This window comes from Rhinoderma darwinii, chromosome 3 (assembly GCF_050947455.1).
Source record: "Rhinoderma darwinii isolate aRhiDar2 chromosome 3, aRhiDar2.hap1, whole genome shotgun sequence".
NCBI classification, from domain to species: Eukaryota; Metazoa; Chordata; class Amphibia; order Anura; family Rhinodermatidae; genus Rhinoderma; species Rhinoderma darwinii.
Genome location: NC_134689.1, coordinates 161370226 through 161442314, shown reverse-complemented (window position 1 = coordinate 161442314; position 72089 = coordinate 161370226).

Sequence of the window (72089 nt, the reverse complement as noted above, 5' to 3'; positions counted from 1 at the left end):
GATGATTGCTCCAACTATAAAAAAAATGTTCCTCCGATAAGTATTTTTTTTATGGCTCAAAAGCATTTGCTATTAGATGGATGGGGGACAGACCCGCATTGTTCTCCTTTTGGAAAACTCTGGTTAATGAAAGTATAGTGTATAGGGTTGAGCGAAGTCCTCAAAATTGTTTTCAGTGCCGATTCTATCTAATCAGATGATTTGGATAAATCCGCCGCAAATCTTAATTGCCCCGATTGCCCTGTCTGACTCTCTGATGTCTTCTAGGACTTTATCTAAGGTGGATACAGTCCTAGAAGACATCAGAAAGTCAAACAGGGCAATCAGGGCACTTGCGATCTACCCCTAAAATAGGAAAAATACCATACTCACATCCCTTTTGATTGGTTGCAGCGGGGACATGGGACAAAATAATGTCATCTCAGGAGGATGGCTACGGGAGGCTATGGAAGACCAGGTGAGTATAGTATTTTTCCACTTCTCCCATTTTCCTTTTTCTAATCTGTAAAATGGCAGCTCGCTGCCAGCCTTTTTCAGAATTGTACGCCACAAACTCCAAAAGATTTGGATTTCGCCAAATCAGAAACCTTTGGGAAATTGGGACCAAATTCGTTTTAATCAGAATCGATACGCTAAAACAGCCCCTGAATTTCAGACGTTTTTGCAAGTACCCGCATTTTTCGCGGCGTCCATTACGGACGTAATTGGAGCTGTTTCTCAAAGGAGTCAATGAAAAACGGCTCCAAAAATGTCCCAAGAAGTGTCTTGCACTTCTTTGACGCAGACGTATTTTTACGCGTAGTCTTTTGACAGCGATGCGTAAAATTACACCTCGTCTGAATGGAACATCATTAAACCCATTGCAAGCAATGGGCAGATGGGCAATGGGCAGATGTTTGCAGACGTAATGGAGCCGTCTTTTCAGGATTAATTCGAGGCATAAAACGCCTAAATTAAGTCTGAAAATAGGTAGTTTGCACATACACTAATTGTGTATAAAAACCAATGCTGCCCTGCTAAATTTCAACAGGTGTGGGGATTATGGGGCTCATCACTTTAATATACGTGGATTTTACAATACAAATGTCACTGCAGTTAATGTGCAAAATGATATGTTTCCTGATTTGTCATAGCACACATATGTGATGTTATTCCATGCACAGTAAAAAGAGGTGTACTGTCCTCGGCTCCATCTGTGCAAGGACAATTATCCCCTATCCACAGCATAGGTAATAATTGTCTGATTGTTGAGGGGCCCACCGTTCTGCACCCCCGTTCCCCCTCACTGCTCAAATGCGTGAGGAGGACATTGAATGGAGCAGCGGCCGAGCACTCACCTGCTGCTCCATTCAAAGTCTATGGAAATGACAGTAACAGCTGAATACAGCGCATGGCTATTTCTGTCATTTACATAGACATTAAATGGAGTGGTGGTTGAATGTTCAACCGCCACTTAATTCACGCTCCTCCTCCTCACTGCTGGGGGTGCCGTTAGGAGGACCCCCATTATCGTGATCAATTGGGCTATAGGGTCCACGGCGATCAGAACATTCTCCTTTTTCCTGTGCGTAGGGGATAATTGTTGATTCTGGGACAACTGCTTTAATTAACTATTGCCGAAACGTCTGGGTTTGAAGTGGGCATGTTTGGAACACTAAAACCCAGCTGCATAACGACAGGCTGGTGGTTTAGTGGCTCCAAACCTATCGACAGGTTCCCTTTAAGAAGATGTTGGTCAGATGTAATTAGCTATCTGCAAAATGTTTTGTAAGTAAAATTTCAAATATGATCCAGTGATTTGTATTCTTGGGTATGGCTTAAATGTGCAGGGAGAAAAAATATATCATACAGCTATCCTGAGAGCGTTATATGCAGCAAGAAGAATAGTTCTGGTAAAGTGGATAAAAGAAAAAATACCTTCATTAATGAAATGGAAGAGAATGATGAATTTTAGCATAATATGCAGTATAAATATTACTATCTGCACTAAAAATTCTCTCAAACAATTATATGCTATTTGGAATCTCTGGCTGGAGGCACTTTCGGAAAAACTTTTGTATAATAAGAGAAATATTTAGAGGTAAGAATTTTTATAAATCCTTATTTTTTTCAGCCCAGAGCAAATGTAGAGAGGTCGGTGTCAGTGGCGTAACTACCACTATAGCAGCCGTAGCGGCTGCTACGGGGCCCGTGGCATGAGGTCCCCACCATGGCCGGAGGCTCCGCTAGCAGCCGCTATGGCTGCTACAGCTCGACGCCTCTTATCACTACGGCAGAGCAGGGAGGTATCTCCCCGCTCTGCCATTAAAAAAAAGACATGTATCCCCTATCCACAGGATATCCACAGGACAGGGGATACATGTGTGATCGTTGGCAGTGATAGGGAGAACGGGTGACTGAAAGTCCCCTGAAGTTCTCCATCACAAACCTTGGACTTCCGGGGTCTGTGTTGGCAGCTCCGTAGAAATGAATGGAGGGCCGGTCGCGCTTGTGCGCATGCGTGACCAGCGCACCTTTCATTTCTATTGAGCTGCCGACACAGACGCCGGAAGTCAGAGGTTAGTCATGGAGAAATTCTCCCTATTGCTGCCAGCGATCACACATGTATCTCCTATCCTGTGGATAGGGGTATACATGTCTTTTGTAGGACACGCAGTAGGTCGAATTTTTTTGGGAGGGGGGATGCTGTATGGCGTTCCCTGCAGGGGGGGGGCTGTATGGCGTTCTCTACAGGGGGGCTGTATGGCGTTCTCTACAGGGGGGGCTGTAGCGCCATACAGCCCCCCCTGTAGGGAACGCCATACAGCCCCCCCTGTAGGGAACGCCATACAGCCCCCCCTGTAGGGAACGCCATACAGCCCCCCTGTAGATAATGCCATACAGCACCCTGCAGATAACGCCATACAGTCCCCTGTAGATAACGCCATACAGCCCCCCTGTAGATAACGCCATACAGCCACCCTGTAGATAACGCCATACAGCCCCCCTGTAGATAGCGCCATACATCCTCCTGTAGATAACGCCATACAGCCCCCTTTGTAGATAACGCCATACAGACCCCTCTGTAGATATCTACAAAGGTGGCTGTATGGCGTTATCTACAGGGGGGGGCTGTATGGCGTTATCTACAGGGGGGGCTGTATGGCGCTATCTACAGAGGGGGCTGTATGGCGTTATATACAGGGGGGGCTGTAAAAAAGGCACTATCTACAAGGGAGGGTTGTGTGACACCCAGGGGAGGGGGGGCCCCAGTCAAAAGTTTGCTATGGGGCCCAGTCTTTCCTAGTTTAGCCCCTGGTCGGTGTGTTATATATATATTTTGTACTGCATGGAAACTAATAGTAAATATTAAATGAGGGGAAAAAAATATTTTTTGTATGTTTTTTTAATTATTAACAGCAATTTATAAACATTAAAATGTTCACATATTAAAAGAACTACTTTAATTGTTATGTGTTTCATTTTAAGAGGATTGACTCGCATAATCACAACTATTAAAAAGCATTGTAATTAGAGTTTCTAGTGAAAACTCAGACTCATTTCCTGTTTCAATCTTTTTGAATCAGAAATAAAATAAATGTATGTATAAAAGAAAAAACTAAGTTAAAAATATCATATCAAAATTGTAATGATTGACAAGAACCATTCCTGACATGACATGTCAGCAAATAGATAATTATTTAAATAGAAGTATCTCGTTACTAAGGATTTATATGACTGGAGCTGAATGTAACTATTGACATACAGTTTTCAATATGAATGTATTGTTGAATACACAGAATAAGCTAATATGTCATAAAAACAATGAGGACACTTTATTTTAAGGGTCTAATAAAGGCAACCCCTTATCATTTGGATGTCATAGAGGTGGCTTCCCAGCTCAGAATCCCCCTTTATGAGTGGAGATCCATTAAAGTGTACCTAACTTTTTAGGTGACTTTTCAGAATAAGCTGTCATATGTGTGTACATGAGGAACAACACAATTTTTGGCCATTATATGACTCGTATTCTGAATTTTTGTTTAGTAGTATTCCCCTCTGCAGTTTCCCCTCTTTCCCCTCTCTCTATTTCTCAGTTGTCTCTGAGATAGTGGATGGAGCCTAAAGGCTATCAAATGAAGTGTCATAAATCTTACCTGCAGCCTGTGTGTCTCTCTGCTCCTGCTTCTTCCTCCTTGTCACGGGCACAGGGTATGTGGACCCACTAGGCCGCTCCGCCGTAGCGGGGAGGCAGCTGACCAGGTCACAGTCTAAGCAGAAGTAAATGGTAGACAGTATGCTTGGGTACCTGAAATACTCCGGGCTGTGGCTGTGGCTTCAGCACAGATGGAGGCAGGTGCGGCCCGCGGCCATGGGCGCTACACTCCTGCTCTGCCATCCCCTCTCCAAAGACTTGTAGGCAGTGTGTCTGTGTCTCTTTCTCTCTCTGCTCTCTCCTCCTGCTCTCCACTCCTCTCTCCATAGACTTGTATAGGCAGGCAGTGAAGAGACACACCCCCACTTTCTGCAGCTGGTCAATTCTGCTCTGTAACCAGGGACAGACTTTGCTTGACAACAGGGGTAGGGCAGCAGATTACAGGAAGGGAGACACCTAGTGGCAATAATTTCAACTGTATTTTCATGGATAAAACAACTACATTTTAACAGTAAGTTCATCTATATCCTGTATACAATTAGATCAGCATAAGTTGTTTGAAAAGTTAGTATCCATAAAAGTAAAAGCAAATTCTGTTTTGGTGGACACAGTCTTGCATCATCGATCATTCATTTGAATAACGAGCATCTAAAATCAGTAAAAACAGCCGATTGCCAGGCCGGCTATATTAAAGAAGAGTGTCTTCATGAGACGACCCCTTTAAAGGGAATGTGTTTTTTTCAGTTAAATAATTAGTATTTGAGTGATTACACATTGTTTTAATTTTTTTACAAGTCAGGAAATATTATAAATTAGATTCTAATTTATAACATTTCCATGTGCTGGTCACTAGAGCGAGCAGTTCCCACAATTGCACCATGGTCACTGTGGTAAAGTAACCTCATTGATTTATGCTGCAAATTTGGGGTGGACACACTCTCCACTAGTGTCCTCGCACAATCCCCCCTCCCTTCTTCTGGCTAGTGCCAGGAGAAGGAAGGGTTTGAATCTTCAAACCTACTATACTATGTGCCGCCATTTTCCGAGCGACTGCACAGTGTAGGAGGATTAGATACAGGGCTCAGCAGACAGTATCACACGACCATACACGAACATAATACACACATCACATACGCGAACATAAATTACCTGCTCCTGCTGCCGCCGCCTCCGCTGGTCTACGCTCCTTGCACCTTCGCTTCATTGAACATATGGCCGAAACCCGAGGCCGGAAGTCGTCATCTTACTGTCCGGCAGCGGCTTCCGGTCCACATGAAAATGGCACCAGATTTCGCTCTACAAATTAGCTTAGTTTTGGTCTGTGTGGGAGAGGCGCATGCACCGTTCCCATACAGACGGCATACGCTTCTGCGAATGGAACAGCTCCCGTTCGCATTCTCTATGGGGTTGTATGTGCCGTATTCCATCTCTGTATGTGTCGTTAATCGACACATACAGAGATGAAAAAAAAATGGCAGCCCCCATAGAGAAGTAAAAGTAAGAACACAGTAAAAAGTTTAAAGTCAAAACACTAATAAATAAAAAATTTTTTTACATTTTATTAAAAGCAATATAATAATAATAATAATAATAATAATAATAATAATAATAATAATAAAACTCATTACACCTTCCCTTTAATGCTTTCCCTGCCAATGACATATCTTTTATGCACAGGGAAGTAATTCCGCAGCCAAGGGCATATGTCCATGCTACTAAAGGCTCTAACTTAGGCTATAACATGGCTAGATCCAAGAATCTTGGATTCAAAACAAGACCCGGATTGTGGTTCTAACTGCAATCTAGCCTGAGTTAGAGCAGGTTGAAGTGGGATCTGCATATACTTGCAGCTCTCACTTCAGCCCGTTTGTAGAACAGAGGGATGTCAGTGGAGGATGTGCTGGCAGCATGCAGGGAGAAGAAGCGGATCTGTGATCCTGCTTCTTTCCCTCTATGGGTTTAGATGACTTCAGGGGGAGCGATAACATCAACTTTTGTTCATGTTATCACCACCCTTATTAACCAGAAAACAAACTTGCTCTCTTATTGTCATATGCTAAGATGAGCATTAGCTGATCTAATAAACCCTTTGCACCCCATTGCGCCTAATTAGGCAGTTTATTGACTCCACCACTCAGATGCTTTCCAGCATCCGTATTACAGTGTCAAATAAGTAGCAATAAACACTTGGACTACACTCTAAAACATCAGTAAAGTTTCTACATTTTACACTGTCCCTATACTGTCCGTACCAGATCTTTCAATTAAAATCTGCTGACCACTTCTCTAGCAATACCTGCTACACACTACATTTATGGCGATACTCATTATCATTAGAACAAAATGACTAATATATTTTTGACAGATGGAACACATTTCTGTCAGTCAGAAATGAAATTTTCACTCATTAATGATTGTTTTCAACTAGTTCCGAAAAAAAAATCGGTATAATTTAACGCATTCGATTATATATAATCTCCAATTTAATTTGCATGAAAAAAGTGGTTGCCACTCTCCTGTGGTTTTGCCACTTCTTTAACACATACAAAACTGAATGTAGACACGTGTAGTATATATAAACTCCTCACGTCTAAGAGGTTATTTGCATAGTAAATTTTTTGCATAAGTGGTTTTCTTGAATATGCATTTTAGTCATAAATTACAATTTGTGTGCAATCTTTGCTTATAATTACTGTTTGATGCAAAATTACATGAAGGTGTTTGTGTGTATACATTATTAAGTTGTAGTTTTATACAAGGTATGCTGTGTGTCACATACCTAAAGTAGCCGATGTGGACTCACCAAGTTACCACGGATTTAACTTGGGCTATATCCGGGAGTCTTAAATGGAAGACAGGCAGAGGTCAGGGCAGGCAGCATACAGAAGATTTACAGAAGTCAGGGCAGGCAGCATACAGGATATGTGGTCAGGAACTAGCCAGGTCCGTTATAGTATAACTGGATAGAAATACACTATAGGGCAATTTGACACTAAGAAACCTATTTTCTCAGGCACAGAGCAATGGGAAAGGAATCCTTAAATAGCCTGGGAGAAGATGGCATTTGTGCAGGAGCAAACTTTTGGCACACTGTCCCTTTAAGAAACCACAGGACAGTTTGCCCATTTGTAGCAAGCAGCAGACCCTTGCAGCAGGATAGAAGCATCGGCAAGATGTCTAGCACTGGAGATAAAAGCAAAGGAGTGGCGATCACCGTACCACCCAGCATGGGAGGAGCTTCAAGGAGAAGTTACAGCCTAAGACCAGTGGGACCAAGCGGGAGACTGAGCAGAGGTATGGGAGGGTCAGCTGGCACAGCGGCTGACCTTGACACTGTGCGCTTTTAAAAAATGTTGATTTTAATAGCCGTGCGCAGTTTATATTTTAAGCACACATGTAGATGACGGCCAAATATTGCTTGACCTCTATTTTAACATTTTTGAGAGCATAAGCTCTTGTTGATGGAGATGCTTGTGGTATATAATGAAAGGTCAGTTTTAGGTGCAAATGTATGATTTAATGCATTTTATTTTTAATAATTCCTGTTTGTCACAAAGTTATGTGAAGGTGGACATGGCTGTTTACAGAACGCCAAGACAAATGCAATCATAAAGTTTGCTTTCAGGAAATATAGAGGGTGTGGAGGTACACTTACTTTTCGAGGTGTGTTATCACTGATTTTATAACGTGCTACTTTTAAAATTTCTAACTTAACGCCTTAACGACTGCCGTACACTGTTTTTACGGCGAATGTTCAGGGTAGTCCTTCTGAAGGTTTTCTTCAAGAGGTTTATCATATTTTTAGAAAGTCCAGTTTTCTTCTGAAAGTTTCTTGAATAAGATGGAACAAAATAAAATTAGCAATTTTTTAGCAAATGCGTCAGTTTATGCTAGCATTTTTCACACACGGTATAGACCACGGAAAAAATTCATCTCCTTTCACATTCTGCCACTTCTCCTGTGTATGGGGATAACAAATATGTGTGAACTTTAGAAAATATGCAAACATGACATCCACCCCCCACCCATTCCCTCCCTCAGCCTTGGAGTAAAATCCGGGGGAAAAATAAAAATGTAATGTAGGGCAAATATATTTTCAACTAATTAACTAAAATCTAATAATTCAGAACAGTGTGGTATTTTTTTAAAACATGGGTGAATGCACAGGCCTGGTTGTGAGGGACATGAGGGACAGAATATCGGGAATCTTTGCGGCGCTTTTCTGGGGGTTGCTTCTAGTTGGTGTTGGGGGAATGCGAGTGATGAAATGTCTTTAAGTCAGTCGCTTGACATCCTCAGACTGGGGGCATTCTCGGGTGTCCTGAACCTCAAAAATGAGGCCTTCAATAATTTCCTCCTGGAAATCCAGGTATGTGTCTCTGCCTCTGTTTTTTCTTTATAGAGCACAAATGAATTGTGGATGGCCACCTGTAAAATATAAATGGCCACTTTTTTGTACCAGGTTTTTGTTTTGCGTTTTACTAAATAGGGCTGTAAAACCTAGTCGTTTAAATCTACCCCCCCATGTACTTGTCTGATGTTGCCCGTCTTTCCCTCACTGCCACTGTTACTGCGGTATGTATTGTGCTTAGTACATACACATCTTTGCAATCCCTGTACTTGACCGCCAGCAATTCCTCAGATGCATAAGCACATGAGTCCCCCTTCCCCACTAATTGCTGCGGAAAACCAATTCGGGTTTTGCGCATGGTACCACATGCCCCAGTCCTTGCAGCATGCAAATGCCTAAACAGGGGCACACTGGAATAAAAATTATCGCAGTACAGGTGGTACCCCTTGTGAAGCAGAGTCTGCATTATCTCCCACACGATCTTACTGCTAGTGGAAAGATCAGGGGGGCATCCAGGCACATTTATTGAGCAGTCCCGCCCTTCATAAATTATGAAGGCAGCGGTATATCCTGACCCGCTTTCACACAATTTATGAAGCTTAACGCCATATCTTGCCAGTTTGGAAGGTAGATATTGCCGAAAGCTAAGTCTTCAATGGAAGTTGAGGAGGGATTCATCCACACTTACATTCTGCTCAGGGGTGTAAAGTTGCAGAAATAAATTATTGAGGGAATTTATCAGTGGTCTTATTTTGAACAACCGATCACGGTTTGCATCGGTACATGGGGGGGGGCCTGTGCGTTGTCATTGAAGTGGAGGAACCTCATTATTGTCTCATAACGAGACCTGGGCATTACTGCAGAATACACTGGGGGGACTTGGGCGGGTCTTGGTGACCAGTAAGACCTAATGGAGGGCTTTTTAACAATACCCATATTTAGGGTGAGCCCGAATTTTTTTTTAATTCCTGCAAATTGGTGGGCGTCCAATCTCTGGCATGGGTGGATGAAGGTTTCTGCCTTATATACTGAGCGGCATATAAATTAGTTACGTGGACAATGATATTTAGGAGGTCGTCAGTAATAAATAATTGGAAGTAATCCATTTGGATACAATTTGTATTGTCCACAGTTATGCCAGGAGTGGCAGTAAATCCGTGCATTCTGGGCCCAAAGGATGGAGCAGGTGCCCATACAAGAGCCTGAACTGGAGGAACCAGGCTGTCCCATGCTACAGCGCTACTAGGACCTTCGCTTCCATGTTCTGCAGTTTCTACTGCATCAGGGATAACGTCCCCTGAAGATGAACCTGAAGTGACGCTATCATCGTCACTGCCTACAACAGGTTCTATCTCTGATGCCATCTCTGATGCGATCTCAGACTCTGACCACAGCATGGCGTATGCCTCCTCAGCACTAAAAAACTTCCTCGCCATAATGTCACTAACACTAACTAAACAAACATTTTTTAATTTTTTTATTTTACAGAATATTTTACAGTGTAACACTTTTTTTTCACAGTATTCTTCTGGCAGCAATTCTCTCGAGTCTATTCTTCTCCTCACACTGAAACAATGTGTGAGGAGAAGAAAAGAGGCAGGAGATTTGCTGCCAGAAATGTCAAAATAAAACAAATGTGATCGCTGTGGTTTTCACAGCGATCACATGTTCAGATTGGTCCCTGATACTCTGCCCAGTGTCCAGAGCTGTTAGTAACAGTGCGGGCACAGGGCTGTGTGCACGCGATTGCGTGCACACTATGTTTTGCATTGACATGTATGTGATTGCTGTGATTGGTTGTCTCGGCGATCACATGTTCAGGGACCAAAAGATTGGCCCCTGACACTCTGCCCAGTGCCCAGGGCTTTTATCAACAGCCAGGGCACAGGGCTGTGTGCACGCGATCGCGCGTGCACATTCTCTGAAGTGCCGCCGTAATTAGTTTATACGGCGAACTTCAGAGACAGTGACCACTGGCCGTAAAAAAACAGCCAGCGGTCGGGAACCTGTTAAGAAAGGTGTGATCTAATCACACAAGGCTCCCAGTCTGAGGTAGACAGGCATTGCTAGCCTGTGGGAGTCAGAAGCTCTGGTAAGCACATGTGTGTTGTGAGCGGCTGGGTAGAAGACCTTTCACCCTGATAGCTAGGGAACCTGTATGTTTAGTTAGAGGCAGGACGTCCTAGGGTTTATTTTGAACTGTTTTGTAAAACTGCTTGATGTATTGAAGACAATACACACACACACACACACACACACACACACACACACACACACACACACACACACACACACATAAATAACATAGATACATATATAAAAAAAATTACAAAAGTGTTTTTTTTCACATTTTTAGTGATTTGTCTGCTCATAATAAAAATTTCAAACATGAAATTAATTCAACTAATCAAGAAAATTAAAGCCTCATAAGTCTTGTAAAAAAACGAAGTAAAAATAGTTAGGATATTCAAAGCGGTTGCAAAGATATTATCGTTTGAATAAGTGCACATCAGAAATGGGAAATTTGACCTGGACACAGGGGCATCAATGACCCTTGGTCATGAAAGGGTAAATCTTGTCACACCCGTAATAACTGATGTTTCTGTATTTAAAAAAGGCACATTCACCTAACATGACCAAAAAATATGTAAAACGTACCCGCTCTTCCTCTTCACACCTCGAACCACTATTTGAGATTATTGGGTTTATCCTATGTAGTTTTTAGGGAGTCCTGTACTAACGCTTACATAGTTTGTAGCTTGCTTCTTAAAAATGAGAAATTACAGCGGAGTTGTGTACCATTCTGTAAATGTACCCATTCCTGTTTCATGCAGAGATTTTTTGAAATGTAGACAGTTTCCTGTCAAAATTACTTCTTTCAGGCAATGTTTTTAGAAAATGTCCAAGTTGCATCACATGCCATTGTCCCTGAAGGACATGGATCTTCAATCTCTTACCCCTACTTCCAAGATCCTGCAAAAGCCCATTCATAAGCCACAGGAAAACATCTTCCATACATGAGCTAAAATCAGGGTTACACAGTATTGGGAACAATAGAGAGGGGGTCATAATGTAAAAACTGATATACTGAAGGGCAATTTGAAAATATATGGGTATAGATGTTTTGTATGATTTTAATTTTTTTTTTACAATTTAGGTTTTATTTGTAAAAAGTATGAAAATTGTCCTGGCTACCAGAGGTGCAAATTATCCAAAAACCCCTAGCAGCAAAGGGGCTAAAAAATAGAGAAGTGAAGAATTTGTATTTTTATTACGGAATATATAGTATAAATAGGAAGAAAAAAAAAGGAAGCTCTTTTGAAAAAAACAAAGGCAACTTTTTTTTCAGTCTCTTCTGTTTTTCAGAGTATTTATACTTTCTGATTAACGATGATGTATTGAATAAATACGTAAATGTATTATTTATCAAAAGATCAGAATTTTTTTCAGTCCTAGAGGAAAGTATAAGATGCCCTACTCAACAAGAACATTCAGACATCAATTACTTGGATACAACTGAATTTATTTCCTGTATTTCACTTTGAAGAAAGAAACTTGGAATGTGGGTCAAGGATTTTCCATATATTTGTGGAAAGTTCACAAGCAAATCTGATTAAATGTTTAATTTTTAGTTTAAAAAGCAATATATTTATTGATAATATAGAAAGATAATAATATGTGCCAAGTCTTTTATTATTAATTAAATAAAATATCTTAGACATGAAACACCTGGGACAGATTCTAAACTCAACATATTACAAACTGTTGAAAGATACATCATTTAAAATATTGCTGAACATGAAAGAATTCCATTTGTATTTTCCTGCCTGGAGGTGTTTAAGACATGACAAATGGAAAATTTCTCTCACTAACAATAGTACTTAGAAATGGAACATTAAAAATCATGAAATTGCCATAGTAAGGTGACAAGTTAAACAATAAGGGTAAGGCCACACGGAGCGGCCCTGACACGGTCGCAACACGGCCAACAACCGCGCTGGCACTATGTAGGCGTGGCTGTCAAATACCTTGTTGAGGGGTATTCTGGTTACACGCTCATGTGCACTGCCGCTCCATTCATTATCTATGAAAGTGCCGGAGATACCCGAGTGCAGTGTTTGGCTTTTTCCGGCGCTGCCATAGAGAATGAAAGGGGTAACTTGTAACCTGCAAAATCGTGCGACCGTAAAGTGTGTATTAATTCACGGACGCACGATTTTGCACATAAAGGTATGGTTTACCCGCATTAATGTGCGGTCACTAACAGACTGTTTGACAGCCGCACTGAACATGGTGCAGTTGTTAGCCGTGTTGCGACCATGTCAGGGCCGCTCCGTGTGGCCTTACCTTAATACTCTTCATAAAAAAGTAGATAGAAACCCTTTAACCCAATGCCGCCACAGCTATTTTGCATTTATCATTTGCATTTTTTTCTTCCCCACCTTCCATAAGCCATAACTTTTAAAAACATTTGTTTTGACATAGTCAAATGAGGGCTTGATTTTTCGGGACAAGTTGCATTTTTTTTAAAGCACCATTTATTGTATCAATCAATGTACTGGGAAACTGGAAAAACATTATTTGTGGGGAGAGATGGGAAAAAACCATTGATTCCGCCATTGTTTTTTGAGTTTATTTTTTACTGCATTTTTGCGGTAAAAACATGTGAACAATGTTTTTCAGATTAATACGATTATGGCAATACTATATACTATATGTGGCATTATTTAGCCGTTTTCCCCTTTGCAGACTGTCACAACCACAGGGAATGTGGACCCAATTTGCCACTCCGCTGTAACGGAGTAGCAGTTAACCAAACAAATAAATATAAGAGTCACTTGGTTGAGGGTATCTGGATGGCAGGCTGGTGCCGGATAGCTAGAAGCTGACTTGTGCCGGAATATCAGAAGCTGGCTTGTGCTGGATTATCAGACACTTGACTTGACACGGACACCGGACATGGATACTGAAGTCGTCATGAACACTGGACATGCCTCGGACACCAGACAACGATACTGAAGTCGTCACAGACACTGGACTTGACACAGACACCGGACACAGATACTAAAGTCATCACGGACACTGGAATTGACACGGACACCGGACACTGAAGTCGTCACGAACACTGGATATAGGAACAGGCTATGGAACCTTTGCAGAGTAACACAAGGTTAGCAACAACATTGCTCAGGCACTGGGCTAATGGGCAGGGTTCCTTAAATAGTCCAGGGTGTCCGGGGATAGGCTGGAGACACTTTTACTAGTGTGTGTGCTGGCCCTTTAAGAACATGCACACTAGCGTGTGCACCCAAACAGATACAGTCCAGGGGAGGAGGAGGCATAGAGCAAAGACGCCAGCAGAGATTCACAATCCTACGGTCACGGCTGCCATTAAGAGGGGAATGACGGTGGTCAGTGACTACGGGCATTACACAGGCTCTATTTCTATTTCTCAGTTGTGTCTGAGCTAGTGGGTGAAGCCTAACGACTATCATGTCTTTTATACATTGCACACATAGATGAGTAGAATCCTGCTCTCTTATCTCTATCTATCACATATATAGAAGCTGTATCAGCATGGAGGAGATTATACAGCAGTACAGACCAGTGTAGCTGAAAATCCAGCACTGGGGTGACAGAAATCCTACTGACAGCTGCAGCACATGTCTGTGTTTCTCAATGTACTCCTGTTTCCACCCTCTGCCCACCCCTCCTCCATCCATAGATTTACATGCAGCATCTGTCTTGCTGAGTCTCCCTCTATCTCTCTCTCTCTCTCTGCTCCCTCCTCCTGCTCCCCCACCCGTCTCCATAGAAAGTTATAACCAGGCAGTGAAGTGACACCCCCCGCCAATAAATTCTGCTCTTTAACCAGGGTCAGCCAATGCTTGACAGTAGCATGTGGACAGCAGATTACAGGAAGGGAGACACCTAGTGGCAGTAACTTCACACAGAATTTTAACAGTAAGTAAATTACAAAGTTGTTTTATAGCAGGTATACTAGTAGATCAGCATAAGTTGTTTGAAAAGTTAGTGACCATTTAAATAATGTTATATTGTTATAGTTTGGACTTTCAAGATGTGATAATACCAATTATATATATATATAAAACTATATATAAATTACTTTTGGGGAAAAATGGGAAAAGTTTTTTTTGTACTTTTTTGCACATAAATAAAAATCTTTAACTGTTTATTTTATTTGTCCCCCTAGGGGACTTGAACTAGTAATAATTATTTCTGTTGTATAATAAATTGCGATACTTATGTATACAAATGTAGACAAGAGGTTAAAGATAGCGTAAACAATGAATCCCACATTGCTACATTTAGATTTTGAAGGTTTACTTTGTTAACCGCTGCCCGCCGCAGCCATTTTCGGATTTTTATTTTCGTTTTTTCCTCCCCACCTTCCAAATGCCATAACTTTTTATTTTTCCATTGATAGAAACCGCATGAGGAGTTGTAGTTTTCCATGGCACTATATATTGTATGATATAAAGTACTAGAAAACAGGAATTTATATTTTTATGGGTTGGAATGGGAAAAAAAACAGCAAATCCTCCATTATTTTTTGGGCTTAATTTTTACGACATTCACCGTGAAATTAAAACAACATATTAACTTTATTCTGCGAGTCAACAGAATAACGGCGATACTAAATTTTAATAATTATTTTTATATTTTACTACTTTTACAAGGAAAAAACTAATTGTTAAAAATAAAATTTATTTTGTGTCGCCACATTCTGAGAGCCATAACGTTTTTATTATTTGTTGATTGAGCGGTATTTTTTGTGGGACAAGCTGTAGTTTTTAATGGGCTACATGCAAGCTTTTGATCACTTTTAACTCTATTTTTTTGGGGTAGATGAGGTTTTTTATGGCGTTGACCATGCTTGTTAAATAATGTAATATTGTGATAGTTCATACTTTTATGGACGTGGTGATACCAACTACGTATGTTTATTTTTTAATTTTTTTCGAATGCTTTAGGGGGAAAAAAAATTTGGGAACTTTTTTTTTTTACATAAAAAACTATTTATTTTACTCTTTTCATTAGTCCACCTAGAGGACTTGAACCAGAGTTGGATCGCTTGAACTATATACTGCACTACTAATGTAGTGCAGTATATTGGGACTCTATATCGGGATTTTTACAGGCACCTATTAAGACCTTCCAAAGGCAGAGCTTAATAGGAGTACAAAGATGGCAGATCTGAATGCCTTTATATGGCCCCCAGGTTGCCATAACAACCATCAGGGCCCCGCAATCACATCGCAGGGGACTGATGGTCTGTCAGAAAGGAACAACCCGTATTTTTAACGTCTTAGATGCCACGGCTGCTATTGACCGCTGCATCTAAGGGGTTAAAAGTGTGGGATCGCGCTAGAGCGGGATCCCGCTCATTACTGTGAAGTGTCGGCTATAACATACAGCCGGCACCTGCGTTGTATGGAGCGGGCTCAGCCCGTGAGCCCGCTCCATAGATGTGATTCACGGTTATGACATAAGCCACTTACACCGCTGGTTTAGTATTGTGAAAAGCATTGCCCACATACCTTTATTACATGTCTTGGTTCTTGAAAAATGGCAAAAATCAACTTTAATGCTTCACCCAAGGTGAAAGACTGGTGACAGACTCCTTTTAAAAATAATGAATATACTGAACACATTTTACAAAAAAAGAAAACCAACAAAAGACAAAGCTTTTGTATTCATTGTGTAACAAGTCATAAGATATAATTTGGTTCCAGAATGAGCAAAGATTTTTTCAAGCACAGACACTGATTAATTTATTTAAATGTATGTTTCACTAGGCACTTTGAGAGTCTAAGTAATTAATGGGTCCACAAATTACAATGTAGAGAAACTAATTTTTATTGTTCTAGAGGAGACTGTATTATTTCAAGAGGTTAAATTTAGAATAATGTAACTTTTGCACGCTGTTAAACATTATTTTTTCTGTTTAAGTGCTCTTTTCCCTATTCTTCGTAATTCTACTGGAATAAAAAAAAAGAAGAAAGAAAAGTATAAAAGAAAAGAGAATTCAAAGAAATAGTTTGAATAAAGATCAAATATATATATATATATATATATATATATAGCAGATATAAAAAAATGGCGACAGCACCCTGCAACACTAATGCCACCTAAACCACTAAATATAAATAGATATGCACTAAAGCTAAATCTACCTACAAATAGGGAGGTTCTTAGTGCACATTTTGATCAAAAAGTGTTAGCCCACCTGCCACGACAAGGCGACCTCTGTAAGGTGGGAACCTACGCTGTACATACACCCAGAACTGGGACTAAGCCTACATATATACCTGGGGATGGTAGGATCCAGCATTGAACTGATTAAAATCACCTAATTAATATATTTATATATAGTTATAAAATAGAAGAAAAGATCACAGCACTCAGGGATTTGAATATATGTGATTAGAGATGAGCGAACCGGGACATCCGAACCCGGTTTCGGTCCGAACATCGCGAAAAGTTCGGTTCGCAGCGAATCCGAACTTCACCGGGTTCGGCCGAACACGTTTTGACCGAACCCGGGCGGGCAGAAAAAACATTACAAAAATATTATACTAATCGGCAGCCACTTGTCTCTATCAATCACTGATAGAGAAAAGAGGCTGCTGATTAAAAATAAAATAAAAAGCATTTCATACGTACCCGGTCGTTGTCTTGGTGACGAGTCCCTCTTCTTCCTCCAGTCCGACCTTCTTTCGTGACGCGGCAGCCTGTGATTGGCTGCAGAGGCCGCGGCAGCCTGTGATTGGCTGCAGCGGCCGCGGCAGCATGTGATTGGTTGCAGAGGCTGTCACGTGACGTGCGTGACCGCCACTACAGCCTGTGATTGGCTGCAGCGGCGACATGGATGAAACGTCATCGCTGGAGGCCGGACAGGAGGAATGTAAGTATGAACGTATTTATTATTTTTTTTTTATTACATTAAAATTGTATTTTCCACGCGCCGAGCATGGTACTGTCAAGGTTGCTGAAAGAGTTAGTGCAGCCCATTAACTCTTTCAGCACCCTGGACAGTACCATGCTCGGCGCACGGAAATTACAGGTTCGGTCAGAACTAGTTCGGTCCGAATCAAACTTTTTCGTGAAATTCGGCGAACCAGCCGAACCGAACTTTTCATAAGTTCGCTCATCTCTATATGTGATGATGTGATGTATTCACCCATGTAGATAAATACAATGTTTCATCCCTCTCACAGGTACTCCCTCAAGTGGTGTGATGCAGCTCATAGCAGGCAGATATATATATGTGTTACAATTATATGTGAAATAGCAATAATGCTCTATATCAAAATACAAACATATAGAATATACACATATATCAAAAACGTGTCATTAAACAGTGCACTATTGTAACGTCTGTTCCTTATTGTCTATGGCCAGCACCCACAAATTCTTCTCCCGGTCCCTGTTACGTCCGAGGTGCCAGCTGCTGACACGGCCTTTGGGGACTTTCTGCAGATCTGGCAACAGACTCGATCCTCCATCCTGCTGGCGGTCGACCGCATGAAGCGGAAGGCAGACACAAGGAGAAGAGAACCCCCTCAGTTTCTGCCTGGCACGAAGAACTGGCTGTCCTCCAGGAATATTCGACTGAGGGTGCCGTCGTATAAATTTGCTCCCAGGTTCCTCGGTCCCTTTGAGATCCTGCAGCAGATCAACCCTGTCGCCTACAAGCTTCGGCTGCCTCCTACCCTCAAGATCCCCAACTCCTTCCATGTTTCTCTCCTGAAGCCAGTGGTTCTGAACCGCTTTACCAAGACTCCAAGCCCTGCGGTTGCCTCCAGCGGCCCTTCAGACACCTTCGAGGTTAAGGAGATCTTGGACATTAAAAAAGTAAGAGGAAGAACATTTTATTTAGTAGATTGGAAAGGGTTTGGTCCAGAAGAGAGGTCCTAGGCGCTCCTACCCTCATTAAGAGGTTTCTCTCTCGTTCTGGTCCCAAGAGAAAGGGGCGTAAGAGGGGGGATACTGTAACGTCTGTGGTCGCTGACCACAAACTCCTTCCATCCAGTCGACGCCCTTCTCTCAAGAGATGTTTGCACATACGGCCATCCTGCTCCACAGTGACCACCAGGGTGCGGTAACGAGCTCAGTCCAGACTTAAGAAGCTAGTGCGCAAGCATGTTTGTGATTGAGCTAATTGGTCCAGAGTACCCTGGGCTATAAGAAGGTTCCAGCCCATCCTCCCACGCCTGAGCTTTGTTGTGTATTCTTGGTCTGTCTTGCATATGGCCCCCTAGTGTTTCCTGTTCCCAGTGTTCCTGTTCCTGTATCCTATACTTGTATCCTGATCTAGTGCCGTGCTGAGCTGTAGTCGTGCTGTGCTGTATACCACGCCTGTCCTGCATCTCCACGCCTGACGTCCACTTGCTGCCAAGTTCCTGCCAAGCCTGCCTTGCTACTGTCTGAGCTGCCAAAGGTACCCTATACGAACTATAGACTTTTACTTGCATCCTGTTGGACAGCTGCCTTGCCGCCAAGATGGTATGGAATAGTGGGTACATGAACCCTACGTGATAACTATAATGCTGTGTAATATATACAAATCTCCATTTATATTGCGTTAAAATTGTACATTTTATAAAAAGAAACATAATTACTTAGATATATAGTAAGGAATTAACCCTTTCATGCCTACAATCTGTAGAGTCACGTCCACACATACCCCGCGCTGCCAGGGCGTGAATATACAGATCTCTGTTCCAGCCGGCATAGCACTGTGAAAAGCGCTCGGACGCCGGCTGTGTCAGCAACCTGTTCTCTCAAAGCCGAACCGATTGGTTCGGCTACAGAGAATATGATCACCATTATTAACTGTTTCCTGACCGCCCACAGTAAATTCCTGTCGGCGCTTGCTGGGCTCTGTGCAGCGCCGACGTGAATTCACAGTGGGTGTTAAAAGCGCGATCCGGGTGTCTCAAAGTAGTGCTGACACCTGGATCGCTCTGTAAGCCACTGCCTCTGGTCCCGGAGACATTACCGGGACCTGATTGGTTCATACAACGTCCTCCGTTCTGCCATTCACGGAAGCCTATGAGGACCAGCTGGTCCTCATAGGCTTCCTGTCAGTGTGACTGTCAACGTCACACAGACAGTTTATAACAAGTTACACTACCTAGGTAATGTAATGTGTTATAGCAGCTATGAGTGCTGCAGGTCTTCAAGTAAAACAAGTAAAAAAAACAAGTAATAAAAATGTTTTATACAAGTGTAAAAACAAGTTATAAGTTACTAAAACAAAAATAGCTTTTTTTCCTATAATAAGTCTTTTATTATAGGAAAAAAATAAAACGTTAAAAAAGTACACATATTTGGTATCAACGCGTTCGTAACGACCCCAACTATAAAACTATAATATTATTTTTCATGCACAGTGAACACTGCAAAAAATCATTAAAAAACAATACCAGCATCACTTTTTTTTGGTCATCACCCCTCCCAAAATATAGAATAAAAAGTGATCAAAACTTTGCATGTACCCCAAAATAATACCAATAAAAACTACAACCCGTCTCGCAAAAAACAAGCACTTACACAGCTTTTTTGACTGAAAAATAAATAATTATGGCTCTCAGAATATGGTGGCACAAAAAATAAATAATTTTATAGAAAAGTGATTTTATTGCGCAAACTCCACAAAACATAAAAAAAACGATATACATATGGTAGCGCTGTCATCGTACCGACCTGCAGAATAAAGTAAAATGTAATTTATAGCGCACAGTGATTACTGTAAAAAAAAGGACAAAAAACATTGTCAAAATGTATGTTTTTTTTGTCACTTTGCTTGCCAAAAAAATCTAATAAAAAGTGATCAAGAAATCACATGTACCCTAAAGTGGTACCAATGAAAACGACAGATTGTAACGTAACAAATAAGTCCTCGCACGGCTCCGGTGGAGAAAAAAGAAAAAAAGTTCTGGCGCTCAGAATATAGCGACAGAAATTTTGCAGAGTTTCCAAAAGCGGATAAGATTGGGCACCATTTATCAGTGCGACACCGGCCACACATCTATGAATAATTTATTTACCCCCATTATTATACCCTCTTATTATGCCCTGATGTACTCTGCCCAGCTTACATATGCCACCCCATCATAAACTGAAATACCAGCAAAACCCCAAACAGAACTATTACCAAGCAAAATCTGCGCTCCAAAAGCCAAATGGTGCTCCTTCCCTTCTGAGCTCTGCCGTGGATCCAAACAGCAGTTTATTACCACATATGGGGTATTGCCGTAATCAAGAGAAATAGCTTTACTAGTTTTGCGGTGATTTTAATTTTCACAGGCATATTCCAATAAATATAGCAAAAGACCTGTCGGGTCAAGATACTAACTATACCCCTAGATAAATTCCTTGAGGTGCATAGTTTCCAAAATACTTTTGGGGAGATTCCACTGTTTTGGCACCACAAGACCTCTTCAAACCTGACATGGTGCCTAAAATAAATTCTAAAAAAAAGGAGACCCCAAAATCCTCTAGGTGATCTTTTGCTTCTGAGGCCGGTGCTTCAGTCTATTATCAAACTAGAGCCACATGTGAGATATTTCTAAAAACTGCAGAATATGGGCAATAAATATTGAGTTGCATTTCTCCGTTAAAGCCTTCTGTGTTACAGAAAAAAATGTATTACAAATGAATTTTGGAAAAAAAAAGAAATTTGTAAATTTCACCTCTACTTTGCTTTAATTCCTGTGAAACGCCTAAAGGGTTTATAAACTTTCTGAATGCTGTTTTGAATACTTTGAGGGGTGCCGTTTTTAAAATGGGGTGATTTATGGGGTCTATCAAGTACATAAGGCCCTCAAAGCCAATTCAGAACTGAGCTGGTCCTTGTCAAAATAGCCTTTTGAAATTTTCTTGAAAATGTGAGAAATTGCTGCTAAAGTTCTAATAAGCCTTGTAACGTCCTAGAAAAATAAAATAATGTTAAAAAAACAATGCAAATATAAAGTAGACATATGGGGGATGTTAATTAGCAACAATTTTGTGTGGTATTACTATCTGTTTTACAAGTAGATTACATTTAAAATTAGAAAAATTCTAATTTTTGCAAATTTTCTTTACATTTTGGTGTTTTTCACAAATAAGCTATGAATTTATTGACCATTTTTTCCACTAACATAAAGTACAATATGTCACGAGAAAACAATCTCTGAATCGCTTGGATAGGCAAAAGCATTCCAGAGTTATTACCACATAAAATGACACATGTCAGATTTGAAAAATGGGGCTGGTCATTGAGGCATCGATGACCCTTGGTCCTGAAAGGGTTAATCCTGTGAGAAATAGAGGTACATATACAGCCACTCACCCACTTGTATGCCAGCTGTTGAATCACTCAACACTAACTACATAGCATGTCAAGATACAAACTGAGCATGTCAGTCCAGTGATGACTTATCACTGACATCTCTGGTCACATGTTAGGAACCAAGAACCAATAGAATTGCACCACATTGTTTGCTATCATCAAGTAAGCAGCACAAGCAGTATTAAAAATGTATTCTAGATATTTAAACCCAAAGCCGGGGTACATCATGTTGTGACTGCTATTCCTATGTAGATCCAAGATAAATTACTTACATGTGTATAGGCACGGTCTCCTAACTATCACCAATGTCATGGCATGGATTTACTGACATCCAGCTCCTCAGGCGGTGTCGCCTTATTGACATGCGTACTGCAGTGACTCTGCCCCTAAATTCTATGTCACTTGTATTAAAGGCCATTATTTGCGGTATGCAAATATACAAAATCCTGTCATGAGATGTGGTTTCACCTTTTCACCTGCTACATACCAATGGATCGGCAACCCCATGCCTGGGTTGACTGTCAATATGGTCATTTCCAGTCTCACAACCACAGCACATTTAACATGTATCAATGTATGATGTTTGTTCACGAGACACGAGACATCGCTGCAGTGCTGAGCAGACCATTTCATACCAATAATTATGCAGCTCTAAAATCCCATGAACTTTTAACTAAAACATTAGTGAATAATAAAGCATATTGTAAGTATACCAAAAGGTCATAAATCTATATATAGGTGTAGCAATATGGCGAATATATATGGCTCCTGGGTGATACTTCTATCAAAAGCCTTATTCGAAAAATGCAGTCAGAGGTTAAATATATCTGCTGGCTTCACAAATGGTGTGTGACGTCTCACCCTGATTTATCTGTAGAGAAAAGAAGGAAAAAAAGGTAACAAAGATAATGCGAGACCATATCCTACTCCATGCAGAGATAAAGAACATAAAAGTATTAGGAGGACAAGCTCTTTTTAAACATCGTTTTAGAGAATTTAAATTTGACATTCAAACCATTTGGCTTTGAAGTATTTAATTGGAATATCCATTGTAATTTCCATTTTTTTGTTGTTTTTTTTTTTAAAAAAAAGGTAATTTATCAAACCCTCCCATCTGGAGGTCGGGATACGATCAAATATTGCAAAGCTGAGGTCACGTTCACTATGTTCCAAGTCAGCAAATACTGACTCACCTAAAGTGGTTGTGTCGACTTCAGGCACAACTCTAGTGTGAATGTGAAAAAAGTATCTCTGCTGCAGCTTGACACAGCCGGCCGATAGAATATGTTTTCCTGCTCAGGAACAGGATTAGAGAAATAGCGCTGCTAATAACAGAAACTGGCACTATTTTTTATTATCATTGAGCGATGCGTTTCAACGCCGGACTGGCCTCTTCATCAGGTAATATCAAAATTAGTAGTGCTAATATAGAACTTTTGAAAATTTCTCTAACATTGTAAAAAGGTTAGAGGACAGCTGGAGAGGGTTCAAAGGGGAAAGACTAGATTAATAAATGGGATAGTAGGTCTCTTTTACAATGAAAGGCTAGAAAAATTTGGATTGTTTAGCTTGAAAAAAAGACGCCTTAGAGGTGATCTTATTAACATGTATAAGTAAATGTGTCGTCAATCCAAGGAGCTTGAACATAATTTATTCTTTACAAGGATTTTACAAAGCACTAGGGAACATTCATTGCATATGGTGAACAGGCGATTAAAACATCAGTATAAGAAGGGTACTTTACAGTTACAACAGTCAAACTACGGAATGTCTTGCCCCAAGAGGTAGTAATGGCAGACTATGTCAGCATTTAAAAAAGGGCTATGCTCATTTATTGACAAATGTCAATGAGGGTTATAACTAATCTAACAATAATTGATGAATAATTGATTGAGAAAGGATGAACTTGATAAACTTGTATTTTTTTAAATCTATGTAACTATATACAAGGTGCAGATCCATAAGTATTTTCAGATCTATATTAACTGCTTAACTACCACCAATAAACCTTTTAACAGTGGTCTTTCATGCCACGGAGCTTATTGCATAAGCCCGGCAGGGGTTTACCATGGTGAGTAGAATGGATGCCGGCTCTTTAATGAGAGTCAGGCTCCTGCCCTAATGCCCCATCCGTTTAACCCCTTAGATGACGTGGTCTATAGCCTATAGACCTGCCTCTGCCTCTGCCATCCCATCGGTCTGGGACCCGATCACAGGGTGTCAATGAATTTCTATGGCAGCTGGGGCTTAACAAAAGCCCCCAGGTATGCCACCAGTTTATTTCTATGAGGCTCTACCATAGTGGGGCTAAAAAAAATAAATATTTTTCCCTTAAACAAAATGTTTTATTATGAAATAAATAAATACTACACATAATTGGCATCACTGCATCCGTAAGGTCCCAAGCTATAAAATGATCATGGTATTTTTCACACATGGTGAACACCGTAAAAAAAAAAGACTTAAAAACAATGCCAGAATAGCTGTTTTCTGTTCCTCCTACCTCCGAAAAAAATGCAATATAAAGCCATCTAAACGTCATACTCGAAAATGGTACCAATAAAAACTACAAGTTATCCCACCCAAAAAAAAAAGCCCTCATACAGCTATGTCGACAGAAAAATAGAAATGTTATAGTGCTTGACATATCGTGATACAAAAATAAATTATTAAAAAAACAACTGTTTTTATTTTTCAAAAGTAGTAGTACAACATAAGAAAAACTGGCGTAAATTATAGTGGAAATATATGCCGGCTCCTGGCTGGTGTAAATTTCACTCAGTGGAGCACTTACAACCTAAGACGCAGCAAAGTTACTAAGAGGCGTATGCCTGTTAATACTTTTATCCCATCTTACTCCAACTTGTTTATATGGTGCCTATTGTTATCTAGCACCGGTCTGAGTGTTGCGTCCCTAATACGGGTGCAATAAAAGCACCCATATAGCCCTCTGATTGGATTGGATACAGCGGTTATATGCTACGTGCATGTAAACAACAACCTGGAGTGCCGCCAGAGCCATAGCGCCTGATCGCAGGAGGCAATGTTAAATAAATTCATTTGCAGTCCTATCTAAATAAAAATTCACTTCACGGATAACCCCTTTTTTTTCTAGCACTTATATTTATGCATATCATTTTTTTCTTTTATATAGAGTATTTGTACAGGCTCTGCACTGAGGGAGTTTACTCAGCTGTGTCATTTATAGCTCCTTTTCTACAGGCAAAACTCTGACATTAATTGGTTGTGCTGAAGCTGTAAGATTTTATCTACAATTCCAAAAAAAAATCTCTCGGTTGATGAACCAACCAGAGGGAATAATGTGCTGGACCTGTTTCTGTCTAATAGACCAGATACAATAGCAGATGTGGAGGTCCGGGGGCACTTGGGCAACAGTGACCATAATATGGTAAGTTTCAAAATAATATTCAATAAAACGGTAGAAAATGAAGCTACGAATACTTGCCACTTCAGTAAAGCAAAATTCTATTAACTGAGAGAAGCACTTAGTCTTTTAGACTTAAATCGTGTACTTGTAAATTAGGGATACTGAAGCGAAAGAGGGAGATTTTAAAGATATATTGCATGAATCAGGTAACAAGTTTGTACCCTCTGGTAACAAAATGTTTAGGAATAAAAGGAAACCAATATGACTGTAATGTTTGTGGTCGCTGACCACAAACTCCTCCCATTCTGTCGATGCCCTTCTCTCCAGAGATGTATGCACATGCGGCCGTCCTATTCCGCAGTCACCACTAGGGTGCGCTTGCGATCTCAGTCCAGCCTTAAGGAGCCAGAGATTGAGCTGATTGCTACCAGATGACCCTGGACTATAAGAAGGGCTCTGCCCCTCCCTGCATCGCCTGAGCTTTGTTGTTGTTACCCTAGTCTGTCTTTGCAAATGGTCTCCTAAGTGTTTTCCAGTTCCCTGTGTTTTCCGTTCCTGCTACGTGTAACCTGTATCCCGTGCTATCCTGGTACAAGTGCCGTATTGAATTGGAAGAAAAATAACCCCAGCACACACAAAAGTACAAGAAGAATCAAGATGCAAAGATATTTAGGTTTTATTGCAACAAAATGGCAATATTATAGTAGTGAAAAACTTGATAGGACGTTTCGGCCGATCCACGGCCTTTGTCACTGTCGCTGTCACTGTCTCAGTGACAGTGACAAAGGCTGCGGATTGGCTGAAACGTCCTATCAAGTCGTTCACTACTATAATATTGCCATTTTGTTGCAATAAAACCTAAATATCTTTGCATCTTGATTCTTCTTGTACTTTTGTGTGTGCTGGGGTTATTTTTCTTCATATTGTGGGATTTCGTCCCTACCCTACTAGCACCACACTAACAAATCGAGGAGTGCATCCCAATATTTATTCTTGATTGTATTGAATTGGAGTCGTGCTGCGCTGAGTACCACGCCTGTCCTGCTACACCACGCCTGGTGCCTGCCTGCTGCCTAGTCGCAGCCGAGCCTGTCTTGCTACTGTCTAATCTACCACAGGTACACCTATACAAACTATAGACTGTGACCTGTGTCCTATTGGCCAGCTGCCATACCGTTAAGGCGGTACGGCCCAGTGGGTCCACGTACCCAATGTGACAATGGCTGAATAGGGGATTACTGAATATAATAAGACAAAAAGCATTTAAAGAATTAAAGGCTGAGGGTTCAAAAAAAAGCATTCCAGTTGTCAGAGTAGCCTGGGTTTGGGAGAGTTAAAGGTACTCTAAGAATCCAGCCTGAAGTCCAAATCATGATATTGATGCATCGGAAAGAAGACACAGACACAGACAAGTGCTTTAGTATCTCATGTGGCATTCTCTGAAGAAACCACGCCCTATTCGGTTTATTTATACAAGACAAGATGCCAAAGAAAGATAACATACAAAAGCCAATAGTAGACACACATGATTACAAGTACAGCTTCATTGCAGTGGTAGCTTATCCAATTAGGTTTAAGATCACTTATGGTACATACATGTTAGACAAAGACACATCCTGTCGGAAAAGCCCTGAGCCCCTCACCGTTGGAAAAAAAACAAAGTGAACAGAACTTTAAACTTTCCTGGGAATTTTATAGCCCACGTACACACTTCTAATAATTATTAACTCTCTATCTCATTCTCATAGCCTGATTATACAGGATAAACAACTTAACTCTTTGGTTACTATTATACAGTCTTACAAAGATCTTAACAGGAAATGTAAAAATAAAAATCAAGTAAACAAAGTTAGCCACAGAAGAGCAAATTGCTAGTTACATTAAAATCAGATTTTTTTTTATAAATATATAAATTCCCCCCAAAAATACTTCTGATAATGTTTGCCCTCTAAATTATGACCATAGGAATATAATGGTAGAGACTAAAGGCAGGGTAAACATGTACTTTTAATTTGTGATCACTGATGAGCTGCCAGTGTCATATATTTAGGGGGACAGTACTCAAGGTTCTCCACCCAATATTACCTACTGTCACGATCTGTGGGTATGTGGACCCACTAGGCCGCACTGCCATAGCGGAGTAGCAGCTGGCCAAACAAAAGTCCTAGTACAAGAGTACGTTTAATAGTCCAGACAGTAATAGAGGCTCGGCACAGATGAACTTGCAGACACCAGACGTTGTGTATATCAGCAGGCATGACAGGTGGCACAACACTACTTCAACACTCTAAGGCACAGGAGCAAATATAGCATGGAATACAAGATACAGGTAGCAGAGCACGGGAACAACTGTAACAGGATAACACTAAGGGACAATTTGCTAAGACTAACATGGGAAAACACGACAATGCTCAAGAAATGAGTGAAAGGGCAGAGCCCCTTTTATAGTCCAGGGTGATCATGGGCTAATCAGAGATTCTTTTCATGTGCGCACACTGTACCTCTAAGGTCGGGCGCGAGTGCCCGTGTGCAACCTACGGGACCCAGTGAAGCAAGGCGGAAGTGAGTGCTGGCATCTCCTAGGAAGGAGATGCCGGCAAGCACTCATAGAGTCATGCCCGCGGCCGTAGAGGGGTGAGTAGGAATGACGGTCCGCGGCAATGGCCGTTACACCTACTGAACACATTAGGAAGTACAGCTGTATCTGAGCAAATTAAACATTGATAACAATGCCATTGTAGCGTCCATGGCCGCGGGCCGTCGGGTTTACTCACCTTCGATGCCCGCAGCCATGGATCTGTGAGCGCTGGTCCCCATCTGCTTCCTAGGGCCAGCGCGCGCACAAAGTAAATCGTCATCATCATGAACTGCCACGATTTCCAGGTCTATAAGAAGGCCCCAGGCCTTCTGATCCTTGCCTGAGTGTTGTTCGTATTCCCAGTCTGTCTTGCAAATGGTCCCTTAGTGTTTCCCGTTCCAGTTGTTACCCTGCCTTGTTTCTATTTCCGTGCTGTGCCTTTAGTATCGAGTCGTGCCACGTCCTGTGTCATCTGCCACGCGGAGGAATCCGACACGTCATGTGTCATCTGCCACGTCCAGAGGAATCCGCCATGTCCTGTGTCATCTGCAACGTCCGGAGCAATCCGCCACGTCTGGCGCAACCTGCGGCACATGTGTCATCCGCCACGTTTGGCGTTATCTGCTGCACCCATCTCCATCAGTGCCAGAGCTGCGGCCACTGTCTGGACTATCCAGGTACCCTTGTGCGGGACATTGTATTGCTGGGGTTTCCTGTTGTTTGGCCAGCTGCCTCCCCGCTACGGTGGTACGGCCTAGTGGGTCCACTAACCCGCTACTTGACAGCACACTCAGGCCATTGACCCTGCTGGTCAATCTGAGACTTTGACGACACAAGCCATGCTGGCCGAGATAGAGGATCTCCAGTCACGACAAGACAAAACTCCTCCTGTCGGTGAACGCCATTGCCCATCGGCTGCTTGCTCCAACCACAGTCATCAACGAACCCATTCCTGCTGTTCCTCCTGCTACACTTCCTGTCTGTACCGGTACCAATCCCCTGTGTTTCTTTCCGCTACCTCCACGCTATGACGGAGATCCGAGGTCCTGCAGGGGATTTATCAATCAGTGCCTGATCCACTTCATACTACATGCCAGGTCCTTCTCTTCGGATGACGTCAGAATCGCCTTCATCATCTCTCTCCTCACTGACAAAGCGCTGGCATGGGCTAATCCTCTGTGGGAACATCAGGGACCAGAGACCCGTGACTTGCAGTGCTTCTTACAGATCTTCCGCTCGATCTATGAGGAACCTGGGAGAGTTTCTTCAGCTGCTGCATCCTTGCTGACCCTACATCAGGGAGACCTCTCCGTGGGCGAGTATGCCATTCAGTTCCGTATCCTGGCTGCTGAATTGACCTGGTACAACGAGGATTTGGTGGCCACATTCTGGCAGGGACTGTCTTCAGGGATCAAGGACGAGCTGGCTGGCCATCTACCCTGGACGATCTTATCTTACTCGGCAGTTCTCACTCGAAGTGGACGCTTCCTCTGTTGGTGCAGGTGCACTTCTGTTCCAGAGGAGCTCCAAAGGAAAGGCAGTAGTATGTGGCTACTACTCAAGACTTTTTTCTTCTGCTGATCGCAATTACTCTATTGGAGATCGGGAGCTGCTGGCCATCAAATTGGCTCTGGAGGAGTGGAGACATCTTCTAGAGGGAGCTGCTCAACACCATCCTGATCTTCACCGACCACAAAAAACTTACGTACCTTCAGTCTGCACAACGACTGAATCCCCGTCAAGCCAGGTGGTCGCTGTTCTTCACCCGTTTCCAGTTTGTGCTCCACTACCGTCCCGCAGATAAGAATGTGAGGGCCGATGCCCTGTCCAGATCTTTTGTGACGGAAGACACGGTGGAGTCCCTTCAGATTATCATAGACCTGTCCTGCATTGTCACTGCTAATCCTCTGCAGGTTAGAGACATCTCTCCGGGGAGGACTTCTGTTCGGTTGGCAGACAGGAGAAAAATTCTCTGCTGGGGACAGAGTTCTAAACTGGCTGGGCACGCTGGTGTCCGTAAAACCCGAGACCTGATTGCTCGTCACTTCTGGTGGCCTACGCTACCTAAAGATGTTCTGGACTCCAAGCCTGCCGGCCTGCTTCAACCTCTGCATGTACACAATGCCCGCTGGCAGCACATTGCGATGGACTTTGTCACAGACCTTCCCCCCTCAGCAGGATGCAACACTGTCTGGGTGGTGGTGGACCGGTTCTCTAAGTTGGCACATTTTATCCCGCTGACCGGCCTACCTTCTGCTCCTCGACTGGTGAGTGCCTTCATTCTACACATGTTTCGCTTGCATTGCTTGCCTCTACACATTGTGTCCGACCGGGGGGTTCAGATTACTTCAAAGTTCTGGAGAGCCCTCTGTAATCTCCTGGATGTGAGATTGGACTTTTCCTCAGCCTAACAACCCCAGTCCAATGGGCAAGTTGTTAGGTGCAACCAGATAATGAAGAATTATCTCCGCCACTTCATTTCTTCACAGCACGATAACTGGGTACAGCTTCTTCCATGGGCCGAGTTCTCATACAAAAACCACACAGGTGAATCCACCCCTTCCACTCCATTTCACATTGTGTGCAGTCAACACCCTAGAGTCCCTCTCCCAGTCTCGACCACATCTCAAGTACACGCTGCTGACTCTGCTTATGGGGACTTTTTTGCAAATCTGGCAACGGACCCGGTCCTCTATTTTACTGGCAGTCGCTCGCATGAAGCGAAAAGCAGATACTAGGAGAAGAGAGCCGCCTCAGTATCTTCAGGGACAAAAGTGTGGCTGTCCTCTCGGAACATTCGCTTGAAGGTGCCCTCATACAAGTTTGCTCCCAGGTTCCTTGGTCCTTTCGAGATTCTGCAACAGATAAACCCTGTCTACTATAAGCTGCGGCTGCCTCCTACCCTCAGAATCCCCAACTCCTTTCATGCTTCCCTCCTGAAGCCAGTGGTCCTGAACCGCTACAGCAAGACTTCTAGTTCCACAGTTGCTCCCAGCGGTTCTTCTGATATATTCGAGGTGAGGGAGATCCTAGACTGCAAGAGGGTAGGAGGAAGAACCTTCTATTTGGTGGACTGGAGAAGGTTTGGTCCTGAGGAGAGGTCCTGGGAGCCAGAAGAGAACTTAAGTGCCCCTGCGCTTATTAAGAAATTCCACTCTCGCTCTGGCCCCAAGAAGAGGCGGCATAAGAGGGGGGATACTGTAGCGTCCATGGCCGCGGGCCGTCGGGTTTACTCACCTTCGACGCCCGCAGCCATGGATCAGTGAGCGCTGGTCCCCATCTCCTTCCTAGGAGACGCTCGTGCCCGGCCTTAAAGGGCCAGTGCGCACAAAGGAAATCGTCATCATCATTAACTGCCACAATTTCCTGGTCTATAAGAAGGCCCCAGGCCTCCAGGCCTTCTGATTCTTGCCTGAGCATTGTTAGTTTTCCCAGTCTGTCTTGCAAATGGTCCCTTAGTGTTTCCCCTTCGAGTTGTTACCCGTGCCTTGTTACCTGTTCCTGTTTCCCGTGCTGTGCCTTTAGTATCGAGTCGTGCCACGTCCTGTGTCATCTGCCACGTCCGCAGGAATACGCCATGTCCTGTGTCATCTGCAACGTCCGGAGGAATCCGCCACGTCTGGCGCAACCTGCGGCACCTGTGTCATCCGCCACTTTTGGCGTTATCTTCTGCACCCATCTTAATCAGTGCCAGAGCTGCAGCCACTGTCTGCACTATCCAGGTACCCTTGTGCGGGTCATTGTATTGCTAGGGTTTCCTGTTGTTTGGCCAGCTGCCTCCACGCTATGGCGGTACGGCCTAGTGGGTCCACTAACCCGCTACGTGACAGCCATTTTGGAGGCCATTCCCTTACTCTCTTTTAACAGGATCAGGGCCACAGGATTAGAGGACAGCTTATTGTTTCTGGACTGGCTTTTGGCTGTTGTACCAATATGCAAGAAGAGTAAGAAGGTGGAACCGTACAACTAACGTCCAGCAAGTTTGAGATCTGTGGTATGTAAAATATTTTAAATGTATTATAAGAGATGAACTGTAAAGGTATTTATGGTGGTGATCTAACAACTTATAACCGACATAAATTCAAGAAATATAGGTTGTGCCTAACCAACATGCTCGGTTTTAATCAATAAATACATAAGTGCAAATCTATATGTTGGTCATGTGACTGATGTGATATATCTGGATCTTGCAAAAATTATTTGATAGGGTTGCAAATTAGAGATGAGCGAACTTATGAAAAGTTCGGTTCGGCTAGTTCGCCGAATTTCACGAAAAAGTTCGATTCAGACCGAACTAGTTCTGACCGAACCTGTAATTTCCGTGCGCCGAGCATGGTACTGTCCAGGGTGCTGAAAGAGTTAATGGGCTGCCCTAACTCTTTCAGCAACCTTGATAGTACCATGCTCGGCGAGCGGAAAATACAATTTTAATGTAATAAAAAAATAAAATAAAAAAATGGCATACTTACTTTCCTCCTGTCCGGCCTCCAGCGATGACGTTTCATCGATGTCGCCGCTGCAGCCAATCAGAGGCTGTAGTGGCGGTCACGCACGTCAGGATGACGCTTCATCCCACGTGACCGCCTCTGCAGCCAATCACAGGCTGCAGCGGCCTCTGCAGCCAATCACAGGCTGCAGCGGCCTCTGCAGCCAATCACACGCTCCTCTCCTGAAATACTCTGTGCTGCCTTAAACTCTGTGGACAGGTCAGGATCCTGTTTCTTTTAAATGCTGCACTGTAGTGAAGCCTTATATAGTGGATCGAGCAGGTTCCCCAGCAGCATTTAAAAGAAACAGGATCCTGACCTGTCCACAGAGTTTAAGGCAGCACAGAGTATTTCAGGAGATGAGCACGGCCGGCCACGAGCAGCCGATCGTTTTTCCGAGCCGTGCTCCAATTATAAAGTATAGGAGCACGGCCCGTAAAATAAAAAAATAGAACATGTGAGAAAACGGGAAGGTACCCGTGGCTAACAGAAGTCTATGGGCCCGCTATTTCGGGTCGTAATTACGACACGTAATAACGGGTGTTTTTACGGTCGTGTGCATGAGGCCCTGTAATGACAGGTGGCTACATGTGTGCACCCGTCATTACGGCAGCGTTGCTAGGCGACGTCAGTAAATAGTCACTGTCCAGGGTGCTGAAAGAGTTAACTGATCGCCAGCAACTGTTTCAGCACCCTGGACAGTGAATTCCGATCAGAATATAGAGTAACCTGTAAAAAAAAAAAGACGTTTATACTTACCGAGAACATTCTGCTTCCTCCAGTCCGGTCTCCTGGCCGTTGCCTTGGTGACGCGTCCCTCTCGACATCCGGCCCAACATTCCTGGATGACGTTACAGCCCATGTGACCGCTGCAGCCAATCACAGGCTGCCGCGGCCTCTGCAGCCAATCACAGGCTGCAGAGGCCTCTGCAGCCAATCACAGGCTGCCGAGTCAGAAAAGAAGGTCGGACTGGAGGAAGAAATGGGACTCGTCACCAAGACAACGACCGGGTACGTATGAAATGCTTTTTATTTTATTTTTAATCAGCAGCCTCTTTTCTCTATCAGTGATTGATAGAGACAAGTGGCTGCCGATTTGTATAATATTTTTGACCGGGTTCGGTCAAAACGTGTTCGGCCGGCCGGTGAAGTTCGGATTCGCTGCGAACCGAACTTTTCCCGATGTTCGGACCGAAACCGGGTTCGGTTGTCCCGGTTCGCTCATCTCTAGTTGCAATCAATAGTCTTGTACTGCAGCTACAATTGCAGGGCCTGGGGGACAATATATGCACATGGGTCAAGAATTGGTTAAGGTACTGAAAACAAAGTATCATAATAAATGGTACTAACTTAAAATGGGCTAAAGTCAGCAGTATGGTGGCACAAACAACTTTATTAGGCCCGATTCTTTATATTCTCTTTATTAATGAACTTATGCATGGAATTGAAAATAAAGCGTCAGTTTAAAACTTTGTAGGATACTTAAAGGGGTTTTTCACAACTTTTTTTTTTAATTATTGCAATGCTGCTGCCTTGTAATTTTGTCCCCTGACTGTAGTTTAAACATTTTTTATTTATTTAAATCAGCTTTACGCTGTATAATTTATATTGTGGTTTGTATACAATATTTGGCACATGCGCAATAAAAGCAATTTCATTGAGCAAGTCGCATTAAAAGTCTGTATATTGCGCCTGTGTTCGAGGCTTCCTAAGCCTCCTCAATACCCGCCCCGTTCTTTCTTAGATTACGTCCCAATGCGAGCACTATTTTATTTTCATTTATTTCATTTTCATTTATGTTATCCCGCAGTGCCCGCGCGCCCCGCAGAGATGGTATCTACAGTGATAATGGCACTGAGGAAAAACATGAACGGTATTCCTCATTGCCATTATCACTGTAGATACAATCTTTGCGGGGAGCGTGGGCACTGTGGGAAGTCAGGATTAAAGGAGACCGAATGAGACGTCAGAGGAAGAGAAAAGTTCAGACGGTGGTGGAGTCACGTGACACTAGACGGAATGAGAATACATCTGCAACTTTGAGATGGTAAGTATATTTTAAAAAAATACTTTGATAAATATTTAATAGGTATTGCTGGATTGTTTTTCAAAAGTGGACAACCCCTTTAACTCATCTTGATTGTAAAATATTGCAGAAAGACCTAGATAATGACAGCATAGGAAAAAAGATGTCAGATGAATTTTAATGCTGATAAATGTAAGGTTATGCACCTAGGCTGCAATAATAGTATTAATTCATATACATTAAATTAAATAGAAATGGGAATAACAGAACAAGAGAAGGACTTGGATATTCTGGTTACAAGTAAGCTAAGGAGTAGTACTCAATGTCAAGCAGCAGCTGAAAAAGCAAATATGGTCTTAGAATGTATAAATAGACAGATACAAAACAGTAATTTAAATGTAATATTACCACTCTATAAATCCCTTGTAAGACCGCATCTTGAATATGGAATTTCGTTTTGGGCTTCACATTGTAAAAAAGGTACAGTTGGAGGAGGATGGGAGGTCTCTGTTTTAATCACCATCTTTTTTTTTTAAAGCTAAAGGAAGCTATGACCATGAAATGAAAGACACCTAAGAGACAGCCTACTACACCTTGCAGATTTAAGTCCCTCTATCTCCTAGATGAAGAATAGGAGGAAGGGAAATTCCTCCCAACAGTTGATACAGCTATAGGCAAGATATCTTAACATATAGTAGTCCCATCTAAGTATGGTGTAAGTCTATCAGACCCATTGAACTGCAAGGCAGACTGTGCCCTGAGAAGTTAGATGGCCAGTGCAGCCCACACTAGATTCTCTATAGCCTCAGCAATGTTGCGGAGATCTTAAGGTCTTTACTAATCTATCTGTAATTTGACATTCAGAAAAGGTTCTGTAGAAAGGACCTGCTGACATTGTTCATATCCATATGTCTGGCTTAAGGCTTATATGTGGCTAAATAGAGAGTTACTGAGTATATTCTTATACATAATGACTTCATCTTTTTTTACTACAAGTACTTCCACTAGCTCAGGAGCACAGCAATGGGGAGCCCCTGTTCCCTCACTTATGCTAGCTTGCTCCTGGGCTGGGGGGATGGATACTGTGGTCTTTTCTGATGATAATAAATCTTTGACAAGTCATCTTTTGGATGAGATATATAGATGACATACTAGTTTTATGGTCAGATTTGAAACAGATGTTTTGGGTTTATGTTGCACATTTTAATCAAAAGACACTTGGTCTATGATTCAGTTTCAAAACGAATGGCACATTGATTTAATTTCTAGTTGTCATAGTAAGTGAAAACGAGAATACGATTCAGACTACTCTGTTTTGGGAAGCAACAGCCAGTGATAGTCTTTTACACTGGGAGATTGTTTATCTAATGACACTCAAGTAGGGTAGCACTAAGGGCTAGTTTCTGTGGGTATACAGAAATTGTTCCACAGAACAGGAATTTCAAACATAATCCTAGAAACGTTTCAAGTATTTAAATAGAGGCTAACCCTCTAATTACCTTAAATAAGCTTTTCATCAATGGTGTAACCATAGTACTTTATTCACGCCACGACAACTAGTTGACAAGAACAAGTGTGGTCCCATATATATTATAGGCACTTTTGACTCAGCGAAAGAGGTTACAAAACACTATCTTGAGATACTGTACATTGCTGACTATTTATCCTGACTATTTGACTATAACATAAATAGGAGGACAGAGTAGAGGGAACAGACTGGTCCAAAACCACTTTGGAGCCCTGAGTAAAAAAACAATGTGGTTGGCAAATAGGAACAGGGGTACATATCGTGGCAGACGTTGCAGCTGTTTTTACAGACTGGCTCAGAATACTGATTTCATCATGCACACACTTTTTTATGCCCGGGAATTCGCCAATTGCCACAAGACTGGATTAAGTTGTAGAGTGTCATGGTGGTAACCCACAGGTTCTAAAGTTTATGGCACTTGAAGTGGTGAGGAGTTCTATTCATAGCGAACACCTGGATAAGGTAATTCTCAGGAAAGAAACACTGTATTTTCCGATTAAAAACCGTATAACTGACAAGGTTGGACGAACAACATCTTAATTTTTAATTCAACTAGCCTTTATTAAATAGTAGTAGATCGTGGATCTTTCTCTCGGTTTCTCATCCTAGATATACCCCATGTACACCGGTATGTATCTTTACCCATTTAAAATTAATATCCTTACTGTTTTATCAATTATCCTGAAACAGGTTTTACCCTGTGTAGTATCAAGTATGTATTTCTTGACTAGATGTTGGTTGCTGTGTGTTTGCTGAGTGTTTACTTTGGCTTCTTACAAGCATAGTGTCACTCAGAGCCATCAGTGGTTAACAAATTATGAATCTAACGTGTTACAGCTATTGAGTTGTATGTACGGTTCCATATTGATGCAATAGTTATGTTTGTTTGACAAATTAAAGCGATTGATGCCTGAATGCATCCCTTCTATTTTACCTTACTACGTCACTGTCCCTTACTAAATATCTGTCATCTTCATAGGAGTAGCCATATGAGAAGCATATCTAATCTTTATCTATTCTCTCTAGGATGGATTTTTAAAACACTATGAAATTCAACTTGATTTTAAATAGTGGGTGCTAATTCAAGTGTTTTATAGTAGACTCCAAGAATTTCACTATGACTCCCAGATACAAATTCTGTTGGACCCAGACAAGTTTCCATACAATAGGTCATTTGAATCCTTGGTCTAATGCGACTCCTCCACATCCATTAGCTACAGAGATGTAAAAGTTTAGTCAGACAATGCCACCACAGTGGCCTACATGAACCGGCAGAGAAAAATGGCCCTTTTAACCCCTTCCCGCATTTTCACGTACATGTATGGATGTAGCCATCTGTAACTTGACTCTGATAACTTGCTGCAGCGTGATATCACACAACAAAAGCCATTGAAACGTCATTGAAAAAGTCAAGATAAGAAATCTAGCCATTGTTTATTTAATGTGTTAAAAGTCAAGATAAAGACGGCTACATCTGTATGTCAATAGCGACCACAAAATTTAAATCTTTTGACAGAAGGAAAGAGCTCCCTCTGTCACCCATCGCGGCGACCCGTGAACACCAGCCGCTGATGGGTTGCCATGGCAGCCAGGGGCCTAACAAAGGCCCCCAGGCCTGCCATGGCTATATGCCTGTTAGGTCGTGCCAGAGGTGAACAATAAAAATAAAATAAAACCATTTTTTTCCATAAAAAGTGGATTTATTTAATAAGGCCTCATGCACACTTTCTTCACCGTTTTATCGGCTGTTTTTGACGGATCCGTGTGCCCGTTTTGTTATCCATGTGGTTTCCCTGTGCACTCCCGTGTGCACTCCGTGTTTCCGTTTCCGAGCGCCGAGCATGGTACTGTCCAGGGTGCTGAAAGAGCATGGTTGTTCAGCGCTAGTCACTGTACAGGCTGCTGAAAGAGTTAATGGGCTGCACTGATCGTGGGTAACTCTTTCACCACCCTGAACAGTGCTGAAGAATGATCATGCTCGGCGCTCGCAAAATACAATTCTAATGAAATAAAAAATACAAAAATCAGTTCATACCCAAAATTCCCTGCCTTTTTCCTCCTGTCCGGACTCCTGGTATGACATTTCATCCCATGTCACTGCTGCAGCCAATCAAAGGCTGCAGTGGCGGTCACATGGGATAAAAATCATAACAGAAGGCCGGACTGGACGACGTCAGAAGGCCGGCCTCCTGGAATGACGCTTGATCCCATGTGACCGCCTCTGCAGCCAAACACAGTCTGCAGCTATATATGGACTGCCACGTCATACAGGAAAGTCGAACTGGAGGAAGAAGAGGGACTCATCACCAAGACAACGACCGGGGTATGTATGAACTGCTTTTTTATTTTATTTTTATCAGCAGCCTCTTCTCTCTATCAGTGCTGGATAGAGAGAAGTGGCTGCCGATTAGTGTAATATTTCTAATGTATTTCTGCTCGCACGGCTTTTTTTCTCCATCCCCCCAAAAAAAAAAAAAACTACACCTCGTCCCATAAAAAACAAGCACTCATATGGCTATATCAACGGAAAAATAATAAAGTTACGGCTCTTGGAATGTGGTGATGCAAAAATGTATTATTTTTGTTTAAAATGTTTTTTTATTGTGCAAATGTAGTAAAACATAAAAAACCTATACATATGTGGTATCCCCGTAATCGTACCGACCCATAGAATATCGGAAAAATGACGGCCCACGCGTCTGTGTGTGGTCTGACTTTTGGGACCCAGTTCACATCCCCTACTCTCTTTGTTTAATATATATACTTATATATATGTATATATATATATATATATATATATATATACACTACCGTTCAAAAGTTTAGGGTCACTTAGAAATTTCCTTATTTTTGCAAGAAAAGCACAGTTTTTTTCAATGAAGATAACATTAAATTAATCAGAAATACACTCTATACATTGTTAATGTGCTAAATGACTATTCTAACTGCAAACGTCTGGTTTTTAATGCAATATCTACATAGGTGTATAGAGGCCCATTTCCAGCAACCATCACTTCAGTGTTCTAATGGTACATTGTATTTGCTAACTGTGTTAGAAGGCTAATGGATGATTAGAAAACACTTGAAAACCCTTGTGCAATTATGTTAGCACCGCTGTAAACAGTTATGCTATAAAACTAACCTTCCTTTGAGCTAGTTGAGAATCTGGAGCATTACATTTGTGGGTTCGATTAAACTCTCCAAATGGCTAGAAAAAGAGAGCTTTCATGTTAAACTCGACAGTCTATTCTTGTTCTTAGAAATAAAGGCCTTTCCATGTGAGAAATTGCCAAGAAACTGAATATTTCCTACAACGGTGTGTACTACTCCCTTCAGAGGACAGCACAAACAGGCTCTAACCAGAGTATAAAGAGAAGTGGGAGGCCCTGCTGCACAACTGAGCAACAAGACAAGTACATTAGAGTCTCTAGTTTGAGAAATAGACGCCTCACAGGTCCTCAACTGGCAGCTTCATTAAATAGTACCCGCAAAACGCCAGTGTCAACGTCTACAGTGAAGAGGCGACTCCGGGATGCTGGCCTTCAGGGCAGAGTGGCAAAGAAAAAGCCATATCTGAGACTGGCTAATAAAAGGAAAAGATTAATATGGGCAAAAGCACACAGTCATGGGCAGAGGAAGATTGGAAAAAAGTGTTATGGACAGACGAATCGAAGTTTGAGGTGTTTGGATCACACAGAAGAACATTTGTGAGACGCAGAACAACTGTAAAGATGCTGGAAGAGTGCCTGACGCCATCTGTCAAGCATGGTGGAGGTAATGTGATGGTCTGGGGTTGCTTTGGTGCTGCTAAAGTGGGAGATTTGTACAAGGTAAAAGAGATTTTGAATAAGGAAGGCTATCACTCCATTTTGCAACGCCATGCCATACCCTGTGGACAGCGCTTAATTGGAGCCAATTTCATCCTACAATAGGACAATGACACAAAGCCCACCTCCAAATTATGCAAGAACTATTTAGGGAAGAAGCAGGCAGCTGGTATTCTATCTGTAATAGAGTGGCCAGCGCAGTCACCAGATCTCAACCCCATAGAGCTGTTGTGGGAGCAGCTTGACCGTATGGTACGCAAGAAATGCTCATCAAGCCAATCCAACTTGTGGGAGGCGCTTCTGGAAGCATGGGGTGAAATTTCTCCCGATTACCTCAGCAAATTAACAGCTAGAATGCCAAAGGTTTGCAATGCTGGAATTGCTGCAAATGGAGCATTCTTTGACAAAAGCAAAGTTTGAAGGAGAAAATTATTATTTCAAATAAAAATCATTATTTCTAACCTTGTCAATGTCTTGACTATATTTTCTAGTCATTTTGCAACTCATTTGATAAATATAAGTGTATGTTTTTACATGGAAAACACAAAATTGTCTGGGTGACCCCAAACTTTTTAACAGTAGTGTATATATATATATATATATATATATATATATATATATATATATATATATATATATATATATATATATATATGTCTTTATTTTCGGCTCAGGTGATATCCAGCCGGATACGAGTTAAAATGATATTGAATTTTGATTGAATACTATTGTATACACTGACCTAAGTCCATTTGGAGTATTTAGGGTTAAAATGGGCTGAACAGAATTGGTATGTGTTACTGGCTATCGATTGACCGTTAGTTCATTTAAATAGACGGTCAATGCTAATGCCTTTATGCACTCTCTGTGGAAGTCATGTAAGTGACAAAACGCGTCAGCGTACCGTTCATGTCTGACGTCACACACCGGGAATTAGTGAACTTAGCCGCAGATTTTCTAACAGACACACATTCTCTCTGTCTCATCTGGATCCAGCCGTAGTTGCAGCTCCTTGATTGGGCAACAATTACAGTCACAGCGGAAATGCAGTTGCTTTGACGGACTCTCCTGTCTCTATTATACATCGTACATGGCCTTGCTTTTGACCTTTACCTGGCTACAACATTGACTGTTGTGGAGGCAGCATAATCAGAAACAAATCATAGACCATTTCGCAGGCGGGACCTGTTGGGTCATCATTCACTTTTTTGATATTTTTATATTTATACTGAGCCGAGTGCCTAGTCCTGTAAAAAGGATTTTTGGCCCTCTCCTTTTCTTTTTTGTCCTTCCCTTTACTTTTCCTGTCCTCTCCCTTTCCCCTTCATTCCATCCCCCTTCCCTCCTTTCCTCCCTCCCTCACCCTCCCTTTTCTTTTTTGCTTCTTATTTGATTGTTATTTCTTGGTTGGCACCGTACAATTTGTACTGAATTCAGACAGATCCAGTAGTGATCTAAGACCTTTTCTAAATCAAAGGTAACATATAATTTATGCCGCATAGTGAACGGCGTATATTTAAAATGCGAAAAACAATGCCGGAATAGCGTTTTTATCAATTCCCTCGGCAAAAAATGTAATAAAAGTTAATAAATATAATATATGCACCAAAAAATTGTGCCATTAAAAAACACAACTCGTCTGCAAAAAAACAAGCTCAGACGGCTATGTCAATGGAAAAATAATGTGAAGATGAGAAAAATAATAAAAGATTGCTTGGTCATTAACCCCTTCCCGCTCCTGGATGTACTATTAGGTCATGGTAACCATAGCGTTCGCGCTCCATGACCTAATAGTACGTCTCGGGAGTAACGGCCATTTCGGCCGTCCTCCCGACACATACAGGAGCTGTGACAGCTGCTGTCTCGTACAGCAGCTGTCACAGCTCCTACAGCGGGGACCGATCACTGTGTCCCCGCTGATAAAACCCCTGAAAAGCCGTGTTCAATAGCGATCACAGCTTTTTAGGGGTTAAGCTGCCATCGCCGGCCTGCTACACGATAGCGGCCGGCGATGGTGACTATGGCAACCGGACACCAAACAATGGCGTCCGGCTATGCCATAGACGGAAGCCTAGTGGGTCCTGACGAAGTCAGGACCCACTATGCTTGCTGTCAGTGAGTAGCTGACAGCTCTAATACACTGCACTACACATGTAGTGCAGTGTATTAGAATAGCGATCAGGGCCTCCTGCCCTCAAGTCCCCTAATGGGACAAAGTAATAAAGTAAAAAAAAAAGTTAAAAAAAGATGTGTAAAAATAAGAAAATAAAAGATTTAAAAGTAATAAAAGTAAAAATCCCCCCTTTTCCCTTATCAGTCCTTTATTATTAATAAAAATATATAAACAAACAAATAAACTATACATAATTGGCATTGTCGCGTCCGTAACGGCCTGAACTACAAAATTATTTCGTTATTTATCCCGCGCGGTGAACGCCGTAAAAGAAAATAATAATAAACCGTACCAGAATCACAATTGTTTGGTCACTTCACCTCCCAAAAAATTGAATAAAAAGAGATCAAAAAGTCGCATGTACCTAAATATGGTACTGATCGAAACTGCAGTTCGTTATGTAAAAAATAAGTCCTCGCACGGCTTTATTGATGGAAAAATAAAAAAGTTCTGGCTCTTAGAATAAGGTAACACAAAAAGTGAATGATTTTTTTACAAAACGTATTTTATTGTGCAAACGCCATAAGACATAAAAAAAAACTATAAACATCTGGTATCGCCGTAATCATATCGCCCCGCAGAATAAAGTGAATATGTCATTTATAGCGCACGGTGAACTCTGTAAAAAAAATCGAAAAAAAAACCAATAGTAGAATTGCGGTTTTTTTAGTCACCACGCCACCTAAAAATAGAATAAAAACTGATCAAAAAGCTGCATGCACCCCATGAAAACTGTAATGAATTCCTCAAGGGGTCTAGTTTCCAAAATGGGGTAACTTTTGGGGGGTTTCCACTGTTTTGGCACCACAAGACCTCTTCAAACCGAACATGGTGCCTAATAAAAAAGAGGCCTCAAAATCCACTAGGTGCTCCTTTGCTTCTGAGGGCGGTGCTTCAGTCCATTACCGCACTAGAGCCACATGTGGGATATTTCTCAAAACTGAAGAATCTGGGTAATACGTATTAAGTTGCGTTTCTCTGATAAATTTTTTTGTGTTATGAAAAAAATTGTATAAAAAAGGATTTTCTGACAAGAAAAAAATGTAAATTTCACCTCTACTTTGCGCTAAATTTCTGTGAAACACCTAAAGCGTTCATAAACTTTCTAAATGCTGTTGTGAATACTTTGAGGGGTCTAGTTTCTAAAATGGGGTGTTTGATAGGGGTTTCTAATATATAGGTCCCTCAAACAACTTCAGAACTGAACTGGAACCTAAAAAAATAAATAAATTAGGCAATACTTTGCTTCTTACATTATACTGATAATGAGCCGTGCCCACCCCGAGATGACCCCAGTTTTGACCGTTTGTATAAACGGAGACCCCAATTAGAATGTTTCAGTGCCCGGTTTTCCCAAGCATACACCCCCTAGAAGTGTATTTCTATTGATTAGTCTTTGGTACATTTTAAAGGGAGGCTTCAATTCCGCGAGTACCTGCCGGGTAAGAGGGCAAGGTATGGCGTGAAGATGTATAAGCTGTGCGACAGTGCATCAGGGTGTACCTACAGGTTTAGGATATATGAAGGGAAGGACACCAGTATTCAGCCCCCAGAATGCCCCCCCTTACTCTGAGTTAATGCAAAAATTGTGTGGGATTTGGTGCACCCTCTGCTGGACCAGGGTTACCACCTCTACCTGGATAATTTTTATACCAGCATCCCACTCTTCAACTGCCTCGCTTCCAGAAGTACTGCGGCATGCGGCACTGCTAGAAGAAATCTGAGAGGCCTCCCTAAGACTCTGCTTGGGCAAACAACAGGGGATGAGAGCAGGGCACATTCTAGCAGCAAGATATTGTGTGTCAACTACAAGGACAAGAGAGATGCCACACCAGTACCCATGTACCTGTACGAGGTACCAGTACAGAGACCCCCAAACCAGACTGCATCCTGGACTACAATAGGTACATGGGAGGGGTGGACTTGTCAGATCAAGTCCTAAAGCCCTACAGCGCCATGCGGTGTGGTATAAGAAGCTGGCCGGGCACATCATACAGATGGCATTGTACAATGTGTACGTGCTACGTTGATGTGCAGGCCAGAGGGGAAATTTCCTGGAATTTCAAGAGGTGATTATCAAGAACCTAATCTTTAGGGACCAAGAAGGGGGGGGGCACCCAGTACTTCTGGAAGCGAGGCCACACGCATCGTACCAGGGCAACACTTTCCAGGAGAAGTTCCCCAAACTGGCAAGAAGGGAAAAAGTCAAAAGAGGTGCAAAGTCTGCTATAAGAGGGGGATAAGGAAGGACACAATATATGAATGTGACGCGTGTCCCGAAAAACCAGGGCTCTGTATGAAAGAGTGTTTTAAAATTTATCATACATCCCTTGGTTTATAATTTACCCCAATTTTACTTACCCTGATGTACTCCGCACAGCTTATCCCCCCTCGTCTTTCCCCTCTGGGCCCTGCTGTGTGCCCAGGCAGCTGATAACAGCCTCATGTAGGGTATTGCCGTACCCAGGAGAACCCACATTACAGTTTATGGGGTGTATATCTCCGGTCAAAATGCTCACTACACCTCTAGAGGAATGCCTTAAGGGTGTAGTTTTTAAAACGGGGTCACTTCTTGCGGGTTTCAACTGTACTGGTACCTCAGGGGCTTCTGCATACATGACTTCGCACCAGAAAATCCCCAGTAGGCCAAATGGTGGCCCTTTCCTTCTGAGCCCTCCCATTGGCGCTAACGGCAGTTTATCACCACAAATGGGGTATTGCTGCACTCAGGACAAATTGGTCAACAAAATGGAGTATTTTATTTCTTGTGAAAATACGAAATTTTCAGCTAAAACTACATATTATTGGAAAATTATATATTTTTTTAATTCCCAGCCCAATTCAAATATGTTCTGTGAAGAAACTATGGGGTCTAAATGGTCACATTACCCATAAATGAATTCCTTGAGGGGTCTAGTTTCCAAAATGGGGTCACTTCTGTGGGTTTCCATTGCTTTGATACCTCTGGGGCTCTGCAAATGCGACATGACACCCAAAAACAAAACCAGCAAAATCTGCACTCCAAAGAACACACAGCGCTCTTTCCCTTCTGAGGCCTCCCATGGGCCCAAACGGCAGTTTATCGCCACAAATGGGGTATTGCTGAACTCAGGAGAAATTGGGCAACAAAATTGGGTCTTTTGTTGCCTGTGAAAATAAGAAATTTTGATAAAAAATGACATCTTATTTGAAAAAATGACATTTTTTTAATTTCACAGCCCAATTCAAATAGGTGCTGTGAAAAAACTGTGCGGTCAAAATGGTAACAACAACCATAAATGAATTCCTTGAGGGGTGTAGTTTCCAAAATGGAGTCACTATTGGAAGATTCCTACTGTTTTAGCAACTCAAAACCTTTTCAAACCTGGCATGCTGCCTAAAATATATTCTAATAAAAAAGAGGCCTCAAAATGCACTAGGTGCTTCCTTGCTTCTAGGGCTTGTGTTTTAGTCCACGAGCGCAGTAGAGCCACATGTGGGACATTTCTAAAAACTGCAGAATCTGGACAATACATATTTAGTAGTGTTTCTCTGGTAAAACCTTCTGTGTTACAGAAAAAAATTGAATACAATTGAAATTCAGCAAGAAAAATTAAATTTGCAAATTTCACCTCCACTTTGCTTTAATTCCTGTGAAATGTCTGAAAGGTTAAAAAACTTTCTAAATGCTGTTTTGAATACTTTCAGGGGTCTAGTTTTTAAAATGGGGTGTTTTATCAGGGATTCTAATACATAGGCCACTCAAAGCCACTTCAGAACTGAAGAGGTACCTTAAAAAAAGGCTTTTGAAATTTTCTTAAAAATATGAGAAATTGCTGTTTATGTTCTAAGCCTTTTAACTTCCAAGAAAAATAAAAGAATGTTCAAAAAATGATGCCAATCTAAAGTAGACATATGGGAAATGTGAACTAGTAACTATTTTGTGTGGTATAACCATCTGTTTTACAAGCAGATGCATTTAAATTCTGAAAAATTCTATTTTTTCAAAATTTTCTCTCAATTTTGCAATTTTTCACCAATAAACACTGAATATATTAACAGAAAACCAACCCAAGAAAATATGATCGACTACAGCACAAATGTAGAGAAAAATACAAATTCAGATTCTTTATTGGAATAAAAACATGAGACAGATAAAAATGGAACTAGGGGATGAGTCACACAGTAAAAAAGGACGTCTGATCAGTCAAACATGCCAGGTATGGATATTGTGTCCACGTATTGTGTAATAGCAAAATAGGAGTAAATGCATGTAGTCATATAAAGAGCCGTGTCTAATGGAAAACAGCACGGATATAATCAAGGTACATCAGATGACAACAGCACAAATCGCAGAGAGGTAAAAAAGCAGATGCCGATAGCTGTGGTAATTACAACATACGTATATACCATCAATAATAATTACAACTAGTTACCAATGTAATGTGCACCAAGTAGTGCCAGAAAGTGCTTGAAATCAGAAGATGACCATAAATGATAAACATAATGGAGCTATGCTTGCTACACAGGACAGAAAAGATAACACTACATACCAGTGGACATGATGGAAACAGGGATGAAACGTCCTGGCCCGACGCGCGTTTCGGCGATTTTTGGCCAGTAATTCATAGTTCATAGTTTCATAGTTCATTTTGTTGATACTTTCTAGCACTATTTTCCATTGCATCCTATGTGTTGGTATTTTATCGGTCTTGTACTGAATATATTAACCAAATTTTACCACGAACATGAAGCCCTATATGTCACGAGAAAACAGTCTCAGAATCGCTTGGATAGGTTTAAGCATTCCGACGTTATTACCACATAAAGTGAAATATGTCAGATTTGAAAAATGGGCTCTGAGCCTTAAGGCCCGAACTAGGCTGCGTCCTTAAGGGGTTAAGGCCAAAATAGGCCTGGTCGTTAAGGGGCTCAAAGAGGTGTTGTGCATTTTAGGCTCTGCTTGGGTCACACTTGACAAACATGACTTTTAATGTACTTTATACACAACGTTACCTTTGATGCACAATTAAAGGAAGGCGGGTATATGGGTCTGGGGAATATTATTTTTTTTTAAATCAAATAATTCAGGTTTTATTTGTGTCAAAACTGTTAATATTGTTGCGTTAGCAAAAGGGTAATTTCTTTTCTTTCTATGCTTGTTTTTCCATTTTTTGAAAAACAAGCAGCTGTAAACTGTATAATATGAATGGGATTTTTTAAGAATCCATTTTATCAGTCAAAACTTCCTGCTACAGTTTTGGTGTAAATATATGTAATATATACATAATAAAAAAAAATTATACATGGTCTGCAACACTAAATAGTGTCCATATTGTACATGTTCTTGTTTTTCCTTTTATAATGTTGGAATAAATGCAGTCTGTTTCTGCACTCATGATCTCCTACACATTTTAGTCAAACCATTGTTTGCCTCGCTTTATGCCTTTTCGTCTGTGACTAATGTGCTCAGTTCACCTTCATTTTACTCTAGAGATATCTTACTTCATGCTAATGTTTGACATTTCAGAGTTCAATTAAACTAACGGAACAAGCAGAAAGCTAGTAGGAAGAAAAGGGCGGAATTTATTACAGCTTTACATTGGTTTTGCACTAGTGTAGAACATTGAGTAAATAGCCTTGACATTATTTTGTAAATACTGTATGACAGATGTTAAACTGTAGAGAAAGATCAAACTAACATTCATTATCATCTGGTTTTGCAGAGAGCTATAAGAGTGCGCAATATCTTCCTGATCTTTTTTGGTTTTTAATGTATAGTCTTTATAAAGGAAACTTTAGTCAGTGTAGTTCAATGTATAAATTAAACAATCACATAAGTAACTAGGTCTTAGTGGTTCTTTTGTTGACTTAACAATTCAGGGACATGACAGGCTGCATTATTGGCTGTAATATTTATAAAATGGTGTAAATTCATCAGATAGTTAGTGATATATTGGACTATAAAGATATACAGTTCTAACAGGTATATTTGGATCATCTTGATTTAAGAATACTGCAGTGAAATGCTAAAGTTAAATGTTATGCTTGATTGGAGCCATGGAAAACATTAAAAATTAAAAATAGAATCTGTCACAGAGGTACAAGCAACAAAGATTGTGCAGCTTGTACATCTGTGACATGAAAGCTCCTGCAAAGAATGGATTCGGATGACCAGGTTTTAAGCTGTGGACATTTTACTAGTCGTGTATGCAAATAACGGCAACATTACAACGATTCCGTGATCGTTTTCACTGTGCTTCCTGCGCACAGTAGGTTTAATGTCTAAATATGCAACTAAATCCATGTGCAATCTGCGTGCACAGCAAAATCCGCGTAAAAAATATCTGAAAAAAAAGAGGTGGATTTCTGAGGCGGATTTTTAAAATGAAAATCTTCAACGTGTGAACATACTCTTACGCTCAATGCACAAGATGCGTATTACGTGCGGTTTAGCATAGTCAATGAGATTGCAGGAAATCTCATGTACGCGCTGCAGTATTTTTCTGCATGTAAATTGACCTTCGGTGCGTATTTTAAAAACCGCAGCATGTCCATTTATATTGTGTTTCTGCTTGCAAATTGTATCTGCGTAATACGAAGGGAAAATGCACTGATTTACGCATCAAAACGTAAAAACTGGACCGAAAAACGCATTGAAAAATGTGCGATTTGGTGCAGTTTTTACCTGTGAATTTCCTGTGATTTGTTGTGGTTTTAGTGCATATTTTCCCCAGCAAAATACGCAACGTGTGCATGTAGCCTTAGTGTTCTTGCATGTGCAAGCATTGTGGAAAAGACAATGGCACCTTTTCCATTGTACCATCATTTTCATATATGGTATGAAAATGATCAGAACTTGAAACTTCTACTATTAGTGGTAGCAGGAGCTCCCAATCCACAAAGGTAAAAGCTGCATGATTGTTGCAGCTTGTACCTCCATAATGTATTCATTTTAAAATAAGCATTTGGACATGTAAATACTGTTCATAGACATTCCTATATGTTAGACTCAAATAAAACTTATTTTCCAAGTACTTTCCACAACTAGTGACAGGAGTATTTTTTTCTGAGGAGGGAATCATTATTATGCATTTTACTGGCATATGTCTAATTACTTTTTGTAGCTCATTTAATGCATTGTACCACAGAAGCATTTAAATAGCATTTCATATAAAGTTTAACTAAATCTTAATTTGACCATTTTATTAGTATATAATAGGCAGATTTACAAATGCTGTCTAAGATTAAAAGGGTTTTCTGGAACTAATTAACAAATTTCTATTTCACTGCACATATAAAAATAATTAAATTTGTAATATACTTACATTTTGATTTCATCTTCTTACGCCCCGATTCCAGTGCTGGTCACGTGATGTGTCTCCAGTAGCAAAATCCTTACTTCCGGAGCTAGCCCGGCCATGATCTGAGTTCCGTTTTCTGTCTGGGTCAATGTACGTGTACGTCATTCCTGACGTCACTGTATACTGAGGGAAGTGGTTAACCGTATACTCCATTTCTTCTGATAGTTTCCGATCTGCTGCTAGGGGAGAGAAACACTGCTAGTCTCTGAGCATGCGTGGTAAACACTGCTAGTCTATGCGCCTGTGCGTCATGTTCTCCCCCATAGCAGCGGACCGAAAACTGTCAGAAGAAATTATGTGATGTCAGGAGTCAGTTGCTAGTAGCGCACTGACAAGGACTCCAGTGTTGGGGTTAGAGCCGGAGTCCTGGGCAGAGCGCTAGTATAGGCTCTGCTCCAGGGCTCTGGGTGATCTCCTGACATCACTGTCCATATGTCAGTGTTGTCAGGAGCTTCCCCAGAGCAGAGTCCCGGGCAGAGTGCTAGTATAAGCTCTGCTCCGGGACTCTGGGGAATCCCTTGACGTCACTTTCCATATCTGGACAGCATTGTCAGGGGCTTCCCCAGAGCCAAAGTCCCGGGCAGAGATGTCAGGGGATTCCATAGAATCCCAGAGCAGAGCCTAAACTAGCGCTGTGCCCGGGACTCCGCTCTGGGGAAGCCCCTGACAACACTTTCCATATATGAACAGTGATGTCAGGGGATTCCCCAGAGTCCTGGAGCAGAGCCTATACTAGCACTCTGCTCTGCTCTGGGATTCTGACTCTGGAGTCAATTGAAGTTTTTTTTAACCATTATGTAAGAGAGTGTTGTTTGGTACAGCACTGATATGTTTCAGGTTTATCGTTAGCACTCACTGATCTTATGAGAGCAGTAAAATGGCAACGGAGATTGTGTATAGCTGGGTGTAGTAGGCGTGATAAGTCCCTGCTGCCGGCGTATTGCATGGTGGGACACAAGCGGTGCATGCCGGGAACTGTATAATCGGAAGAGCAAGACAACGAACACACAGAGTTAAACAAACCTCTCAATGTAAACAATAGAGAATAATGGTAAATTAAAAATGTAGATAACGATATTCAGGGGGCATTAATAGATAAATTGAGAAGCGTTGCAGTTATTAAAAAAAAAAAAGTATTGGAAAACTCCTTTAAGACCATGTAAATTTAGACCAGTCAGTCAAAAAAACGTGCCAAATTTATCACAGTGGTGCAAACTGTATGATAAATTTGGAACATTTTCCTAGACATGTAAGACACATTTTCTTATACTGCCACTTGGTTGTCTTAGTTTACACCAGTGTGGCACCATTTTGGCAGAATTTTAGCGTATTTCAGCGCATTTTAAATCATGCCTCATTTTCTAGAAAGTGTCTAGTGAGGTGCAAACATCTGTTCTTTTTGGAGCAATCAATAATACATTTGTTAAATTGAATTGCGTCAACGTAAAACAGCGACCACATGGGAGTAGAAGGAAGCAGGTTGGTCGTAGGTGGATGGCTGTCGTGTCCGTTATGACATAATCATCTCCTCCCACTCCCACTGTATACTCATCTCTCCCTGGCGACTTCTCTGTCCTGGAGAATGCCACCCTGCTTCACCGGGTCTCCTGGCTCATGGACTTCCCCACCGTTGCTCTTCTTCAAATCAGACTACTCTGGGGGTAGCAACCTGAGGATTTTTAGCAGTTAAGTCCACATCTCCATACGGAGGTTAAAGGATAAATTTAATCCTGGGAATCCCTGTGACTCTCCTCCCTGAATTAGCACAATGCCAATTCCATTGGAAACACAGGGGTTCACACCAGCCTCTGTTGGCTCTGCAACAGTTTCTTAAGGCCTTAGACACAGCTGACTTACCCCTTCTTGAGGTTTATAACCTGGCGCAAGAACTTCCAGGCAACGTGTCCGCCAGCATCAAATTTTATTCAGTTGTTGCAAAATGTCTCCTCTCATCTGAATTCCTTGTCATCTACAGCTGTACCTTCTGCCTCACCTCTGGTGCAATCGCCGCCACTTTAAGCAGCTAACTGCAGCCCAGGGTTACATCTACTGATTCCTTCCCATTATAGTGGCGACTCCAAATCCTGCAGAGACCTCTGAGGATTTGTTTTGAAGTCATGGAACATCAAATTGATTTTGATAGAGCCAAGGTGGATTACATTTTGTCTTTTTGGCATTCTGGGGAAGCCTTGGCATCACCTTTATAGGGACGTAACGACCCTACATGCCTAATCTACAGGCATTCCTATCCACGTTTAAAAAAGTGCTTGATAAACCAGCCTGGGGCGTCATCTGTGACTTTTTCCTTACCTAGACTACATGAAGGAACCTCTTCTGTGGGACAGTATACCATTCAGTTATCTTGCCTGACTTCCTGGTTTAAATTAAATAAAGCCCCATTGGCTACCTTTTGGGAATGCCTGGAAGGCCGTATCAAGGATGAAGTGGCTCTTCAAGATATATCTGCCTGTTTAGATGACCTAAACTCCTTGGCCAACTGGACTGTTTCAGTCGGGCGCCTTCAGCTGGCAGCTGGCACCCAACTTTCAGAACCCTTTTCTGGCCTTCGCTCCTGCTCACCCAGATGTGCCTATGCAGGTGGAAATACTTAAACTCTCTGTAGAACAATGCCAAAGAAAGGTGTAAAAATAATCTGTGTCTGTACTGTGGAGGTAAAAAACATTATCTAAGTGATTGTCCAGTGTAGCCTGGGAACTCCAGTGCTTATGGCAAGTAGGACAGGCCATCCTAGGCAGAAATTCTTCCTCTACTGTGCCTGTTTTCCTGCCCACCCCTGAATTTTTGGATTTGGGTTCCGCTGGAAATGTCCTTTGTCAATCTCTTGTCTTCCCATATCCAATTCCTGAGCTCCAGTTGGACAAGACTTTCTATTTCCTGGTGAATTATTGGCTGAAGTAATCCATCAAGTTATGAAACCCATCTTCATGTAAGAAGGAGGACTCCATTATGAACCAATTTCATTCTACTTATTGCGGAATTCCTTCTGTCTACTTCTACTGGGCCTTCCTTGTTTGAAAAAGCACTCTCCTGTTATTGATTGGGCTTCTGGCCAGAGAACCCAGTGGGGGGAAACTTGCCACCAACACTGTCCGCCTGTAATCTGTCTTCCTAAGCCTTGCCCTGTGGATCAAGTTTTGGAAGGTTTGCCAGTTTTGCAGATGTCTTCTGTAAACGCCAAGCAAGGAATCTTTCTCCTCACAGACCTTATGATAGTGCCAATTAATTACTACCTTACCCCACGCCACCTCTGGGTAGGGTATATCCATTGTCCTTTCTCTGAGACTGTGTCACATTATATTAAGGCAAACCTGTAACTGGTTTTATTTGCAAAACCTCATCCCCTGCTGGAGAGGGCTCCATTTTTGTTGAGAAGAAAGATGGCACTTTACAGTCCTGTATTGACTACCAAGGTCTTAATAAGATTACTATAAAGAACAAATATTCTCTGCCAGTAATTTCTAAGTTTTTTGATCGGCTACAAAGAGCTAAGATTTTCACTAAGCTCGATTTACGGGGCACATAGAATGTCGTGGTAGCTGTCAATGCTCTATTAGCGGATTAGCTACAAGGATCTATGCAATGCTGATCTCCTGGTAAAACCACATCAAATTACCCTCTTCCTTCTGTTTGTCACTGCAATATCTACCTATTATTCAAGGATAAAATTTGATGCTGTACTTCTCACCTACATAACTCTCTAAAACAATATGCCTACTTACATATCTCATCTTATCTTTTTTTAACATCCTACTCTGGTACTCCAATCTACTAATAATTTGGGCCTATCTATGCTCTAACTACAACCATCCATTCCCATGTACAAGACCTCTCATGCACACTTCCACCATTAAAATATAATAATTAAAAAAGGCTTATGCTGTAAGCCAAAGCATCGCAATTGTGCTGAATGAGGTAACAAATAAGAAAGAATTAGAAATATACACCGCATTCCAAATTATTATGCAAATGTTATTTTTCGCTAAGTTTCCTAAATAGTCGATGCAAATGACAGTCAGTATAATCTTCAAGCCATCAACCGCTGGAGTATAATGCAAATTTTATTAAACAAATCTCCTAAAGATAACAGCTTTTTTTTTTAGAAGTAAAAAACTCAAAATTCACTGTTTCAAATTATTATGCACAACAGAGATCAAAACATTTTAAAGGTTGTAAAGAGAACTAAAATGGTAATTTGTTGAATTTGCAGCATCAGGAGGTCATATTTACAGAAATCAAAAGCTCTTTCAATCAAAAAAAACGTAACAGGCCAAGTTACATGTTAACATAGGACCCCTTCTTTGATATCACCTTCACAATTCTTGCATCCATTGAATTTGTGAGTTTTTGGACAGTTTCTGCTTGAATATCTTTGCAGGATGTCAGAATAGCCTCCCAGAGCTTCTGTTTTGATGTGAACTCCCTCCCACCCTAAGGCTGGATTCACACGAGCGTGGCGTTTTTGCGCACGCAAAAACACTGTGTTTTGCGTGCGCAAAAGCCACTTAACAGCTCTGTGTGGCAGCAGCATATGATGCGCGGCTGCGTGCTTTTTGCGCAGCCGCCATCATTATGACACTCCATTTGTATGTTTGTAAACAGAAAAGCACGTGGTGCTTTTCTGTTTACATTCAGAGTTTGACAGCTGTTGCGCGAATCACGCTGTTCGCACGGAAGTGCTTCCGTGCGACATGCGTGGTTTTCACGCACCCATTGACTTCAATGGGTGTGTGATTCGCGCAAAACGCCCAAAGAACGGACATGTCGTCACTTTTTTTCAGCGGACTCACGCTGAGTAAAAATCACGGACATATCTGCACGGCCCCATAGACTAATATATGTCCGTGCAACGCGCGTGCAAATCACGTGTGTTGCACGGACGTTTTTCCCGTTCGTCTGAATAAAGCCTCATAGATATTTTGCTTGAGGATGCTCCAAAGGTTCTCAATAGGGTTGAGGTCAGTTTCTCTCCTTTTATGCCCATAGCAGCCAATGACACAGAGGTATTCTTTGCAGCATGAGATGGTGCATTGTCATGCATGAAGATAATTTTGCTACGGAAGGCACAGTTCTTCTTTTTGTACCACGGAAGAAAGTGGTTAGATTAACTGCCTGAATAGAACGATTAAAATTGAATTTTAATAGTAGAATATATAAAAAATATGGCTCATATAGCCCAATTACAACATATGTTCAGGCTCAGACAAAGTGGTCAGGGATAGGAGAAAGTAAAACTCTCCTCTTATAATATACAGCCCTGATGTAACTTGCTGAGAAAAATGAATGATTCCAGCCCACCGGGCTCACAGTCTGAGATCAGAGTGAAAGAAGTCAGTCCTGGTTGTAAGACTGCTCTTAGAGAACACTCCGCTCACTACTGCAATGATTATAACAACCCTACGCGTTTCAGTGTCACTGATAGACGTGACACATCATCAGGGATTGTATGAATGAGTTGGATGCCGGTTTAAGCACAATTTTGTGCTGAAATAGTTTCACCCGGCTCGTGTACGACTCTGATACAAATGGCCGCACACGAGCCGGCGATACTGGGAGCATATGAAGGGCTAGAGCCCTCCCCCTGCACCGACGAGGCTGTCAACTCCCCACCAATCACAGGTAGACACGTCACAGCAGTGACGTATCGGGACCGTGGCAAGCCTCCAGACAGCCCAATCAATCGGGCTGAGGTATGACGACAAAGCGTCTAGTAACCATGGAGACCTAAAGCGGACCTCAGATAGACTATGGGACAATGCATAAACATGGAAAAGATGCACAGGGAGATTAATATAACGATGATCAACAGACCATCGTAAATATGGGATGAACCTAAGAAAAAAGGTTCAGAGACTGGCCATAAAGTACAATTTAAACCCCTACTGGTAAAACCTAGGTATGATGTTATTGGAGAATCGTATATGGGATCCTGTGGTGGTATAAATAAAGGTAAACAATTCATAAGGATAAAAAATGTATAAAGAGACCAGGTACTGAATTAAGCCAGACAGCCAGCCAGTATCAGTCAAAAATGAGTATGATGTTATTGGAAAAAACGCACATAGGGACCCTGCACAAATGTGAACAAGGGTCAACCAAAATTAAGTTGTAAATAGAAACGGTTGGTGTTGATGGAAAAATAAAACAAGGTATAAGGATATGCAATGTGCAAAGTAAAATCTAATACACATATGGTACAGCTTTTAAATTGACGCTCACAAAAAGCATGCGTAGGAGATCTGCTCATTCAAGCCAGCGGGACTCATGGTTTGCATACGAAAGATCCACTGCGCCTCCTTCTGTAAGATCTTTTTGTCATGGTCACCGCCTCTAACCAAGGGTTTGACATGCTCAATCCCTTGAAATTTGAGTACCAGGGAATCACCATGATGACATTCCCATACATGCCGCGACACCGAGGTATCTTCCTTTCTCCTTATATCCCCAATGTGGTCCCTGATCCTTCTTCTAAATTCTCTCTTGGTTTTACCTATATACTGTAATTGGCACCCACATGTAATCAGATAGACAACACCTTTGGTCTTGCAGTTAATGTAGGATCTGTTGTCGAAGACCCTTCCAGTTTTGGTACTTTTAAAGCTCTTACTGCAAAGAATCGAGTCACATGCCTTACATGAGCCACATCTATAGCTACCATTGAACCCCCTGTCCAACCAGGTATTGGGTTTATTCTGTGTGCTCATGTGGCTATGTACCAGACGATCTTTTATATTGCGCCCTCTTTTGTACGTTATAAAGGGAGAGTCCCCTACCAGATTCCCGACATCAGGGTCAGCTTGCAAGATGCCCCAGTATCTCTGCAGGATTTCTCTAATCTCCCTATTGGCAGAGTCATAAGTACCAATAATACGTATGGTGTCGTCATCCTTCATACGTGATTTAGGGTTAAGAAGGTCATTTCGGTTACAACCAAGTGCATTCTGATAGGCCTGTTTGAGAACATATTTCGGATATCCTCTCCGTTTGAACCTATCCTCCAATTCTCTCGCTGAAATTTTGTAGTCCGATATTGTGGAACAATTTCGTCTCGCCCTTAGGAACTGGCCCTTGGGTATTCCTCGTTTAAGGTTAGCTGGATGGCAACTTTCCCATCTGAGGAGACTATTCGTGGCAGTTTTCTTACGGAACATATTGGTCTGAATATTCCCAGATGGTGTTTTGGAGATCATAATATCAAGAAACGTAATCTTGCTGTCATTGATCTCACATGTAAAAAATATTAAATATAATAGTATTTATATTTGTAAGACACATATATTTAGTTTTTCATACACACGATGCACACACATCTTTTAACTATTTACTATACCTATGAACATAATTATAGCACTTTTTCCATATAATATATTTTTTCACGCACCACATCAATTGTTCACTTATTTATGTATTTATTTATTTATTCTTTCGTTCACCATTTATATTATTCATATATTCTAACAACATCACATCACATCTCATTATATTTATTATATACTAATATATGCACATATGTTTTTTCTTTTTCTTTTCTTTTCTGTATTGATGCGCTTTTTTATTACATTATACATTTTTTTAAAAATATATATATATATATATGGATGCAATACACACTATATACTAGATATAGTCTTGGTCTTTGTTATATATCTGTAGATCGATATTCTATTTACAAATAAAACCTTTATATCCAATGTGCTGATATCATTCGGTTTTCTCCCCGTGCATCTGTCCAGTCGAGTGCTTTGTTTACATATATTAACTACCTTTGTAGTTCGTGGAGACTGCTCCTGTGCGCTTGTGTCAGGGGGAGGTGTTTCGCTTCCTTCTGTGGGCGCGTCTGCATCGGAGTGGGCACGGCTCATCGGCGTCAGTCGCCGGCGACCCGGCCCCCCTCTGATGACGCGTGGCCGGAAGTCCTTTAGCGACCATCTTCATGCCTGGCACATGACGCCGTCGTTACCATCCCCTGTAACACACCTGTGTTACATACACACAAATTGGACAGATGACGCTTTAAAAGGGTGACCCTGGCTGGAGAGACGCCACCCCCGGACGAAGGCATCCCGCCGAAACGCGCGTCGGGTCTGATGATCTCTCCTGCCTGAGACATCACCATGGGTATGTGACCAGCAACATTCATCTTTCTTTGCTGTTTTATTCATAGACCTGATTTTCTTACCTGTATTGACACAGAGACCTTACCAATGTATGTATTCACTTTTTCACTTGTGTTTTACAATCTCTGCCCTGTCTGATTAACTCTTAATCAAACTTGTATGGTCTATTTATTCAACATAGCTGTTACTACTATATATATGTGTCTACCCACCCATGGTGCACTTGTATCTCTGGCATCAGACGAACGTTTTACTTTCATGCTGTGCATGACTCATCTTTTTAATCCTGTGATTTTTTCAATAAAGATTGTTATTCTCTTTCCTGCTACATTGTTGTGTTAATTGTACCCCACACCTTATAGGCTTCATATCAGATGTTGAGGGTCAGTGCACCAAGATATACTTGGTTTTACAGAAGATCTTGTTTTTTCACTCAAATTATGTATTTACATTTAATTTGACGAGATCGCTTCCTGTTTGTACCAATAGGTTGTTGTTGCTTAACGTATACTGTGTTTTCACAGATTCAAGTACGACAGGGTCCATGGATCACAAAGCCAGAGAACGTATCTGGCGTTCTCAGATGGATCAAGTTTTTAGTGATGAGTCTTCTCAGTTTGTTGTTTTTAATGGTCAGGGAAACGTGAGCGAAATGCAAAATAAATATAAAATGTTACTCCACCGCCGCATGAAAATATGGTGGAATAAGTTATTTTTGGAGAACTATCTACAACGAAAATTGATTCCCAGAGGTCTCAGAGTCCAGATCTTCCCATCCTTCCCTATTGATGATGTCACGTTCATTACACGCTGGGAGGAGGTGTGCGATCAAGGGTCATTCAAGTTTATGGAGTTACTTGTCGGTTTAAATCAAACAACACTGGATCAGATGGATGCAGAGATTGATGAGGTACAAAGTCATCTTAACCAAAGAATGACATCAGAAGGCCTTGCTATATTTAATCGCACACTAGAACAACAATTTGGGGAGTGGGAGAAAGAAATTAAAGAAACAAAATCTAAAAAATTCTCACGTGATACCAACGATTATGCTCAAAAGAAAGTATACAAATGGAGAAGAAGTCAACCTCCAATACAACGCAATCGATCAATGTCTACAATTTCTCTATCATCCCAAAGCGAATCAGATGGTGGATTACAACAACGACCCTACCATACATATGGGACAAGACAAAAAAGGAAAGCAATCTATAGACAGGCATCTAACAAAAGGAAACCTGAGAGGGATGAACTTTCCAATCCTCTCAAGGTAATTAATTTATCTAAATATGTCTTTACCACTTCCGATTTGGAGGTTTTAGAAAAAGGCTTGTCCTTTTCCCCATGTGCCAAATTGGATACTTTTTCTGCAATCAAAGACCTGCACATTTTTGGCAGGTCTTTGATATACAAAAAATTCTTCCACAGGTCCGAACATGAACTGAACAACAGACTTTGCGGGATCTGGAGGATCTCTTAAAAGAACAAGAACATGATCCAACAGGTACAATTCCCCCACCTCTAAGAATTAAATCGAAACGATTCCCAGCAATGTCAATGTGCCCAGCAGTGGACTCATTTGTCAAATCAGTGAGTCAAGAATTTGAAAGAATCTCTAATAACATCAACAATGATAATTTGTCTAGTGCCCAACGCCAGAGTCTAAATAAATTAACTAAACTAAAGGATGTGGTAATTAAAGCAGCCGACAAAGGCGGCAACATTGTAATTTGGCCATCCACAATGTATGAGACAGAGGCCTATAGACAACTCCATCAGAAAAACTGTTATAAAAAGTTAACATATAACCCTCTTTGTTCTTTTAGAACAGATCTGGACAAAATTCTGACAAAATCTCTGGTGGACAACGTTATCATCAAGGAACTCTATGAAGCACTCATTCCAAATGAACCAATGATATCGACACTGTATCTACTTCCAAAAGTTCATAAAGACCCAAAAATTCCTCCAGGAAGACCTATAATTTCAGGTAGGGGTAACCTGACTGAGAATATTTGTAAATTCATCGACTTCCATCTAAAAGGGTTTGTAGAATTACTGCCATCTTATATTCGTGATACGGCAGACCTCCTGCAAAAAATAGATGGCATAAGTGTGGAGGAGGACATGCTTCTGGTTGCATGCGACGTAGAGTCGCTCTATACTAGCATTCGTCACTCCGATGGTCTGAAGGCGGTTTCCTTCTTTCTGACCACAGGAGACATGGAAAGTACGCTTTCGGACTTCATTATTACATTATTGGAGTTCGCACTGACACATAACTTTTTCATATTTAATGAGAATTTCTATCTACAGCTCCAGGGAACGGCAATGGGGGCAGCTTGTGCACCCTCATATGCCAACCTGTTCCTGGGGCTGTGGGAGAGGGACCTTTTCCAGGGGGGGCAGGATGTCTCTATGGACCAGGTCATTTTTTTGGGCCAGGTACATAGATGACATCCTCCTCATCTGGAAGGGCTCCTCTGAATCACTTGAGGATTTTGTCGGTAATTTAAACAGAAACAGCTTAAATATCAAACTTACGTACAAGTGCGACAAGTGTCAAATAGACTTCCTTGATGTTAAGTTGTCCAGAGACCCAGAGGGTTTCCTTCAATCTGATGTATTTAGGAAGGCCACTGCAGTTAACTCCCTCCTTCTTGCCTCTTCCTCTCATCCCATACAGACCGTTCAGGCTGTCCCTATAGGCCAATTTCTAAGAATTCGACGGATCTGTTCGTCAACAGAAAATGTTGAAAAACAAGCATTTGACCTTACCAACCGTTTTTTGGCACGTGGATACAGTAAACGCTCAATAAAAAAGGCATACCATCGTGCAAAGAACACCTCTAGAGAGACTCTCCTGTTTCCTAAACCTAAAAACAAATCTCAGATACAGGTAAGATTCGTCACTGAATACCACTCTCGTTGGTACCAGATGAAAAGAATTCTAAAACAGTTTTGGCCCATTTTGTTGACAGATCCCACTATTGCAAAATACATTCCCAAATATCCAAGCATTTCAGCGAGACGGTCTAAGAATCTTAAAGATTTCTTGGTCAGGAGCCACTATCAGACCAAGAGCCATAGTTTTCCCTTTGGCACTAAAGGCCCGAAATGGGGATGCAAGTCATGTGGCCACTGTGTTGCCTGTCCCAATATTGAGCAGGCGACATCCTTCACCGATGTAACAGGTGAGCATACCTATAAAATTACACACCCAATTACATGCTCCACCAAAGCAGTTGTCTATTATGCTACGTGTCCCTGCCCTATGATATACATTGGTTTAACTACAAGGGAACTAAAAATCAGAGTAAGGGAACATGTACGTGACATCAAAATGGCGAAGGAAATAGAGACGATTGAGACTTTGAAACCAATCGCGAGACATTTCAAAGCTCATCACTCATGTGATTCCACCAAACTGAAAATTAAAGGGATCGACTGCATTAAACAAAATATTCGTAAAGGAGATATTGGGAAAAATCTAGCCAAATGTGAGTCTAAGTGGATCTGGACTCTGGGAACATTACGACCTAGGGGACTCAATGAAAATATGAATTTCGCTCCGTTTCTTTGATCGTTGACCTCCAGCGGGTCTTTTTTAAGTATGTTTTAATTTTATATATATCTAATTATTTTCTCCCCCCTTTTTTTCTCAATTATAGAATTAATTAATTAGGCTACATTGGAGAGAATCGAGTTGGAAGAATTATAACACGAAGACTAAGAACTAATGATTGAATTTTTCAAAGACATGTTGCATATTTATGTACAATTCGAATTCAAAATACGATATAAAATGTATGTATGCTCTATGTGTATATATATTTTTTTATCTTTACAGGTTTTTAGACACCTTAAGCGGCTGCGCGATACAGCTTTTTATATTTTATATACATTGGCACATTTGCACTTTATGTATTTACATTTCTGTGTTCATCACTATACTGTTTTTTTAGTATTTATATTTGTAAGACACATATATTTAGTTCTTCATACACACGATGCACACACATCTTTTAACTATTTACTATACCTATGAACATAATTATAGCACTTTTTCCATATAATATATTTTTTCACGCACCACATCAATTGTTCACTTATTTATGTATTTATTTATTTATTCTTTCGTTCACCATTTATATTATTCATATATTCTAACAACATCACATCACATCTCATTATATTTATTATATACTAATATATGCACATATGTTTTTTCTTTTTCTTTTCTTTTCTGTATTGATGCGCTTTTTTATTACATTATACATTTTTTTAAAAATATATATATATATATATATGGATGCAATACACACTATATACTAGATATAGTCTTGGTCTTTGTTATATATCTGTAGATCGATATTCTATTTACAAATAAAACCTTTATATCCAATGTGCTGATATCATTCGGTTTTCTCCCCGTGCATCTGTCCAGTCGAGTGCTTTGTTTACATATATTAACTACCTTTGTAGTTCGTGGAGACTGCTCCTGTGCGCTTGTGTCAGGGGGAGGTGTTTCGCTTCCTTCTGTGGGCGCGTCTGCATCGGAGTGGGCACGGCTCATCGGCGTCAGTCGCCGGCGACCCGGCCCCCCTCTGATGACGCGTGGCCGGAAGTCCTTTAGCGACCATCTTCATGCCTGGCACATGACGCCGTCGTTACCATCCCCTGTAACACACCTGTGTTACATACACACAAATTGGACAGATGACGCTTTAAAAGGGTGACCCTGGCTGGAGAGACGCCACCCCCGGACGAAGGCATCCCGCCGAAACGCGCGTCGGGTCTGACGATCTCTCCTGCCTGAGACATCACCATGGGTATGTGACCAGTAACATTCATCTTTCTTTGCTGTTTTATTCATAGACCTGATTTTCTTACCTGTATTGACACAGAGACCTTACCAATGTATGTATTCACTTTTTCACTTGTGTTTTACAATCTCTGCCCTGTCTGATTAACTCTTAATCAAACTTGTATGGTCTATTTATTCAACATAGCTGTTACTACTATATATATGTGTCTACCCACCCATGGTGCACTTGTATCTCTGGCATCAGACGAACGTTTTACTTTCATGCTGTGCATGACTCATCTTTTTAATCCTGTGATTTTTTCAATAAAGATTGTTATTCTCTTTCCTGCTACATTGTTGTGTTAATTGTACCCCACACCTTATAGGCTTCATAATCTCCCTATTGGCAGAGTCATAAGTACCAATAATACGTATGGTGTCGTCATCCTTCATACGTGATTTAGGGTTAAGAAGGTCATTTCGGTTACAACCAAGTGCATTCTGATAGGCCTGTTTGAGAACATATTTCGGATATCCTCTCCGTTTGAACCTATCCTCCAATTCTCTCGCTGAAATTTTGTAGTCCGATATTGTGGAACAATTTCGTCTCGCCCTTAGGAACTGGCCCTTGGGTATTCCTCGTTTAAGGTTAGCTGGATGGCAACTTTCCCATCTGAGGAGACTATTCGTGGCAGTTTTCTTACGGAACATATTGGTCTGAATATTCCCAGATGGTGTTTTGGAGATCATAATATCAAGAAACGTAATCTTGCTGTCATTGATCTCACATGTAAAAAATAGACCCAGATTGTTCACATTTAGAGTCGCCACGAATTCCTCAAATAGTGTCTTAGTACCTTTCCAGAGAATCAAAATATCGTCTATAAATCTCAGCCATAGCAAGATGCACGATGTCCATTTTTCCATTTCCTCATTAAAGACGAATTCATGTTCCCACCAGCCCAGGTACAGGTTGGCATATGTGGGCGCACAGGGGCTTCCCATGGCCACACCCCTGAGCTGATGGTACATTTTTTGGTCAAACATAAAAAAATTATGCTCTAGAATAAATCTAAGCAAAATTCCAATGAAATCATTGTGAGTCTGAAACTGTGTGCCCTTACCCTTCAGGAAATAATCAATAGCTAGACACCCCTGGTCATGAGGAATCGAGCTGTATAGGGCTTCCACATCAAGTGATGCCAACAGAACATCCTGATCACACCGTATGCCCTCCAATTTGCGCAAGACATCCATAGTGTCCCTTACATATGAAGGGAGGGACACTACGAACGGTCTAAGGATCTGATCGATGTAGACACTAGCGTTTTGGGACAGACTGTCAATTCCTGACACAATTGGCCTACCTTTCAATGGCTTGGTCCCTTTATGTATTTTTGGGAGGCAATAAAAGCTGGCTGTCTGCGGAAAACCGGGCAACATAAACGCCATCTCCTTCTCACTAATTAGGCTAAGGCATATGGCCGAGGTCAGGATGTATTTCAATTGGTTTTTAAAGGTAATGGAGGGATCAGATTCCAATATTTTATAACATCGACGGTCATTTAGTATCTGGTGGCACATCTTGATATATCCGGTACGGTCCATTACCACAATATTACCGCCCTTGTCAGAGGGCTTAATTATGATAGTGTCATCACCTTCAAGTGATAGTAAACCGCCCATTTCGTCTTGTGTCGTATTAAAACCAAAACGCCTGGAACTATCCAGCAATCTAAGTTGGTCCTCAACCACTTTAATGAAAACGTCGATCGGGGTATTGTCACTCAGGGGAGCAAACCTCGTGGAGGGTACCCTAAGATCGGTGAAAGGGCCCTTCCCCTCCTCCCTGTGACTCTCTTCCCATAAGCCCTCCAATAACCTGAGGTTAGGTAGATCCTCTTCCATTATCCCCAGTTCAGTACACTGTCGTTGGTCATGCGTCTTAAAAAACTTCTTCCATTTAAGTTTTCGTGCAAACAGATTAAGATCTTTAACCCATTCGAACAAATCAAATCTATTGGTAGGGACGAATGACAGCCCCTTACTAAGGATGCCCAGTTCCTCCACCGATAAAGTACGGGAGGACAGATTGATGACCTGGGAATCATCCCTAGACACAGGTGGTCCTGGTCTTAGACCTCCCTTCTGTCCCTCAGGAGGTATTCTGAGATAGGGTGGCTCTTGGATAAAAAACCACCCCGATTAACTACTTTACCTCTACCTCTACCTCTTTGGTTTCCACGGTTCGGATATCTGCCTGACTCCATCCCTCCCCGTTGTCGTCTGGGGTGGCTTCTGAAGTGATCTGAGTCAGACATTTCTTGCTCAGAGGAGGACACATCCGTGTCCACATCATGGGACGCACCAGATCTTATGCTATAGTCAAATACTCTCCCCTCTTTGAAATTGAGAGTATCTCGCACGAACTGAAAATGTTTAATAAGTGGAGATGGCAGGATTTTTGACAGGGGACATTGACATGGATAAATGGGTTCATGATGCCAAGGAGGTATTCTCTGAGAATGAAATTGTGTCGTCCACCCAGAGCTTTAGCATTACGGCATCCTTCCGCCAACTCACGAAAGCCTATAAAGATCATCTTAGATCATGGTGGGAGGTTCAAACGTTGGAAACATACATCAAAAATCAGATCGTCCCAAGAGGGTTGAGAATTTCATTGACTCCCGCAGCGAGAATTAGATCACCTGATTTTCTCAAAAAATGGGAAAAGGAGTCGATTGAATCCTCTTTGAGATTCATGGGAATGTTGCTTGAGGAAGAAAGAAACTGCTTAGTCAGGAGCACACAGGAATTGAAAGATGGAATTAATTTGGTACATAAGTTTTCCAGTAATCAAGACTTTGAAAGAAAGGAGACTGTATTACAGCAAACAGTAGAAAAATTTATTAACAACATTAAGGAAAGAAAACATTTTCAGTTCGTGCGAGATACTCTCGATTTCAAAGAGGGGAGAGTATTTGACTATAGCATAAGATCTGGTGCGTCCCATGATGTGGACACGGATGTGTCCTCCTCTGAGCAAGAAATGTCTGACTCAGATCACTTCAGAAGCCACCCCAGACGACAACGGGGAGGGATGGAGTCAGGCAGATATCCGAACCGTGGAAACCAAAGAGGTAGAGGTAGAGGTAAAGTAGTTAATCGGGGTGGTTTTTTATCCAAGAGCCACCCTATCTCAGAATACCTCCTGAGGGACAGAAGGGAGGTCTAAGACCAGGACCACCTGTGTCTAGGGATGATTCCCAGGTCATCAATCTGTCCTCCCGTACTTTATCGGTGGAGGAACTGGGCATCCTTAGTAAGGGGCTGTCATTCGTCCCTACCAATAGATTTGATTTGTTCGAATGGGTTAAAGATCTTAATCTGTTTGCACGAAAACTTAAATGGAAGAAGTTTTTTAAGACGCATGACCAACGACAGTGTAATGAACTGGGGATAATGGAAGAGGATCTACCTAACCTCAGGTTATTGGAGGGCTTATGGGAAGAGAGTCACAGGGAGGAGGGGAAGGGCCCTTTCACCGATCTTAGGGTACCCTCCACGAGGTTTGCTCCCCTGAGTGACAATACCCCGATCGACGTTTTCATTAAAGTGGTTGAGGACCAACTTAGATTGCTGGATAGTTCCAGGCGTTTTGGTTTTAATACGACACAAGACGAAATGGGCGGTTTACTATCACTTGAAGGTGATGACACTATCATAATTAAGCCCTCTGACAAGGGCGGTAATATTGTGGTAATGGACCGTACCGGATATATCAAGTTGTGCCACCAGATACTAAATGACCGTCGATGTTATAAAATATTGGAATCTGATCCCTCCATTACCTTTAAAAACCAATTGAAATGCATCCTGACCTCGGCCAAATGCCTTAGCCTAATTAGTGAGAAGGAGATGGCGTTTATGTTGCCCGGTTTTCCGCAGACAGCCACCTTTTATTGCCTCCCAAAAATACATAAAGGGACCAAGCCATTGAAAGGTAGGCCAATTGTGTCAGGAATTGACAGTCTGTCCCAAAACGCTAGTGTCTACATCGATCAGATCCTTAGACCGTTCGTAGTGTCCCTCCCTTCATATGTAAGGGACACTATGGATGTCTTGCGCAAATTGGAGGGCATACGGTGTGATCAGGATGTTCTGTTGGCATCACTTGATGTGGAAGCCCTATACAGCTCGATTCCTCATGACCAGGGGTGTCTAGCTATTGATTATTTCCTGAAGGGTAAGGGCACACAGTTTCAGACTCACAATGATTTCATTGGAATTTTGCTTAGATTTATTCTAGAGCATAATTTTTTTATGTTTGACCAAAAAATGTACCATCAGCTCAGGGGTGTGGCCATGGGAAGCCCCTGTGTGCCCACATATGCCAACCTGTACCTGGGCTGGTGGGAACATGAATTCGTCTTTAATGAGGAAATGGAAAAATGGACATCGTGCATCTTGCTATGGCTGAGATTTATAGACGATATTTTGATTCTCTGGAAAGGTACTAAGACACTATTTGAGGAATTCGTGGCGACTCTAAATGTGAACAATCTGGGTCTATTTTTTACATGTGAGATCAATGACAGCAAGATTACGTTTCTTGATATTATGATCTCCAAAACACCATCTGGGAATATTCAGACCAATATGTTCCGTAAGAAAACTGCCACGAATAGTCTCCTCAGATGGGAAAGTTGCCATCCAGCTAACCTTAAACGAGGAATACCCAAGGGCCAGTTCCTAAGGGCGAGACGAAATTGTTCCACAATATCGGACTACAAAATTTCAGCGAGAGAATTGGAGGATAGGTTCAAACGGAGAGGATATCCGAAATATGTTCTCAAACAGGCCTATCAGAATGCACTTGGTTGTAACCGAAATGACCTTCTTAACCCTAAATCACGTATGAAGGATGACGACACCATACGTATTATTGGTACTTATGACTCTGCCAATAGGGAGATTAGAGAAATCCTGCAGAGATACTGGGGCATCTTGCAAGCTGACCCTGATGTCGGGAATCTGGTAGGGGACTCTCCCTTTATAACGTACAAAAGAGGGCGCAATATAAAAGATCGTCTGGTACATAGCCACATGAGCACACAGAATAAACCCAATACCTGGTTGGACAGGGGGTTCAATGGTAGCTATAGATGTGGCTCATGTAAGGCATGTGACTCGATTCTTTGCAGTAAGAGCTTTAAAAGTACCAAAACTGGAAGGGTCTTCGACAACAGATCCTACATTAACTGCAAGACCAAAGGTGTTGTCTATCTGATTACATGTGGGTGCCAATTACAGTATATAGGTAAAACCAAGAGAGAATTTAGAAGAAGGATCAGGGACCACATTGGGGATATAAGGAGAAAGGAAGATACCTCGGTGTCGCGGCATGTATGGGAATGTCATCATGGTGATTCCCTGGTACTCAAATTTCAAGGGATTGAGCATGTCAAACCCTTGGTTAGAGGCGGTGACCATGACAAAAAGATCTTACAGAAGGAGGCGCAGTGGATCTTTCGTATGCAAACCATGAGTCCCGCTGGCTTGAATGAGCAGATCTCCTACGCATGCTTTTTGTGAGCGTCAATTTAAAAGCTGTACCATATGTGTATTAGATTTTACTTTGCACATTGCATATCCTTATACCTTGTTTTATTTTTCCATCAACATCAACCGTTTCTATTTACAACTTAATTTTGGTTGACCCTTGTTCACATTTGTGCAGGGTCCCTATGTGCGTTTTTTCCAATAACATCATACTCATTTTTGACTGATACTGGCTGGCTGTCTGGCTTAATTCAGTACCTGGTCTCTTTATACATTTTTTATCCTTATGAATTGTTTACCTTTATTTATACCACCACAGGATCCCATATACGATTCTCCAATAACATCATACCTAGGTTTTACCAGTAGGGGTTTAAATTGTACTTTATGGCCAGTCTCTGAACCTTTTTTCTTAGGTTCATCCCATATTTACGATGGTCTGTTGATCATCGTTATATTAATCTCCCTGTGCATCTTTTCCATGTTTATGCATTGTCCCATAGTCTATCTGAGGTCCGCTTTAGGTCTCCATGGTTACTAGACGCTTTGTCGTCATACCTCAGCCCGATTGGTTGGGCTGTCTGGAGGCTTGCCACGGTCCCGATACGTCACTGCTGTGATGTGTCTACCTGTGATTGGTGGGGAGTTGACAGCCTCGTCGGTGCAGGGGGAGGGCTCTAGCCCTTCATATGCTCCCAGTATCGCCGGCTCGTGTTCGGCCATTTGTATCAGAGTCGTACACGAGCCGGGGGAAACTATTTCAGCACAAAATTGTGCTTAAACCGGCATCCAACTCATTCATACAATCCCTGATGATGTGTCACGTCTATCAGTGACACTGAAACGCGTAGGGTTGTTATAATCATTGCAGTAGTGAGCGGAGTGTTCTCTAAGAGCAGTCTTACAACCAGGACTGACTTCTTTCACTCTGATCTCAGACTGTGAGCCCGGTGGGCTGGAATCATTCATTTTTCTCAGCAAGTTACATCAGGGCTGTATATTATAAGAGGAGAGTTTTACTTTCTCCTATCCCTGACCACTTTGTCTGAGCCTGAACATATGTTGTAATTGGGCTATATGAGCCATATTTTTTATATATTCTACTATTAAAATTCAATTTTAATCGTTCTATTCAGGCAGTTAATCTATCTAGTAAGTGAACGGCATCTGTATTACTATCAATTGTATTCATCACGGAAGAAAGTGGTCAGTCATAAACTCTACGTACTTTGCAGAGGTCATTTTCACACCGTCAGGAACTCTAAAGGGGCCTATCAGCTCTCTCCCCATGATTCCAGCCCAAAACATGACTCCGCCACCTCCTTGCTGACGTTGCAGCCTTGCTGGGACATGGTGGCCATTCACCAACCATCCACTACTCCATCCATCTGGACCATCCAGGGTTGCACGGCACTCATCTGTAAACAACGCGGTTGAAAAATAGTCTTCATGTATTTCTGAGCCCACTGCAACTGTTTCTGCTTGTGAGCATTGTTTAGGGGTGGCCGAATAATAGCTTTATGCACACTTGCAAACCTTTGGAGGATCCTACACCTTGAAGTTCGCGGGACTGCAGAGGCACCAGCGGCTTCAAATACCTGTTTGCTGCTTTGCAATGGCATTTTAGCAGTTGCTCTTCTAATCCTATTAATTTGTCTGGCAGAAACCTTTCTCATTATGCCTTTATCTGAATGAACCCGTCTGTGCTCTGAATCAGTCACAAATCTTTTCACAGTACGATGATCACGCATACGTTTTCTTGAAATATCCAATGTTTTCATACCTTGTCCAAGATATTGCACTATTTCACGCTTTTCGGCAGCAGAGAGATCCTTTTTTTTCCCCCATATTGCTTGAAACCTGCGGCCTGCTTAATAATGTGGAACGTCCTTCTTAAGTAAATTTCCTATCACAGGTGTCTGAGATTGATTACAATGATCCAAAGAGCCCTAAGACACAATACCATCCATGAGTTTAATTGAAAAACTAATAATTAAATGTTTATGACACTTAAATCCAATGTGCATAATAATTTGGAACGCGGTGTATATATTGTAAAATGCAATACGACTATGTATTGTATCAAGGAAACATGATGCAGTGTTTAGGTGATGGCTTGAGTGCTGGACAGATTTTTCAGTTCTTTATCAGGGTGTTGATTTCACATATTCAATGAACATGCTATATAAAGTTAAAGTGTAACTTCAGCGGAAAAATCCTTTTAATCTTCATAGTGCACAGTACCTGCTTTGTGAAGCCTTTCCCTTTATAGTTCAACTGCTTGTGCTACAGATCTCTCCTTCTTTCTAATTCACTAGCAGGAAGTATTGTAGTTATCATTCTCTGACATGTTACAGAAATAGTGGCAAGTGACACAATGTTTGTGAAGCTCTGCCCATTACATGCTGCACTCAGCTGCACATGTATGGTGGTTCGCTTTAAGTACTTCTTAAAATATAAAATAAATTCGGCATCAGCACTCGCTATATGTTTCTTGTTTCGAAATGATGTGGTTTATTGCACTGCAAGTAAAATATAACATTCATATTCACTCATAGTTAAAGAGGAACACAAACGATTATCTCAATAACAAATTACATGCATTATTTGGATGTTTCCTTTTCACGAACACAGCACGACTGGTCAGGTTTGATAAGAGAATGCATTTTCTAATGTAGTTTACTTACAATTGTTGTTCATACTATTTCGAATGAAGTTTGAAAAGTAAAGTAAGCAGTAGCTAGAGCCATTCTTCAAATTGTTCCCTGTTGTCAAAATAATGAAACCGAAATGTATTTTATTTACAATGTCCTTTCATTACACTTTCCTTTTCCTTAGATGCAGTTTTTAGTTTTCTAATTCTTTTAACCTTTTCATGACTTTTCATGACAATATTTTATATCCCCAAGATCATGTACAGTACATTCGGAAAGTATTCAGACCCTTTCACTTTTTTCACATTTTGTAATGTTGATGCCTTGTGCTAAAGTTAAAAAAAAAACTATCAAGTTTTTCACCATCATTCTGCACTCAATACCCCATAATGACAAAGTAAAAAACTGAATTTTAGACATTTTTGCAAATTTATTAAAAATGTACATAAGTATTAAGCCCCTTTACTATGACACTTAAAATTTACCAACAACACTGGAGGCTGTTATCACTGTCAAAGGTGCTTCAAATAAGTACTGAGTAAAGGGTCTGAATACTTATGTCAATGCAATATTTTAGTTTTTCCTTTTCCAAAAATTGGTGACATTCTGTTTTCACTTTACCGTTATGGGGTAATAAGTTCAGAATGATGGGGAAAACTTGATTTCTTTTTTTTTTTTTTAGCACAAGGCCTCAACATAACAAAATGTGAAAAAATGTAAAGGGTCTGAAGACTTTCCGGATGCACTGTAATTTTCCATTTGATGATCTGGAATTTATTTTGAAGTCAGAGGCGCTGGATCTATCTATGGAATTATTTCTCTTGTAAATGATGTCACAACAGTAATGAATTGTTTTAAATATTGTAACTGTTCTATCAGCCTTTTAGACTTTTTCCGGCTTCATGGAAACAGTTTCTAACAGTTTAACAGTTTAACAGTTAACTGTTAACAGTTTAACAGTTTAAGTCAGTATTCATTCGACAGATGTCTTGCACCAATTAAAGAGGTTCAAAACAAATAAATATACATATTTGGTATTGTCATAATCATAGCACTTATAGAAAAAAGTTTTTCTTTATGCATCAAATGGATTAATCAATAAAAAAGTCAAACTATTTTCTTCTTTTTTAAAGGCTGATACATCACGTTCAAGTCCTAAGTTTGTTGGATATGCTGAGAAAAGCTCCCGACGTATACCCAAAAAAACGTATCCATAGGGCTCCATTCACTATTGGCCTTTGTGGGGCTGGTATATGTTGGAATAGCTTTTTTTTTTTTTTGGCTGTATAGAAAAGGTTGGTCTACTATGCTTTTCTATGCAGAGGCATCCTGCAAAAAAAGTATACTCCCGGTATATATTTTTTTAACATGGGAGCCTATGGATGACGTATGTCACTGTATACAGTGGCATGCATCTAAACCTTCCGTCAGAGGTTTACGTCAGGCAATACTGCACCAAAATATAGACAGAAGGCTATGTGAACAGAGCCTAAGCATGTGTACATTAACAACTGTCCTTTTCTCAGCACCATATTGCTTATGGACAACACACTGCTTTCCTATAGCAGAAAGCAATGGGCTAGTTTCAGATCTTGCTACCTAGCAACATGGTTGAGCAGTCAGAGGTCCTCTGAATTGAGGGAGATACATTATATAAAGGGGGTAAAAGCAAGATGTAATTGTTTTAAAGACAACAAGTTTTCTTTCTGAATTCCTTTGCATTTTGACACAT